The following is a 72089-nucleotide window of genomic DNA, read 5'->3' on the forward strand; positions in this document are numbered from 1 at the left end:
TACTCCACATACTTATAGGAAAGGAAAATATACTATTCAACCTCGGACTTTTGGCCATTGATCCCGCCTAACTTTCCTAACCTACCTAACCGCACGCGAGAATCGAGCTCGAAACTTGCGAGCTTGGGGGCTAACTGTTGGGGTCAAAATCGGTAACGACGAAATCAATGTCGAAAAGTTCTCGAAAAACCTTTCTAAAAGAAAAATAAGAATATGGAAAACTAAAACTTCGTATTCTTAAGACTATTACCCGACAAGGGACCATTTAAACCGTCGAACGAAAAATTCCCAAGCATCGGAACAACCAAACCAGCATCGTCTGACCCTTCGGAGAAGTTGGATTAGCCAAGACCAACTCGCCCAACGGCGAGTTGGGCCGATCGATCTAACTCGCTGTTGGGCGAGTTGGACGAACCATGTCCAACTCGCCATTGGGGAGGTTGGATGTTCTGTCTCTAACTCGCCCAACGGTGAGTTGGATCAGTCTTGTCGAGCTTCCCCTTTGCCGAGTTGGATCAATCCAGAACCATGCATTCTCGTCTCCGGAACTCCCCCCCTTCGGGTCTCGGTCGAACTGTCTCTTGTTTCGTCTCGATCGGAGTTACCGTCGAAACTTTACGAAAAAACGGCAAAAGCTTATTTTCTTGTTTAAGTTCGGATCGATCGTATAAAGACGATAACAGTAAAAATTAACACCATGGTTGTCTCGACTATACGATTGATTCGGACTATCTTGTAAAATCGGCGTCGTGCCATAGGTTACTTTTCCGAAAAGAAAATTGTAAAAATGTTTTCGTCGAAAAACGGCCAAAAGGGTCTAAAACGTGGCAGAAGCCCACTTACGATTTTTTAACAAAAAATCGACCCAAAGTTGCTATGAAGTTTTATCGAATGTTTGCGAGAAAAGATAAATGTCAAGTTGGAAGATAAATGTTAAAGTTTCAAAGGATAATCACAAAGATCGGGGAAAAGGGAATATTTCCGCCAAAGGATAAACTCGACCCAGAAGCAAAAAAGAAGAAGGCCCAAATCGACCTAGGAGGAGTATATAAGGGATGCAAAGGCGAGAGGCGCAAAGGGAGATAACTCTACATTCACAACAAACTTAGCACTTAGAGCAATTTAGGCAATTTTTCGTTTTTGTTTTCGAGCTGCGACTCAACTAGGTTTTCAAGTTTAGGTGATTAGAACTAGGATCTCGCCGGCAGCTCTGACGGCTGAGGCTTTACCTGTTGTAAACGCTTATACGCAAATACAGAATAAGATCTTCTTTGCTCTCTTTTCGTTATATAAATGTTATACTTAGTCGATTTTTCGTGTTCTGATTGTTTGGCGTGTGGTTTAGCAGATATCTCGGACCTCTGGAAAATTTAGGGTTTCCTATTTTTCCTAATTTAACGGAAATCGACAGTGTGAATTTTGGTTCCCACAACCTTCTTCTTCGATTACTATTAACCAAATGAAGTTCTATGCTCATTGCAGCACGTCTACAACTCCATCTATTAGTTCAGACCACGATCTTCTGCCCATCAGCAGGAACACTCCGTGTTCACTGAAGCACATCGACATATCAGGCTCATTGAAGCATACCGACTAGTCTACCATCTGATTCGGCTCCATACCCTCTAGACCAAACGACTACTATCAACTACAAGGCCATGTTCTCACAAGGCTACGTGCCCAATAGGCCATGTGCCCACTAGGTCAAGTGCCCACTAGGCCATGTGCCCACAAGGCCATGTGCCCACAAGGCTATATGCCCACAAGACTATGTGCCCACAACAAGGCTATGCCCCACAACAAGGCCACATACCCATCTAGGCTACGCGCCTCTATTAATATGAACTACGAATGGCTTGATCCCTCACTGAAGGGCAGGCACGTAGGCAATTCTCACTGAAGGATGCATCTATAAATCCAAACACCTTCCATGGTTCCACGACATAGCTCCTAGAAGATACTTTTAGAAGCAGGAACAATCGAGTATAAATCATGAAGACCCTGCAGCCTTCACTGTAGATAGGCAGCTCCTTCCTAACGACCAATATCTCATGCTGCTACTACGACACTGACGACATATACTGGCCCATACCCATATGGCAGTTTCCTAAAGCCGGCTCTCCTGGTTTATCAACAATCGAAGAAGGAGAATGTACTACAACGACATGTCTCCTTCTCCCTATCATTTCGTAGAGCTTAGCACGAATCACACGTACACAAAAATACCCTAACAAGGTTAATCCTGGTCAAGATTTTTTCTACTCTGCTTCCTATGAGTTGTGCTTGAACGCATTTTCTGATGCAGACTAGGGAACATGTCCTGACACTCGCATTTCTATTACTGGATATAGCATCTACATTGACAATTCCCTGATAAGCCGGCGTTTGCAGAAACATAAAGTGGCCAGCCGTAGTAGTACGGAAGCAGAGTACATGAGTCTTGCTGATACTACTCGTGAGATTCTTTGGTTTCAACAGCTGCTTCAGGCCTTTCACATTGAAGTTACCACCACGGCTAAGTCTGCCATCTACATTGCTACTAACCCGGTGTTTCATGAGCGCACCAAGCATGTAGAGCTTGATTGTTACATTGTTCACAACCGGTGTTTCATGAGCGCACCTCCCTTGCCGTTACCACAGGCGACCAGAACGCGTCTTCCTCGCGGTCGCCATGGGCGACCAGTTCCTCGCCTCTCCGGGTCGCCACGAGGCGATCATGATGTGACCCAAATCAGCAGCTATGTCTCAAGAAGGAGCTTAAGGTAAAAACCAGCTAAGCAACTAATCATAGCTTGGCTTAATGGGCATTTTATGGGCCTTATCGGTTTGATCCATGAAGTTCTAGACCGAGAGAAGCTAATGGGCTTGATGCAGAACGTGGAGGCCTTATGCTCAATTAGAAATCAGTGTTTGGATTTGTCCAAGAAAGGCCCACCAAGAAAATACAAGCCATGGTCGTATAATATATCAATCTGACGGCAATTCCGAGATCTTCAACCATGCAAAAGGACGCAACCAGCCGAAGAGTTCTGCAACCAAAACCTTCAATATTCGGTCAACAGTCTTGGTCTTTGGTCAAGTCAATATTCCTAGTCAAGTCTTTATGGTTTTAAGAGCTTTATAGTTTCCAGGTTTGACTAGAATATTTATTTCTTCCACAGCCTATTATATAAAGGCTTGCTATTGTATTGTTTTAATCATTCAAATTTTTAATAAAACTTTTGCTTTTAACTTGTTGAATCATTTGTTCTTCATTGAACATCTTATCTTCTAAGTCGTCGGAGTGTGTCATATCTTTGGGCTTAGAAGTTGGTAGTATCAAGAGACTTTCCGCACCTCTTGTGTCACCATTCGATCCACGTCCCTTGATCGTTTGTGCTTTCTAACTCATTCAGTGCATGGCTTATCCAATCCACCAACCTTAGAGTGATCTTTCAATTCAGGGCGTATCATGTGGTATCAGAGCCATTCTGAGGTTTGGAGTTCTTCACAGCCAGCCATTCGTAACTCTTCATCTTCTAAGAGATCATCTGTGTCTTTTGGACTATTGAAGAGAAACCATGAAGAGAAGCCAACCATTCTTAACTCTTCATCTTCTAAGAGATCACCTGTGTTTGGGCTACTGATCAACCATGAAGAGGAGGCAGCGCGCAAAACACAGGAAGAAAAGTTGCGAGAACGGAGGTACAACAAACGCACAGCCGAGATGATAGTAGAATATGAGCGTGACCAAGAGAAGGAAGCCAAGAAGTAACGACCTGAGAGAGACAAATGGAAGAAACCTTTCAACAAAGAGGCCACACGATCTTACCTTTATTCTAGATCAAATGGAGTTAAACCGAGCAGTCCAAAGAAGGCAGTCCAAAAGCCACAATCGAGACCGGTTGTAGAGACTCCATCAACGAGAACTGAAGAGAAGAGGAAAAAGGTTTTGAGAAATGGCGGGAGAGTTTCAAGGCTAGGATCCATCAAAGTATCACAAACCCACGTCCATCTTCAATTTTAGAAGATGATCAGGAGGCCAAAGATATTGAAACGGAGCTATCGACCGTTTTTGTCCGAGCAGAATCTAAGGACGATCTCGGTCCAATCTTTGATGAAGAGGAAGAGCCATTCGGACGATGGACGATGGACGATGATCTTGATCCAATATTTGATGAGGAAGACGATCACTTGGACGATGATCTTGGTCCCATCTTTGATGAGGAAGACGATCACTTGGACGATGATATTGGTCCAATCTTTGATGAGGAGGAAGAACGATAGCCTGTAAGTGTTCTCCTGGCTTCCCAAAAAGTGGCTGAAGACGTGGTTGATAGTGGACCAGAAGCTGATCATGAAAAATATCTCGCAACCGCTTATGCTTCAGGTGATATTCTCGGTTCTTTATCAAGTGTCAAACTGGTTCAGCTATTTGTTTGCAAGGAGTACGGCCCAGTGGAGCTACTGAGGCTTGAAGAGGGTCTGCAACACTTCATATTTGAGACAGGAGAAGAGACATGTGATCAAAGCAACAATAACCAGTCCTTGGCATAAAAGATAGCAAAAGTGGAGCAGAAGAATGTCAGTTCATTCATCCTAGAAGGTCCGGATTTGAGGACAAATCCTTTTAAACGAGGAGGGGATGATGTAACCCAAATCAGCAGCTATGTCTCAACGAGGAGCTTAAGGTACAAACAAGCTAAGCAACTGATCATAGCTTGGCTTAATGGGCATTTTATGGGCCTTATCGGTTTGATCCATGAAGTTCTAGACCGAGAGAGGCTAATGGGCTTGATGCAGAACGTGGAGGCCTTATGCTCAATTAGAAATCAGTGTTTGGATTTGTCCAAGAAAGGCCCACCAAGAAAATACAAGCCATGGTCGTATAATATATCAATCTGACGGCAATTCTGAGATCTTCAACCATGCAAAAGGACGCAACCAGCCGAAGAGTTATGCAACCAAAACTTTCAATATTCGGTCAACAGTCTTGGTCTTTGGTCAAGTCAATATTCCTAGTCAAGTCTTTATGGTTTTAAGAGCTTTATAGTTTCTAGGTTTGACTAGAATATTTATTTCTTCCACAGCCTATTATATAAAAGCTTGCTATTGTATTGTTTTAATCATTCAAATTTTTAATAAAAACCTTTCCTTTTAACTTGTTGAATCATTTGTTCTTCATCGAACATCTTATCTTCTGAGTCGTCGGAGTGTGTCATATCTTTGGGCTTAGAAGTTGGTCGTATCAAGAGACTTTCCGCACCTCTTGTGTCACCATTCGATCCACGTCCCTTGATCGTTTGTGCTTTCTAGCTCATTCAGTGCAAGGCTTATCCAATCCACCAACCTTAGAGTGATCTTTCAATTCAGGACGTATCAGATCAGCTCCTCGTTCTTCTGAGCCGGCATGGAGCGGTCGGCACAACGATTACGGATAACCCGCCAGTCATGTTCAACGTCCCGTTGATGTTACCGTTGGAGAATTACGATAAAACCACTAAAGTACGTCTTTCTACGAATTCAAATGGACCGTGCGAAACAACAATGGTTAACTTAAACCGCGTGGGCCGCATAGCCGGTTTGAGTATTCAACAAAGACGACGCCGTATCAAAAACGCCTTCTCGGGAAATCATCCGTAAGCAAACCAACAAAGGTCCAAAGCTCAGAAGCAAGCCCATCCGCAAAGAAAAGAGCCCAAGGATATCATGACGGTTTAACTTCCATACACAGGAAAGGATAAATGTCAAGCCTTGGAGATGAAGATAAAGATGGACCGAAAAAAGGAATATTCCCGAGAAGAGATAACTACGGCCCAAGGACAGAAAAGGAAAGCGCAAGCCGACTTAGGAGGGATATATAAGAAGAACCAAGAGGGAGACGGAAAAAAGGACGGAGCATCTAGAGCAATAGGTTACTTTCCGTTTATCAGAATCGAACTACGTCTGGCTTGATCCTCGAAAGGGGTACGTAGGCAGCCTTTCATAAGGTTCAGTCTGAAATCAAATCAAAATCTTTTTCTTGTCTTTTTTCGTCTTTTCTTATCGAGTTGCGACTCAACTAGGTTGAAGGGTTTAGGTTGCTAGAACTATGTAACTCACTGACAGCTCTTGCGGCCAAAGCTTTTATCATCTTTTGTAATTATCACAAGGCTCTTACGCGGATTCGAAATAAGATCTACTTATTCTAAACTCGTTTATTGTCTTTACATATTTTCCGCATTTATTTGGTCACTTGCCTTTGGCTCTCGCAGAGAATCCGGGACCTCTGGGAAATTAGGGATTTCCTAATTTTTCTAATTTAAACGAAAATCGATAGTACGAATTTCGGTTCCCACAGTTTGGTGCTAGAAGGAGGGGGGGGGGTACAAATTACTCTAACTCATAGCCGCAAAATGCTTGATCAAAACGATGTCAGGAAATATGAAAGACAAAATCACAGTTCGCAACAATGCTGGTAAAACAATTCCAGCAGTGACTGCTCCTATTGCCAACACTTACGCAAACGACGTAGTGCTCGAAAAAAATCGAAAGCCTATCCGCGACTTTTCGCCACAGGAAGTGCTACGAAACGAGCTCGCGATTTCCCTGTCTAAACATTAAGGGAAACGATAAATTTTATCAAACCCCGTTTGTTTGGCTCATTACCGAGCTAAAGAAGTCTCAATGTGTAAGGGTTTTACCAAAACACGTTTTCCGAAAACTTTTCGGAAAACTAAACCTTGTTCTCCCCAAAACCGCAGAAAAACCCAAGGTTAATCGCGGAAAAAGGAAGCACAGAAAATCGGGTACATAACTCACCGTTTTACTTCTTTCGAATATCTTGCGGAAAAACCCTAGGTTAGTCGCGGAAAAGGGAAGCTCAACAAATCAGGTACATAACTCGCCGCTGTACTTATTCCGAATATCTTTTGGAAAAACCCTAGATTAAACGTAGAAAAAGGAAGCGCATCAATCGGTTACGAAACCCCCACGGCTGTGCTTCTTCCAAATAACTTTCAGAGAAACGAAGTTGATTTCTATAGAATCACTCGAGACCTGAAACGGCTGACGAAGACTAAATAAAGCAAAATGGGAGATCGTATCCCCACCGCTAAAACGTTTTTTTAAGCCTAAAGTTTTGTAAGAATTCAAGTATCACTTCCATAGTAACAAATTCCGCAAGTTGTCGATGTTCGTCACCTATATCTTACTTCGGAAAAAACTACTCGAAACTTCCACGGATCAATCCCACGGATAAGAGAAAAACTTCTGACTAAGTTTGGTTGCAATAATTAACCTCGTCACGGCTCTCGTACAGCCAAAACTTGAAAACCACTTTAATGAACAAATCTCGTAAAAATTAAGCTCGACAACATTTTACGAAACATCTTTCGTAAAATTTAAATCGATAACATTTTGCGGAATAACTGTCGTAAAATTAAACTCGATATTATTTTTCGGAAAAACTATCGTAAAACTAAAATTGGCAACATATGACAGCCTTCAAAAATCTAACAAAGATGGTAGAAAATGAGTCTCGGTTAAGGAAAGAGATGGAGTGAACTCCGAGAATAAAAATTCTCCCATCCGCATCTCTCCACGGTCTCACCATCCTTCCTCTCGTGCCTTGTTCTGTGGCCAAAACCACATCACCTGGCGAGTCTTCATGATCATCCCTGGCATCTCTCGATCGTCCCTGGCTATTCCTAAACGCTAAAAAGTTTTCGACGAGATGCGTAACTATTTCGTAAATCCAATAATACTAAGATTGAAATATGGATCACGAAAACCGCAATATTGGCAGCAGCCAAAACGCGGCCAGGAAAGCAGAGAAGTACAGGAAGAATCAATATTCTTGCTATTCGAAGTGGGCAGACAGACGCGAAAAGAGTAAGGGCAAATGAGCAAGCAAAACGGAGAACTAAGTAACCCGAATCTTCGAGAGAACTAAGGTATTTCCAACTTGAAAATTTTGAAATCAGACTTGAAATTTTCGTAGGAAATTACTAAGAAATAAAAACGCCTTTGAGACTGCCATAGAACTTTAGGGAACTTAAAACCTAGGTGGATAGTATAGCGATCTAAGTCTTAGGCAATTTTTCCTGTCTTGATATATCGTTCCATAACTATTCAGCCAAATCGTGCAAACTGATCTAAACTCTCTGAAAATCGAGAAATGATCACCCCACATATCCATCTCGCTTCCTAAAGAGATAAAAAACTAGAGACATGAACGTCGTCTTAAAACCGATTCGTTTCTAGCGATTTTCTTAAAACCAACATATTTCAAGTCGTCAACCTGGAAACAACCAAATCACAGTCCCAGCATCGTCTTTAAATCGACCCGGATTATCGATCATTCCAAACCTCGAAAGAAGCAACGTACACAACCCTTCAAAGTATCGGTTCAACCATTTTCTTTCGTAAAATAAAAAAAGGGAGTAGGTATGTATATTATACTCGTATACTCCCAAACTTCAAAAACTTTTGCAAATCGTCAAGAAAACGCTTTCGTCAAAGCAAATCGTCCAAAGTAGGTAAACGACAATCTAAAATTCGTCTAAACGCTAGTAATATATCTAGACGATCATGAACATAATCTCAAAGACTATACAGCAGTTCTTATCGCAATCATGCATATAGAATACTTGTACCAATATCAAACTGAAACTCGACGATTAGCCAAAATCTTGAAGCCCTTTCCGGCTTTATAAAGCCAGTTTCGTTTAAAAATTTCTACGAGAAATCTTCAAGCACCAAAGCATTTCTTTCAGTTTCCGTTATACCAAGTGAGTGACGGAAAAGCATCGAAAACATTTGCGACGAAGAAAACTCGAGAATAGATGTAGCATCGTGCACATTAAAAGGAACACTTTCTTCCCGATCGTTGGCTAGATCAACCTCTGGTTGACCAATTCGTTCCAGAAACGAATGTGTCATGAGAATCGTCTCAAAAAACCTATGAAAAATGTTCTGCGACCAGATCGTAATGAAATAAACTTCGGTAACACTCCATGAGTAACTCCAAGCAAATTTCACCTAAGATCGAAATCACAGAAGAATCGTTTCGTGTAAAACCCGCAGAAACAATGCTACTTTGACATATGTATACATATCACCGATTTACAACCTTCGTAAAACCGGTCCCCATTACTTACGCGAAAAATCCTTCTACAATCAGATCAAGTCTTACGAAGAAACTTTCGAAAGTAAACATTACAGGTTTTGCGAAGAAGTATATTTTGTATAGCAAACAAAAAGCTGTAAGATCTGATTTCCGATGATCAATCTAAACTTTATCTCTTCGCGTTACGATCTATTTGATCTCATTTTTTAGCCCTGCGGCTCGCTGGCTTCTGCCTTTCTTTTCCCTCGGTCACATCCGAGAAGGCAGTCATCCCGCAGCTGACTCCATAATGGTTATGTGGCAAACCTCTTGGGCTTCGTCTTCCTCAGACAAAAACGAATCGATTTTGATAAGACTATAGGTAACATTATACGAAATATTCGTCGTATAACTGAAACCTACAGCGGAGAATCGTTTTCTATGACTATCGGCCAAATTAACGCGGATAACCCCGGCAAACTTGGCCTAACAATCTCGACAAGCGCTCTTTGGCCCTCGGTCAATTACGCCTTCCAGTAAAAATCCGAACCAGAATTCGGCATCCCCTTTAAAGACAATCATGAACTAACATGACCTTAATGTTAACACGAAAGTACCACGGTCTGATTCCTGACCTACAACGTCCTTGGCTATCTCAGTGAACACATCCTTCACGCCAAGCCAAAGTATTTGAGAAACAATCGCTCCATCACTTAACGGCTAACCGACGATCCGCGATTTGTCTAAAAAAGTCATGTGACTATCAAGAAAATAATTATCGCATAACCCATAGTGGGAAATCATATGATAAATTCTTCATAACAAAACTCAGTCCTAGCAACCAAATGGTTAACGAAAAACCTAAACTTGTCGACAATCGACCAAGTTCAGTACGTTTCACCGATAACTTTATAGCCCGCTAAGTTTTACCCGTAAAATGCGGCATGTAAGGAAAACTCGTAACAGAGCTCCTAGAGCTATACGAAACATCCTTAAATGTACAAGAAATAGATCTCGGAAAGCCAACACCTCACAAAGCACTACGAAGGAAAATGCTTCTTCCCATGGACAAATTTACGGGACCCCTCGGTCCTAATTCCTCGATCACAAATCAAATTATTAGCATCAAACAGGAACAAGAATTTTGGCTGCGAACATCTGTAGACAAACCAGAATGTTTCTCAAACGCAGGATTAAGACAAAAACCTTGCAATATCGCGAAACATCTTTAAGCCCGCTAACATTTCGAGCCCGAAACGCGGCATACGAAAGAAAAATCAAACTTCGGCATAGTGAGACGTCGCATACGCCTGAAGAACCATTTTTTGACAAAATTACCTTCCTCGATAAAGGCACCTTCTTGGAAGGCCAAACAGTCATACATACTAACATCTTCTCAAACACGTATTCTTCGCGAAGACTCAAAAACAGTAATATCTACTGATAAGTTTGTTGCTGATCACAACAAACTCTTAATGTCCTAAACAGACTTAGCCATCTCGTAGAGATAGCTCTCGTACACCCGACACAAGGGTAATAGCGCTATATAAAAAATCCAAAATTTTGGTCATCACTCTCGGGAGACTTAAAAATTGTCCTCGAAGAGATGCTCGATTCCTACCATACAAGTCACGTAAGCCGAGAACATATCGCGGACTTTAAAGCAGGATGGAATCAGATCAAAAACGATACGGGAAACGTAATTCAAAGTAGTCATCGCACCCCCTAAAGCCGTGATTAGACCTAGGTCTTGCCCTAAACCCAGCACACTGGTCTCTAACATCTCTAGGCATAGTATCAAACACCCTGGTACGAGATCCCAAAATTTGTCTCTTGGCTAATATTCGAGCATCTTCAGAAATCCCGCAATTTTATGCACTGCGGAAAACTCTCGAAACAGATCACGAATAAAATAGTTCACACAGAGTTAGATTACGAGACAACTCGTAGTATTCCCTCTACACCGATATAAAATGCCAACGGCAGCAACAGGCCTGATAACCTCTAGACGACATATAAACTGGACCGTAAAGGTCTCACTGGAAAATAGGTCTTAAGAATCTCTACTCCAGGGAGAACTACGAAAGGATTGATCCCTTCGAAAAGAGTATGTAGGCAACCTTCACAAGGCGCAGCCCCAATCTTATAGCATTCCACTCTAAGAAGAACGAGAAGACGACTTACGACGGACCTTTTCAACCATTAATTCCGCCTAACTTGCCTAACTTGCCTAACTTGCCTAACTTGAAAAGCCACTCGCTATAACCTCACGCTAAAAGCTCACAATTCTAACGAGCTGGGGGGCTAACTGTTTGGGTCAAAATCGGTCACGACGGAATTAACATTCCAAAACCTTCGAAAAAATAAAATAGCCTTCAAAAATCTGCGATAAACTTAACCAAAGCATCCCCAGACTCGCACGATCGATCATAAAGACGTTCAAAACAAGATTGGGATATGATCAAGGTTTCAAGATGATACGCAACAACCAGGCTTGAGCCTACGATGATTAACCTGTGCGCCAAAATGCGACCGTTGACTCTCCACTCTCACGGTCGCCGTGGGCGACCGAGCACGGCATCCTCGTGGTCGCCACGGGAGACCGGTGTCACCTCCCTCGCGGTCGCCACAGGAGACCGGCGTCGCCTCCCTCGCGGTCACCACGGGCGACTGGCATGCGTCTCCCTTGCGTTCGCCACGGGCGACCGGCGTCGCTTCCCTCGCGGTCGCCCCGGACGACCGGCATCGCCTCCCTCGTGGTCGCCACGGGCGACCGGCGTCTCCTGCCTCGCGGTCGACACGGGCGACCGGCACGCGTCTTCCTCGCGGTCGCCATGGGCGACCAGTTCCTCGCCTCTCCGGGTCGCCACGAGGCGATCAGCTCTTCGTTCTTCCAGGCCGGGATGGAGCGGTCGGCGCAATGCTTACGGATAACGCGCCAGTCATGTTCAACGTCCCGTTGATGTTACCGTTGGATAATTACGATAAAACCACTAAAGTACATCTTTCTACGAATTTAAATAGACCGTGCAAAACAACAATGGTTAACTTAAACCGCGTGGGCCGCATAGCCGGTTTGAGTATTCAACAAAGACGACGCCGTATCAAGAACGCCTTCTCGGGAAATCATCCGTAAGCAAACCAACAAAGGTCCAAAGCTCGGAAGCAAGCCCATCTGCAAAGAAAAAGCCCAAGGATATCATGACGGTTTAACTTCCATACGCGGGAAAGGATAAATGTCAAGCCTTGGAGATGAAAATAAAGATGGACCGAAAAAGGAATATTCCCGAGAAGAGATAACTACGGCCCGAGGACAGAAAAAGAAAGCGCAAGCCGACTAAGGAGGGATATATAAGAAGAACCAAGAGAGAGACAGAAAAAAGGACGGAGCATCTAGAGCAATAGGTTACTTTCCGTTTATCAGAATCGAACTACATCTGGCTTGATCCTTGAAAGGGGTACGTAGGCAGCCTTTCATAAGGTTCAGTCCGAAATCAAATCAAAACCTTTTCCGTGTCTTTTTTTGTCTTTTGTTATCGAGCTGCGACTCAACTAGGTTTAAGGGTTTAGGGTTCTAGAACTATGTAACTCGCTGACAGCTCTTGCGGCGAAAGCTTTTATCATCTTTTGTAATTATCGCAACGCTCTTACGCGGATTCGAAATAAGATCTACTTTTTCTAAACTCGTTTATTGTCTTTACATATTTTCCGCATTTATTTCGTCACTTTCCTTTGGCTCTCGCAGATAATCCGGGACCTCTGGGAAATTAGGGTTTTCTTAACTTTCCTAATTTAAACGAAAATCGACAGTTGTTGGGGTAAAAATCGGTCACGACGGAATCAATGTCTGAAAGTCCGTAAAAATCGGCATGAACGTTTTTACGAAAAATAAATCTTCAAAAAAGATTTATTTTTACGAAGAATTTTGCGGAGAAAACACATTCAAGAAAAATCGGAGAAAGACTCGAACAAGGTTGCCGCGTAGCAACCAGCGCACAAGCTGGTCGCTACGTAGCGACCGAGCACGTACACGGCTCGGTCGCTATGTAGTGACCGAGCTCTCCCCGAAGCTCGGTCGCTACTTAGCGACCGAGCCATTTACGTGCTTGAATCCATGCATTCTCGTCTACTCTTTTATGCTATCTCCCGAAGACCGTAGCCAACCCATTTCATGTATCTCGTCATTTGAAGTCATCAATCGAACTTTACGATAAAAACCGCGGAAAGTTCGTTTTTATCGAAAGAAACCATAATAAACATTTCAAGTCAAACAACGGCCCAAAGAGACCTAAGACGTGACTCAAAACCGACTTACAATTTCATAACCAAAAGCCCATAAACCGTAGGATGGTTTATGCTTGGTTCGCAAGGAAAGATAAATGTCAAGTTTCCGCGGATAAATACGAAGTATTCGAAGATAATTACGAAAATCGGGAAAAACAGAATATCTCCATTTTTAAGCTATGACGGCTTAAGGGCATAAGAGGAAAAAGCGTAAACCGACATAGGAGCAAGTATATAAGGAGTCCTAGGCGAGAGCCACCGAGGAGAACTTTTCAGACTTAGAAACTCTGAGGCAGAACTCTCGGCACTTAGAAACTCTGAGGTATTATTCTCGACATGCTTTGTTTCCATGACTGGCACCCGATTACCAGACGAACGCGCACAAGCAGTTCGATCTCTTGGTTCACTCTTGAACTACGTTCGGCTTGATCCTCGAAAGGGGTACGTAGGCAGCCTTTCATAAGGTTCAGTCCGAAATCAATCAAAAACCTTTTCCGTATTTTCTTTGTCTTTTGTTATCGAGCTGCGACTCAACTAGGTTTGAGATTTTAGGCCGCTAGAACTAGGTAACTCGCTGACAGCCTTTGCGGCCAAAGCTTTAATGATCTCTTGTAATGATCGCAACGCTCTTACGCGGACTCAAAATAAGATCTACTGTTTTCTCTAAACTCGTTTGTTATCTTTTCATGATTTCCGCATATATTTGGTCACTTGCCGTTGGCTCTCGCAGAGATCCGGGACCTCTGGGAAATTAGGGTTTTCCTAGTTTCCTAATTTAAACGGAAATCGACAGTGCGAATTTCGGTTCCCACAGTTTGGCGCTAGAAGGAGGGGGGTACAGATCAATCTTACTCTCAGCCACAAAACGCTTGATCAAAACAATGTCTGGAAATACGAAATACAAAATCGCAGTTCGCAACAACGCTGGTAAGACAACCCCAGCCGCCACTGCGCCTATGGCCAAAGCCTACGCAAACGCCATAGTGCCTAACTCGAAATCGAAAAAACCTAGCCGCGACTTTTCACCACAGGAAGTGCAATGAAATGAGCTCGCGATTTCTCTTTTTAAACATAAAGGAAAATGATAAATCTTATCAAACCCCGTAAGTTTGGCTCATTACCGAGCAAAAGAAATCTCAATGCATAAGGGTTTTATTAAAACACGTTTTCCGAAAACATTTCGGAACGGTAAAACTTGTTCTCCCAAAAACCACAGAAAACCCCTAGGTTAATCGCGTAAGAAGGAAGCGCAACAAATCAATTACACAGCTCGGTCGCTATGTAGCGACCGAGCTCCAGCCAAGCTCGGTCGCTACGTAGCGACCGAGCTCCAGCCAAGCTCTGTCGCTACGTAGCGACCGAGAACGTACACGGCTCGGTCGCTACGCACGCACACGGCTTGGTCGCTATGTAGCGACCGAGTACGCACACAGCTCGGTCGCTACTTAGCGACCGAGCTCCAGCCAAGCTCGGTCGCCACGTAGCGACCGAGAACGTATACGGCTCGGTCGCTACGTAGCAACCGAGCTCAAGCCAACTCTCCATTCGCAACGTAGCAACCTGTCAGGCCTAAAAAGGGTCCTCCTTTGCGTTCTGTTTTGAATCCTCATCGACACGTTTTTCGTTTCGTCTCAATCGGAGTTTCCGTTGAGATTTTACGACGAAAACAAGTAGGACTCTTCTTGGCTTGCTTCCACTCGCTACGTTGCGACCTGTCAGACCTCCACTCGCTACATAGCGACCTGTCAGGCCTCAGAAAAGTCCTCCTTTGCGTTCTCTTTTGAATCCTCATCGAAACGCTTTTCGTTTCGTCTCAATCGGAATTTCCGTTGAGATTTTACTACGAAAACAAGTAGGACTCTTCTTGGCTTACTTCTACTCGCTACATAGCGACCTGTCAGGCCTCCAGATCGCTACATAGCGACCTGTCAGGCCTAAAAAAGCTCCTCCTTTGTGTTCTCTTTTGAGTCCCGATCGAAACGCTTTTCGTTTCGTCTCAATCGGAGTTTCCGTTGAGATTTTACGACGAAAACAAGTAAGACTCATCTAAATTCCTTTGCTTGCTCCTACTCGCCCTTACCTCCATCTTTGTGTTCTCCTTCAAATCTCGATCGAAACGTCTCTTGTTTCGTCTCGATTGGAGTTACCATTGAAACTTTACGATAAAAAAAATCCGCAAAGACTTGTTTTCTCGCGTGGATTCAGATTAATCGTATAAAACGGCAAAGGTTAACTTAACACCTTATCCGCCTCAACTATACGATTACGTTGAACCTTTTTATTGACGTCGTATCAGTCAAGTTCGGAAGATAAATGTCAAGTTTCAAAGGATAAACACCAATATCGAAAAAGGCAAACATACACGAGAAGAGGAAGGAGAAATGAGCAAGCAAAACTAAGAAGAGACAAAACTGCATCTTCGAGAGAACTAAGGTATTTGCGACTTGAAATTTTTGAAATCAGACTTGGAATTTTCGTAGGAAATTACTAAGAAATAAAAACGCCTTTGGGACTGCCATAGAAATTTGGGGAACGTAAAAGCTAGGTAGATAGTCTAGCGAACTAAGTCTTAGGCGATTTTTCCTCTCTCGATATATTGTCCCATAACTGTTCTTCCAGATCTTGTAAACCGATCTAAACTCTCCGAAAATCGAGAAACGATCGCCACGCATATAAAGCTCGCTTCCTAAGGAGAGAAAAAAACTAGAGACATAAACGTCGTCTTAAAATCGATTCGTTTCTGGCAATTCTCTCGGAACCGACATATTCCGAGTCGTCAACGTGGAAACAACCAAGTCACAAGTGCTCGCGTCGTCTTCAAACCGACTCGTACTGTCGATCATTCTATTCCTCGAGAAAAAGGGACGGAGTAGGTGCGTATACTATACTCGTATACTCCCATTCTTCAAAAACATATTCAAACAATGAGATGTCTCGCCAAGATCAAGAAAACGCTTTCGACAAGAAAACGCTTTCGACAAGAAAACGCTTTCGACAAAGCAAACTCTCGTAGAAATATGCGGAAAAATATTCAAACAATGCGATGTCTCGTCAAGATCATCCTAAAAGCAAACGACAATCTGAGATTCGTCTAAACGCAAGGAACTGATCCAAACCATCTTCGAAAAATTCTCAAAGACTATACAGCATATATCATCGCAATCATTCGTTTAGAAAACCTCCGCCAAACTTCAGAATGCAAGTCAATGATTTGCTGAAGTCATAAAGATCTTTTCCGATTTGATAAAACGAGTTTCGTATAAGATTCATTATACGGGAAATCTTTAGGCATCAAAGCATCGCTCTCATTTTCCGTTGAACCAACCGACTCACGGAAAAACATCAAAAACATTTGCGACAAATCAAAATCAAGAACAAAAGTAACAGAAAATACGACAAAGAGAACACGTCCTCCCCGCTCGTCGACTAAGTCTATCGCTGTTTAACTGATTCATTCAAGAAACCTGCAAAAATGTTTCGCGACTAGATCTCGGTGAAATAACCTTTGGTAAAACTCCATGAGCGACTCAAAGAAACTTTCACCGAAGAATAAAAACAAAAGCGGAAATGTTTCTCAAAAATCTGCGGAAACATCGTTATTTTGACATCTCCATATGTCGCGTCAATTTGCTAAATTCGTAAAAACCGGTCGCCCGTTACTTACGCAGAAAATCCTTCGTATAATTAGATCATGTCATACGAAGTAACTTTCGAAAGTAAACGTATCAGGTTTTACGAAAAGTACTTTCCTTATAGCAAAAACCAAGCTGTATGATCCGACATTGGACGACCAATATAAACTTTACTTCCTCGCACCAAGATCTGAAAGGTCTCATTCTTTAGCCCTGCGACTCACTGGCATCCGCTCTCATTCCGCTTGGTCACGTCCGAGCAGGAAATCACCCTGAAACTGACTCCGTACGGGCTATGTATCGAGCTTCTTAGGCTTTGTCTCCCTCGGAAACAAAGGAAACAACTTCCATACGAATAAAAGAAACATTATACGAAACTTTCATCGTATAAATTAACCCTAAAGTGGAAAAACGTTTTCTACCACCATGGGCATACTCGGCCTATCAATCTCGATAAACGCCATTCTTCACTCGCCCAATTACGCCTTTCCTTCGAAGCCGAACTAGGTTACAGCATCCCCTTTAAGGATGATTCTAACCGACTTGACCTTATTGATAGCACGAAAGTGTCATGGTCTAATCCTTTGGCAACAACGTCCTTGGCTATAAAGCTGAGCACAGCCTTCATGCAAAGCCAAAACAATTGAGCGACCACCTCTCCAATAACTTGACGGCTAAACGGTAATCCGCAATTTGTCTTGAAACGCCAAGTAACGATTACATAAACAATTATCGTATGACCCAAAAACGGGAATCATACGGTAAATTCGTCATAACAAAACTCAGTCCTAACAACCAAACAGTTAACGGAAAGGTTCCACTTGTCAAAAATTGACCAAGTTCCATATACTACGATTCACTTTAATCCCGCTGTGTTTTACTCGTAAAATGCGGCATGTAAGGAAAACTCTTAACAGAGCTCCTATAGCTATACTAAACATCCTCAAATAGACACAAAAGAAGTCTCAGAAGGCCAACACCTCACAAAGCACGGTATAAGAGGATGCCTCTTTCCGGGGACAAATTTACACGACCCCTTGCTCCTAACTCCTCGATCGCAAATCAAATCCAAACAGGAACAATAATTTTGGCTGCAAACATCCGTAGACAAACCAGAATGTTTCTCAAACGCAAGGCTAAGACTAAACCCTTGCAATATCGCGAAACATCTTCAAGCCCGCGAACATTTCAAGCACGAAACGCGGCATACAAAAAAAAAAAACAATCTTCAGCATTGCGAGACGTCACAGACGCCTGAAGAACCATTTTTCGACAAAATTTCCTTCCTCGATAAAGGCACCTTCTTGGAAGACCAGACAGTCATACGCACTAACAGCTTCTCAAAACATATCCTTGTGGGAACCGAAATTCACACTGTCGATTTCCGTTTAAATAAGGAAAGTATGAGAACTCTAATTTCCCAGAGGTCCCGGAGATCTGTTAATACCATACGCTAAGCAATCAGAATACGAGATATCAACGACAAAGTACAAAAATCGTAAAAAAAGAGCAAAATAGATCTTATTCCGAATCCGTGTTTGAGCGTTACAACAAGGTAAAAGCCTGGGCTCGAGAGCTGTCGGCGAGATTTCTAGTTCTAGCAACCCTAAGACGGCTAAACCTAATTGAGCCTTAACCCACTCGTGAGTGTAATTATTTCTTTTAGATTTTTGTTTTGTGTTTCTTTTAATTTATTTGCAGGGTAAAAATCAGAAAACAAAAACCCCAAGTTACTCAAGCAGAACGGTCTCAGGCTGTTCCTGATTCGGAGCAGCTGCTCCGCCAAAGTAAGTTTCTCGGGACCAAAAAAAAGATTTTAAATGATTTTTTGTAAAATTGTGGAAAACACTAAGAAGAGGGAAGTGGGGCACGAAGTGGGGGCCTATAAAAAGGGAACTTCTCCCATCTCTCTCTCACTTTCCCCAAAAAAACGCCTCCTCCCTCGCCACTTTCCATTCCTCTTTAAAACTAAAACTCTTTAAACTTTTCCAATTTGTTTTGAGATTTTCGGTTTATACTTGCTTGGATTTCGAGTTGTTTGGTTATTTGCAGGACTCTTTCATCACCAATCGAACGGTAAGAGGCGGAATCACTATGTGATTCTCGGCCATAATCTCCTCTTCTTCTTTTGCGCTAGAATAGATCGATTTTTGGGTTTTCGAGATCAGAATCGACCTCTCCTTTTGCTGCAAGGATGGTTTATAGAAGTTGAGTTGAGACTGGTTGAATCGATTTCGGTAGTTGGAAGGTTATAACCTTTGCGCCACTGTTCTTATTTGCACATGCATCAATTGATTTGATATGGATTTGGGATCTATTGAATCGATTTATGTTGTATGGCGAGTTGATCTCAGTACCAAGTCTTCTAAGTGATTGTATATGGTTCACCATTATCGATCGCTTGCTCTATTTACATTGGGGTTATGGAAAAGTTTGGAATGAGCAACTACAATAGTAAAAGCTTCCAACTTTTTCTACTAAACCCAATCGAATGGTACTAAGCACTTTCAATTGGTTTTGTTTTGCAAATGGGTCCCAGACGAACCAAGATGGCTTCCAAGATCAAACCACCACACGCTCGAGGAACATCAGAGGACATAACCATCTCCCCGACTCACCCGTGGCCACGAGAAGAGGGAACCGAGATACCCCTCACTGACCCAAACATCCCTGACTCGTCGGAGGAAAGATGGGATAAGAGAGCCTCGCGTCGCTACAACGCCTTACTCAACATCAACATCCTCCCAACACTATTCGTTGACGCCGGGGCTTTGAATGATTTAGGCCTCCATGAGGATTTGCATGATGTTCTGCATGTGCTGGGAATAGCTGATCTTTGCCACATCACTCACCCGCTGTACCCAGATTTGGTGAGGCCAGTCCTAGCCACCGCGGAGCTAACCTTCGAGAAGCCCGACTTCCCAATCTTTGAGGAAGCCTACTTCACATTCTTTGCGAGCGGCGTTAAGCATTCCATAAGTTTGGAAAAGCTGACCGAGATCTATGAGATATCTAAGGAGTACCCTAAAACATCCTTCCCAAGGAAGTTTCCTCCAGAGCAAGCATTCTTGAAGGTCATCGCTTCAGGGGATTTCAAATCCCGATCAGCCAGTCAGTCTCGTATCTGTAGCCCTGTTATGCAGATTGTTGCAAAGGTCCTGGGCAACTTGCTCTTCTCAAACGACCAGACGTCAAAGGTGCAACGAGGGGAGCATCAGATGTTATTTGCAGGAGTTGAGGACGAGATCAATTCTGCAAACATTGGGATTCCGATCTCTCTGATGACGACTAGTCCAGGTTGTGTGTTTGTTCAGATGTTTGTGGACAAGAAGGCAAGGGTCACAAAGGGTTCTCTGAAAAAGGACCGTTCTGGGAGTTTGCTTACTCCTCTTTTCCGCCACTTGGACCTTGATCTCAGCCCCTATCAGTGTAACGAGACCCCGGAGTTACCTGATCAACGGTCAGATTCTCCGCGACGAGACCACCTACAGCTTCCTTGGTAAAGACCGGAATAACCCTACTGCAAGCTGCCTCAACCAGACATCACCTCGCTTGGGGATGTGGTCAACATCTGTTTCATCCCCGATCCTCAGTATCTATGCGCCGACCCAAAAGCATCCTACCAGGATGACACTATGGATGATGCTGAGTTTGTCGGCCCTGTTGGAGGAGACACTGCGTATGACCTAGGCCCCCTTGATGATAACGCAGATGACGCCACCTACCGTCGCTGGTTGGTAGATTCTCAGCGCAAGAATAACAGCCTCATGAAGAGGATCCTGAAGGCGATCACTGGAGGTTGCTTGGGAGCTCCGAGCACAGCTGCACCTCGTCAAGAGCAACCAACACCGCGCAGTCATCGACCAGGGAAGGAGCCGGCAGGAACTGCAAGGGGAGAAGAACAGACTCCGTGGGCCACTCCGCGCAGAAGGAATACGCGTTCTGGTGGCCAGTCCGAGAGCGATGATACTGACTAGGCAGTCTCCTAGTTCTATCTCCATTGTTATATCCGTTTGAACTATTTCTGTTTCATGCACTTGTTTATTATTTTGGCCTTTCCTTGATTTATTTTCTCACCAGGGATGGTGAGAAGTAAGTCTGGAGGAGGCACTTATCTACTACTAATCGTTTACCCTTGGTTTTATGTTTAGAGTCAGTCCGCTTTGAGTCATTTTGATTTCATTATCGCGTCAGTTTGTTAGGATCGAGTCAGTCCAAACTTTGTGGGAATCAGGACCCTATTCTATGATGTGCATTAACCACCCTCGTGCTTTAATTCATCTTTTTCAGTGACCTTAGCAGAAGTAATAGACGCACATGTGGATCCAGAACACCCTGACATTACATCATCTTGTTCTCCAAAAGCTCTCAGCTTGTCGAGGTTACTCTGGAAAGACTTAATTCCATCTAACTTGAACTTAATCTTGACTGCAATTCTTCTTGTTATGGGCGTTAGACTAGGGTTTAACGTGACTAACACTCACGACTTCTTATTCCTTTTATCCATCTTGTTGATCCTGAGTGGCTAGCTCATCTTTAGCTAGTACCCACCTTGAAACACTAAAGCCTTTATTCTACCCTCATGCATTTGTTATTCAGTATCTTATGTGCTGATATGTGAAAAAGGGTCAGAGAGGAAAGGATCGACACAGCCTCTTACTCGTTGATGCAACAGAATGTTCTGCCGAAGAACATGCGGAAACCATGGAGCAACTGCTCCGCCGCCATTGATCTAACAAAAGAAAAGAGAAACACGAATAAATATGAAGTCAAGAACTCCAGTGGAATGTCGGAAGTACCAATGTTACCTCCTGCTTCGTCACCAGTACCGAGAAATCCCAAGAATTTTTTTTTTTTTAAATAAAAATAAAAAATTATAATTTCCTTTATGTACTTCAGAATAAGGTGATGAAGGAGGAGAAGATTCCTAAGAAAGACGGAAGCCACTAGTAAAATAGAAAAGAGCGTGCAAAGAATGAAGAGATGAGGATCATGCAGCGACTGTTCCAAAAGAAGAACAGGTGTTTGGTCGGATAAACTGAACTGAAATGAAGAACAGACAAAAACGAGTAGAAGCTGTGGACATCAATGGATCTATCCTCTCTTGCAATTTTCCGCGATATCCTGCATCCTCTACGAAAATTGGTAACCCCTAAACACTGATTAGCTCCACTTAAACACAAAAAGACCTGTTTCATACCTAGACCGTTACCCTGTCTAATGCCTGTGATAAGAAGTTCACGCCACTCTTAATTAAATGTAAGGAGTTTTGTCTAGAAAGTTTAACTTTTACAGGTCTGAGATACAGATTATGTAGCCGTTTTGAACAGCAGTCAGTGGGGTTCTTGGTAAGGATGTGTTGTTTTAGCTAAACTGCTTGTATGGTTCAGAGATTTGTGGTTATTGTATGGTTTTAGCTGAGAATAACCGAGTTAGCACTCTTTCAAACCTTTCTCTTGGTTCTTGGTACTTGATTTTGTTTGAGGACAAACAAGGATCTAAGTTTGGGGGAATTGATATATTGTGTTTTTTGCACATTATATGTATGTCTTACTAATAGTTTTATGGTTTTATCGAGTTTTTCTAGTCCCTTTGAGTCATTACAGGTCGGAGAGTCTTATAGGTGAGAAGAATGATCCTGTGGAGCGAAAGAAGGAAGAAAAGAGCCTGACTTGAAGGTTTTCACAACCGGAACAGTCAGCCAGACTGTTCTTGTAAGACCCGATCCCGGCCGTCTAGGCCGCGGACAAAGCCTCACGTCGCTCGGTCCATACACTGACCGAACCTCTCAAAATTTTGCCCTTTATCTATATTTTCTCCCATAGGCGAGGGCTAACTTAGATCTTAGCTTAAGACTACCTTAGTCATTCCCTAGCTTAGATCATTTCAACTTATACACAGCGGAGTAATATCTACTTAACCATTGGTCGAAGACCAATATAATACTTGTCTGGTCGAATCACCTCAGCTAATGGTTAGTATACTCAACTACCAGCTAGTAGGTCGATCCTGAACCCTTTCCAAGTCATACAAATCCGAGGTTCCATTCCCCTAACCATTCTATCTAGATCTATGCAACATTGCTAGATCATACATTTGCCACATCCACGGAGCTTGTTAGCTCATTGTCCAAGCTGACTTAGATGTTTAGCTAGCTCATCCAGCTAGCTGAGCTGAACCACTTCACTTGAGGTTCCATCACTCTCTTCCATCTGATAGAGCTGCGAGGTAGCTTCGACCAGCTCCCCATCTACTCGTACAGCTCTCTTATACCTGCATAAACTCTTCCCTTTGGTACTCAGCCAACCATCCCCACAGACCAAGTACCTTTGGGAAGTCTTCAGCTATATTTCTGGCCACTTCCAAAAGTGCTCCAAAAATTAATTAAAATTCATGAAAACTCATGATAAATTCCAACTAAGAAATTCTCATAATCAGAATCCAATGAATCGACCCGGATCATATGGATCCTGATCATGAACAGCCCGGCTAAGCCATGGACTTCATTCCTGAACCGGCCAATGGCCTTAGTTCAGTGCCTCCATGTCTTAAGCGTATGCTCCCCTGGAGCCAAGTCCTCTTATGTACTAATAAGGCCCATCAGATCCTCAGTCAATCAACCAACCACCACACATGACTCAGAACGACTCACACTTACCTAATCGGCCATGGAACCATGTCCCATTGAACCCGATCAATCTTGCTCTTACAACCTGTGCATCCTTTGATCAATCAGACCAGACACCTTGATCCATCACCTATGGATCAGGTCGTCCATCCTTGCCCAAGACTAGATAACACACGGCCTTCTCATCATGCGGCCACTACCGCTATCCCACAACAGTTTCTGTTTACTCGGTTAACTGTCATGGATAACAACCTTACTGAAAGGTAACGACTCTTCACCCCTGGTATATGATCATGGCCAATCATACCCATCCATAGATCACACTCTGATGGATGAGGCCGTGATCAACACAAACCAAGTTCCCATGTCCCGCCCCATATAGTATGGCCGATGCATTGCATTCGTCCATCACACCATATGGACGAGTTGTACCAACTATGATCCGGCCCCTTCCTCAACTACTGGATCCTTAGATCACTTCACAATATATGTAGTCTTCAAGGGCATGCCATGCTTGGCCAGGACCGACTTTACAAGAGACATAAACATAAACCGAAAAGTAATCATAAACCGGTTATCTTATACATGATCTGACTAGATCATGTGCCTTCCTTATCATGGACGTCCATGCTCCTACAAAGCACGCCTCCATCATGTCTTATAAAGCCCTTATCATATACTTACAGTAATGATAAGATCCATGCAAGGGTCGCTCATCTCTTCCCTTGAACTCCCATGAAACCGATTTCTACACTGCATCCGCCTTCAAGGCTGTCCATGCCATTGACAGTGGAGTCCGGCCTACTCCCTTCTCTCCTGGATATTTGCGTGTGTTCCCAAGACATATAGGAAGCCTAGGACGTGATCATCCATGATCAAACACCATCACATGGTCGTTCCCATCTCCCATGAAACTGCCTTCCCACGCACCTCTTCCCTTAAGGCTATCTTGGCCATAGAAAGTGGAATCCGGCCATCCCACTTCTTCCCTGACTAATTGCGTGTGTTCTCAGGCCCTGGAGGATGCTTTGGGTGATGTCAACATGAATCAAAACCCATCAAAGGGGCGTTCATAACTTCCCCTTTTATCTCTCCCAAAACTGCCCCTTTATGGCCTTCAAACCACTCTTGGTCTTGGATGTTGAATCCGACCAACTCTCTGTCTTTTCTCTGTTTTTTCTTTGTGTTTCAGGGTGTAGGAGGAAGCCCTGGAGTGCCTGCAAAGGCACGGACTTGTCTTCCTTATATAGGAGAAGGGGTGGTTACTTTTCTAACCATTGCATCCCTTAGGTTTCATTTCTGTCCATTGATTTAATCAATGGTACAGATTGCACCCATTCGCCTATGGCAGTTACCAGATGTCCTGGAACTGTCAAACCACTCATGGACATGTCCAAAACAAGACCACACGGATTACCCTTGCTCCTGTCTCAATCCCAAGAGCCCACCAGCCCATCAGCACACACGGGTCGCCCACATGGCCCGGCCACTGTCTAGACCCGGCCCAACTGCCCGAGACCTGAACACTCAGTCCAGCTGAGTTGAGCTGATCCCCATCTGACCCAGCTGAGTGAGCTAGACCATCCAGCTCAGGGAGATGACCTACACTTCAGTGAGCTACACCGAGCTGCACTACACTTCACCTAGCTGGTCGAGCTTGCTTACCGCATCGCCCAGCTGTTATACACTGCGTCCAGCTTGCTTCCTTTATCTTTTTCAATCCTTCTAAGTCCCTTGGTCTATTCCCAGACCTAGACTTAGTTTTCCCATGATCCATTCTGATCATTCACTTCATCGAGCTTCACCCAGACCTCGTCCAGCTACCAGCTCGCTTGTCCAGCTCCTTTGAGCTTGCCTCAGCCTTATTTTGGTTAAGTTCCAGCTATCTGATTCCCTTAACCACGTTTTGGACCATGACACGCTTGTCTTTAGGTCGTATGGCCTGGCTGGTGCGTCTCCTCGCACCATGGTCCATCCAGACGATCCTATCTAGGATCGGGGATGATACAGTTCTCGCATGAGTGGAGCACCCCGATCGCCTGTTCCCCGATACTTCAGGAAATAAAAGATTCTATTTCGGGATTTTCCCTAGTTTTCCCTCCAGCCGCATGTGGCTCCTATATATATTCCTCTTTTATTTACTTTGTTTTCTACCTTAGTTTTTACGCAAGAAAGACCTTAGAGAGCTTTGTGATTTCGCGATTGCTACTTGTAAGGGAGAAGACCTCATCTATCTCCTAGAGAAGATTATCCTGAACTGTCTGATTTCTATTATCTATTACATGCAATATTATTCAGAAATCATGCTTCTCTGTTCTTCTGTTATGATTGAGTAGTCACCGAGTTAGTTTAGGGTTCTAGGGTTTTGGATTCGTGAGCTGAAGCATAAATAAGTCATCTTAAGATTGTCAACATTCATATATGTTCATATTGCTTGCATTGAACTGATCACTTAGTGCATGAATTAGGGTTAATCAATTTAGCTAACCGTTGGTTGATAACTTGATACGATTTGAATGAGGCATATATAAGTCATCTTAAGATTGTCAATATTCATATATGTTCATATTGCTTGCATTGAACTGATCACTTAGTGCATGAATTAGGGTTAATCAATTTAGCTAACCGTTGGTTGATAACTTGATACGATTTGAATGAGCCATGCATCCCTAGTCAGCGAGAGTAGATATTAGGGCGCATTGTGAACATATCGGACTTGATCTCTAAAGCTTGATGTCGCGTCTTGATCCAAACGATAGTTTAGGCATCAAGGCCGACTGCAAAGGAATCAACACCACGACACTGGGTTGTTTCAATCTGAGTGATCCGAGTTTAGACTTGTATAAAATGGACTTGAATAATTGCTTGGTTTGCGTTTTCCTTACCTGAAGAAGAAACCCTAGACTAGCGCCTTTAATCAATTCAAAAACAACCTTACTCTGTTACTTGTTCTTTACGTTAGTTTACTTCTTTAAAACTCCACTTCTGTTTTAGCTTAATTATGATCCCATAAAGATAAAGTGTGAACCGGTCCTCTGGAATTGAATCTAAAGATATTACAACTACACTGTTAACTTGACAGTAGACAAAGAACAATTTTAGTGTATCACTCACAAAACTGCGGTAAGTATCTAATACTTCTTTAGTTTCTTCGGTTAATTGTGCCAGTAGTTTTAGTGGTATCTATTCAGTTAGGTTTGTTATGGTGTACATATTTTAGATGATGAAACGTTCAGAAAAAGGATGAATTGTTTATTATTTCTACTTCTTCTTACTTATCTACGTGCACTTTATACAAATTTGAAACACATGGCTATACATCTGGATCCTAAATAAGAGCAGATATGCCATCTTCTGTTAAAGAGGGATCTCAACACCCAGATCATAACCCAACGCGGCGATGCCCGAACCAATGAGAGAACACACACCTGACACTGAACCTGAAAATTGATGGCTCCACAATAACTATGCAGCTGCAAGAGCATGGAGTTTGGGTAGACTTGCTGATCTTTGTTTAAAAAAGAATGATAACGTCTGGCCCAAGATGAAGGTTGTAGTGGAAAACTTGATGAAGATTATCGAAGAATCAGAGAGTTAGATTGTTTGATGGCCAGTAAGGAAAGTAGTGAAGTAAGAAGGAAGAGTCGAGCAACATGACATGTGAGGGGGGAGGAATTAGTGTTGGAGTACAATTTTTTCGTTTTGAAGTTTTTTTTTTTTTTTTTTTTTTGCAATACAAAGGCGGATGGCGTAGCACACACTGTCAGGAAGCAATCGTCTTTCGTCGTTCACATGGATCAAGATCTCATGTTTTGGTTCACAGAGTCAGTATAAGTCTGTATAAGTCGATTTTTTTTTTGCAAGTTTCATACTATCAATTAAAGTCAATTTATTGGTTTATGCCAGTAATTGGTCTGTCAAATATATCAATTGACACTATCACTTAATCTAATATCAAATAATCTTAGGTTGCTGAAATTATAGAATAAATGATAAGCTTTGTATAAATTCTAATACTTGAACATGTTATTTGCTATTGGATATGTACTTATTTCGTTATCCAAAAGAAATACGTACAAATGTACTCAGGTATGCCATGAACTTTATAATTCATACATGCATTACATTTTTTCTAACTCTCACACTCCCAAAAAATTTAGAATCTAAAAAGAGAATAATAACTATGACGTTGATGACTCTTTAGATTTATGTTTTCTTGAAAAATTAAACTAAAGTAAAATCATCTTTACATATGTAAAAATACTTAAAACTCAGCTATTAGAATAAGTAAAGTAAATAAGTTATAAGTTAGTATTATATCATTTCAGTGTAACTAAAAAACAATTTCAAATTGATTAATTTAGCTATTACGTTTTACAATAATTTATTTTAATTAGTGAACAACTTCAAAATATTAGATCATAAAAACAATTTCTTTTTAACTTTTGTATCAATTGTTCCAAATTAGTTACTATTTGTTCATCCAGTATTTACTGTGTTAGAAAACTAAAAATCTGAAAAGTATACTATCATAAATTCATCTTTATTTTTTAAATAGGAAATATAAGTAAAATCAGTGACACACAAAATCGAAAATAATCAATATTTTGCATTTTTATCCTATCTTGCAGTTTTATTAATAATCATCTGCTTACTATCATAAATAAAATAGAAAAAATATTAAAAATAATTATGTTTTCATTATTTTTTTTAAATGTGGAATATACTTATGATTTCTAAAAAAAAATAGTAAAACTCAATGTTGCGATTGTAAAGACTCATTAAAATTCAAAATATTTATATATATTAAATTCATTTACTCATCTGCGGATTTACCACTAGTTTGTAATAATAATAAGAACATAAATTAAAATTACAATACTGAAATAAATTGATAAAGAAGAATTGCATAGTCGAGATGATAAATATTTTTCTTTAAAATTTTAAACACCTCGTAGTGTGATAGGTTTATAGCGCTAAGATTCCGAGGATATCATTGTATATGTTTTTGTCTCCCATTACTGAAGAACGGAATCTATTGAACCTTTGTGTTGTAGTTTCGTACACACGATAAAAATACTAACATCTATTCAAAGTAGGAGAGTTGTTTTTGTTGTTGTTTCGTTTTTCTTAGTCGAAAAGAACGAGACTACACCAATATTTTTTTCCCCTTAAAAAGAAAATGGAACTCGGTAATAGTTATGGAGCACCAACATATCAATCCTTAATGGAATTAATGTGAATTAATTTCCATGACTCATGACATGTAGACGTTTTCTTTTTCTAGTCATAATGTGGTCTGACCAAATTAAACCCATCAATATGATTTTATTGGGTTTATATTTTATGTTTAAGAAAACATAAAAATATAATTAAAATAAGATTTATAACATAAGTTAATTAACATAAGTCCAATTAACAAATCAATCATCAAATTTAAACCTAAATATCCAAAGTGAAACATTTGCTAAAATTTTAATTTAACCATTTACAAGCTTTACAAGTCTTGTAAGACATTCATTTACACTTCTATTTCTCATTCAAATTAACTCTATTTTGACATATAAATACAATTTTCATGTACTCAAAAAATAGTTCCAACAAGAAGTGGTGGTAATTTGTGGCAAATGTAAACTGAAATTAGGTAGGTGTTTATAGAATTACAGGAGAAGAGAGTTTTGGCGGAGAAGAACAGCTAAAGGAAGGTTTAGGATGAAATAATTTAGCGGAAAGATTTAGGATATAAAGCCCTTTATCAAAAAAAAAAAAGATTTAGGAAATGATTTATGGTGGTTATTTATTGTAATAGATTTTGGTGATAGATTTACACGGCGTCACTAAAATTTAGCGTGAAAAAAGAGAAATTCTTGGGTTCACCCCCTAGGTGAACCCTATAGGTTCATCAACCATTAAAAATTGGTTATTTTATATACAGATTTTTTCAAAAAAGGAAACAGAATTTTTAGAATTTTGTTTTTAAATAAAAAGATAAAAAATAAATAAATAAATGGAATAACAATGAAAAATATTTTTTTAACATTGTTAAAGTCGTTCATACTAAACCCTATACCCTAAACATTAAACCTTAAACTCTAAACCCTAAACCCTAAACCCTAAACCCTAAACCCTAAACCCTAAACCCTAAACCCTAAACCCTAAACCCTAAACCCTAAACTCTAAACCCTGAACCCTAAACTCTAAACCCTGAACCCTTGGGTAACCCCTAAACCTTTGGGTAAAGGGATATTCCAAGGGTTTAGGATTTACCCAAGGGTTTAGGGTTTAGTGTTTACCTAAGGGTTTAGGGTTTCATGTTTAGGGTTTAGAATTTAGTGTTTAGTATGAACGATTTTAACAATATTAAAAAAAATCATTTTTTATTGCTATTACACTTTTTTATTTACTTTCTATTCTTTTATTTAAAAAAATAAATTCTAAATATTTTGTTTCCTTTTTTGAAAAAATCTGTATATAAAATAACCAATTCTCATTGGTTGGTTAACCTATAGGGTGAACCCAACAATTTCTCGTGAAAAAAAGAGTTATTCTTAGGGTGAACCTCTAGGTTCACCAACCAATAAGATTTCATTATTTCAAATTCGATATCTTTTAAAAAAGGAAACAAAATATTGTCAAATTATATTACATTTTTAAAATAAAAAAAGGTAAAAGATGGTAGTTTTAGAAAAAAAAAGAATTAAAAAATATATTTTTAAACGGCGTCAGCAAAACACTAAACCCTAAATCCTAATCCCTAAACCCTAAATCGTAAACTCTAAACCCTTTGGCTCTCCAAATCAAACACATAAGGCTAAGGTGGCGTGGGAGGACCTATGTTGTCCTAGAGACGAGGGGGGGCTTGGGGTCCGGAAGTTGCGTGACTCGTCAAAGGTCTTTGCACTCAGTTTAATCTGGAGGATTTTTTTCAAACTCATCATCACTTTGGGTATCTTGGATTCAGCATTATCTTTTGAGACAAAACTCCTTTTGGGATTTAAGGGAGGATGGGAAGGGATCGTGGATTTGGAGGAAGCTGTTAAAGTTGAGACCCATAGCAGCTCAGTTTATCAGATTCGAAGTTAATGATGGCCACACAGCTTTTTTCTAGTTTGACGACTGGTTGCAAGTAGGGAAACTATTGGATGTTACGGGTGCAGTGGGTACTTATTATCTTGGGGTGAGGCGTAGCGCCAGAGTAAATGATGCAGTAGCTCAAGGACACTGTCGCATACGGGGGCAGCGAAGTAGACATTATCAGGAGCTCTATGGTCGTATCCAACAAGAATGTGTTCCTCAGGATGAGTATGGGAGTGATGTAGCGTTGTGGAAGCATTCGGAGGATAATTACAAGCCGTACTTCTCCTCACCTAATACTTGGGACCAAATCCGGGAGAGTAAAGCTAAAGTAAGTTGGAGTAAGAGTGCATGGTTTACTCAAGGAGTACCTCGATATTCTTTCATCGTCTGGCTTGCAGTAAAAAACAGGCTATCGACGGGTGATCGTATGAGGGCTTGGGCCATTCAGCAGAGCTGTCTATTCTGCGGGGAGAGAGACGAGACTAGAGAGCATCTCTTTTTTGCTTGTCCTTACACTTACATTGTGTGGAACAAGCTCGCAGGTTGTCTTTGCAATGGTAGTACAGATCCAGATTGGGCTCTCACTCTGCAGTATGTCACCCGCAACACGCTTCAAGGTATGGACAAGATTCTTATTAAAATGCTGTTCCAGACTTGCATCTACTACTTGTGGAAGGAGAGAAATGAGAGGCGGCACCAGAAAGGTTTTCGCAGTATGGATCAGACTATCCGGCTCATTGACAAGGCCTTGCGCAACAGAATCAGTTCTTTGCGGTATAAGGGGGATCATAAGTTGGCAGGAATAATGCAGCGCTGGTTTGAAGTGTTTACTCACACATAGATCCTTATTTTTTGTTCTCAGTGTATAGCATTCATCTATTAGGTTCCCATTTGTAAATGTCTATTCTTTTCACTTTTGATCAATAAATTTCATATTTCATCAAAAAAAAAAAAAAACTCTAAACCCTTGGATAAATCATAAACTTTAAATAAAAAACACTAAACACTAAAACCTTAAACCCTTAAGTGTTTAGTGATTTTGATTTTGAGTTTAGGATTTATCCTAGAGTTCAGGGTTTATCCAAGGGTTTAGGATTTAGGATCTAGGGTTTAGGATCTATGGTTTAGGGATTAGGATTTAGCGTTTAATGTTTTGCTGACGACGTTAAAAATATTTTTTTTGTAATTACTACTATTTTTTATTATTTCTTTTTACCTTTTAATTTTAAAAACATAATATAATTTGAAAATATTTTGTTTCATTTTTTAAAAGATATTGAATATGAAATAACACAATCCTATTGGTTGGTGAATAGGGGGTTGAACCCAAAAATAAGTATGAAAAAAATTGTCCAGTGCCAACCACTAGTGATTTAGGGAAATCGACAAATGATTTTTCGTTAATTTCAATGTTTTCTTTCCTCTAGATATCGTTAGAAGATCACTATGTAATAAATTAGGTTTTGCATAGTAGAATGGAGCTTCACTGTAATAAATTCCACCAAAATTTTATATATGGCTACATCCTAATAAATTATATATGTATCATTTTATTTTAATTTGTATATCAAAATTATATATCTTGTTAGGAAAATTCAATATGGAGCAATGCTATAAATTTTTTAAATTTCAAACTTCATTATATAATACACAATTAATTTGTTTTACCTTTTTAAATATATGAGATATTATAGGGTTTAAGGTTTGGGGTTTGGGGTTTGGGGTTTGGGGTTGGGGTTTGGGATTTGGGATTTAGAGTTTAGCAACTTACTTAGGTTAAATTGAAGAAGGGATTGGGCATATACTATCATCAAATGTGCTGAGGCATTAGTTTCATTAAAGTTTTTTTTTTTTAAATATGGCTTAAAATTTCAAGTCATACACAAAAATAACCTATGCTTTTTAAAAACTTTTTTTTTCTCTATTCACCCTAGAAGTTCGAGTTATCCACGAAAATGCCATTACATTTTTTTTTTCTTTTTTTGAAAATGATTATTTTACCTTATCATCCTCATCTTCACCAAGTATTTACAATATTGTCATTACCATCAACATTAACCACCATGAATAACCAATTTGAAGCTCTTAACGCACCAAAGTTTTGATTTACTCTTCATATCTCATTAATTAAGCACACAAATCACATCTCTTTCACTCTCTCTTCAAATTCATCCAAAAAATTAAGATTTTGATTCCAAGCTTTGTAAAGATCATTGAGACATTGAAGCTCATGATCCGTGGTCATTAACGACTTGGTAGCTTTTGTAGTGAAGTTCTGGGTGCTTGGAGAAGCAAAACAAGTAATCTCACAGGCTCAAAGTATGAAATCACTTTTTTTTTCTCATCTCTGTTCGCAAAGACTTTCAGCAGACTTCGGGAAGACTTCGCTAAATGTGATCTACGTCAAGAAGACTTCCCTAGCTTTCCTTTATTAAGAAGCAAAAAACGAAAATCCTAGAGAACACTTCTCGAGAAGTCTTCTCGGATAAATAGGTTAGTTTTGCAATTGACCAAAGTTTGTCAGAAATTCGAGTTTTTATAAAAAGACTTATCGGGAAGTCTTCTCGGGAAAAACTTCTATAGAAGTCTTCTGAATGCTTTCCCGAAGTCTTATCGCTGTCGAAAGAAGTCTGTGTATGTTACTTTTGCAATTGAAAAATAATAGTGAAACATTTAATATTAATGCGAAGATTTCTTGAGAAGATTAACTCATGATAGTCGATTGTTTAGGGTTTGGTAACATATATTATAACATTGTTGGTATATTTAGGGTTAGATTTTGAAATCTTATCTTATTTTATTTTTTTTAACTTTTTGACATGTATGTGTTTAGTGACTATCTAATAATTTGATTTAAACACTTTTTAAGTATCATGAGTTAATCTTTTTTCACTCATCTATGTTGCAAACAATTCAATTTTAGTAAAACTAAATTTACAGCATTTAGAAATGTTTATTATTACATGATTTCAATTTTTTTCCCATCAAAATATTTTTTATAAAAAATTTAAATTATTTTTGAGATCTACTGAACGAGAAGACTTACAAAGAAGTCTTCTCACCCGGAGGGTTAAAATGGTAAAACTCAATACAAGTTTTTTGTTTAGTCATAAGGACGTTGTTGTAATTTCACTAATCTTTTGGGTTATTTTTGCATTTGATTGAATTTGGGGTACACTTTTGTATTCAAAATCAAGTTTTGAGTCATTTCTGGCAATTTCAACTTCATTAAATTGATATTTTTAATATACAGTAGAACCTCTATAAACTAATAATGTTGGGATTTTAAAATAATTTTAATTTATAGAAATATTAATTTACAAAAGTTTCTTTATTTAAATGTATTACTTTAAGATATATTTATTATAAGATAAAAAAATATATTTGATTTTCGTGTATAGACATTAATTATTATTTTTGAAATTTGACATTTATATAAATTTTATTATATTATTTGGTGTATATAATATATATTGCATAGAAGTTAAATTTGATTTTAGATATAATATTAATAAATCTCATCAAAAATATATTAAGTATTAAGAAAATATGAAGATAATTCCACTGTGAATATAAAACAAAGGATTTTTGACGTTAAAACCCCTCAACTAAATTTGTTTTGGGTAAAAACCCTCAAACTAAACCATATCAAGTCATAATTACCATTACTACCGTTACTTTGTTAGTTTAGGGGTTTCTACATTAAGAAAACATAATTGAGAGGTTTTACCATTAAAAATAAAAAAATCAAAATTTTATAATATTATCTAAAAATTAGTAAATTAAATTTTCAAAATTAGCATTTTTAATTTTTTTTTGTAAATATATGAGTTTGATATGTTTTTAGCATCAACATTATATATGTATAAATTAAAAATGTAAAAATCCAGAAAATATAATAAAAATTATCTAAAGATTTATTATTACATTTTTATTAGATAACATATAATTTTTGCTTTATTTTCTTGTTTTTTACATTTTTAATCTTTTAGTAATTTTATTACAGGTAAATCTCTAGATAATTTTTATTATATTTTCTAATTTTTTATATTTTTAATTTATACTTATATAATGTAGATGTCAAAAACACATCAAACTCATATATTTACAAAACAAAATTTAAAAAATGCTAATTTTGAAAATTTAAGTTACTAATTTTTAGATAATATTATAAATTTTGAATTTTTTAGATTTTTTAGATTTTTTAGATTTTTTAATGGTAAAACCCTTTAATTATGTTTACTTAATGTAGAAACCCCTAAACTAAAGATTTACCAGTCGTAATGGTAATTATGACCTGCTAGGTTTTAATTCATTAAATAAAGTTAGTTTGGGTTTTTGTTTTTGTTAAATACTTAGTTTGGGGGTTTTTACCCAAAACAAACTTAGTTGAGGGGTTTTAACGTTAAAAATTCTAAAACAAACAATATAACTATATATTTTACTTATATAAAATATGTATACATATAAATTATTAATTTATAATTTTAATGAAACCATGTCTTTACATAAAATATTTTAAAAAATTATTATTTTATTATTTTATCGATTTGTGTCTAATTTTGAATTGGTCCAAGTTCGGACCGGCGGAATTTATTAATTTATAAAGATTAATTTATTGAGTATTAAATTATAGAGGTTCTACTGTATGTGAATTTACAAAACTATTTATAACACAAATTGTATATATTACATACATATATGTTTTATGAAATTGTATAATTTTTATTATCTCGATGATTTATACATGTTATTAAAGCGAAGGACTGGTGAGAATAGAGACATTGTTTCCATTTAGCTATAGAAACATTTTTACCTAGTTGTTAGTTAGAAAACAATTATAGCAACAATTTTTTTATAACAACTTATTTCTAGCTAATACATAGCTATTTAGTTAAGACCAACGATAAAATCTGTCTCTAACTATATAATTATAGACTAGGTTGCACGGAAGCTTCATCGGACGTTTGCTTCCCGTTTTGGAACCGGAATCGAAATCTCGTGAAACTTACGGAATCTCGCTTCCAAACCGCTTCTAAAATATTCTATTTAAAATATATGTTGGAAGTTCACGATCCCGTTTTGGAATCACACTTCTGTTTAAAAAAACACAATGTAATAACTCATGAACCATTAAAATATGAAATCATTTTTTTTACATAAATCTAGAGAATAAAATATAAAAATATTAAAATTAATACTACAAATTATCTTTATGTATTGAGGTTTTTATGAGAAATGTATATTCAAATATGTTGAGTCATTTAGTTATGAAATATTAAAAATAATTAATATAATAATTTTTATTAAACTTAATTTATGTATATTTTCACAGTTTAATATGAAATCATTTTTAAATAATAAATGCTTTATTTTAAATTTAAATCATATAATTTTTAGTCATAAATATTATTTAAAATTTTCTTATATATATAGATATATGTTTATATATATGTTTATATATATGTTTATATCGATATATGCTTCCAACATGTACCCGCTTCTTAACTTTTTATAAAATCTAGCTTTTGCGCTTTCACACGATTCCGCTTTCGCCTACCCGCTTCCGATTCTATGTAACATAGGTTATAGATTTCTATAGTTAGCAACATATTTAGCTACAAAAATAGATTTATGTGTTCCGTCGCTATATCTCACTATATTTGTAGCTAATGACTTTTGGTAGTTCACAACTATTTTAATGAATTCTGGTATTTAAAAAGAGACCTACACTAATATATAAAAGGCATGAGCCAATTCACTACTTATTGTTAATTAATTTTTAGTTGTAAACCCGTGAAACTTAACATGAATACTTAGCGATATAGGAGTGTTAGTTTTGAATAGATCTCAAGAAAGATAATGTAATAGCATATAGACTTGCAAGATAAGTGTTGCTACACTATGTTTTTAGGCCTATTTATCTTTCAATGAAGTTTCAGAAAGTCCAAACAAAAAAGAAAGTTATCACTGAAAAAAGAAGGATTTTCACGTCATTTAGATTCAGAACTTGCATCGGTTATATGGTGACGTAAGCATATTGAAGTCGGTTTCAAAATGGAGTTGTTATGGTTCGACTAAAACAATATAGCATGATAAATTAATAAAATTACCCGTTTTGGTGACAATTGGATTAAAGTATGTGATTCAATATTTATAACATTTTTAATAGAAATCATTAAATAATATCAATATTTATTACTTCGGGTAGTGTGCCATCGAATTGCAATTTTGAAGTCTTATCTATTCATCCAACTGCAAGTCAATGGCAACGTTTTTTTCCACAATCAAATCTTCTAAGCACTAAAAATATCAAATACAAATAAGTAACACGCTTCTATCTCTCCAACTACAATTATCAGAAACTTATTTACCATTTTGACAATAAATATGGCTTCAAAGAACATGACAACAATCATGGCTCTCTGTCTCACCTTCAACCTCGTCTTGGGTTTTACCACCCCGGCAAACCAACCTCAGTGTCCTGTTGACTTGGTCGATGTCCAGGTTTGCCTCAACGTATTTACCAATGTCATCAACCCACAAGATCCGGCTAATATCCTCAACCCACAAGATAAGGCTCAATGTTGCACTCTCTTAACTAAGCTTGGTGGTCCTGTTGCGGCTTCATGTTCCTGCGAACACGCTAGAACCAGAGTTCCTGGCGTAGTAAATGCAAGCATCATCACTGCATCAGCTAGTCAGTTCCTCAAGGTCTGCCCAGGTGTGACGTCACTACCCAATTTCAGATGCAACTAATAAGTTTACAACATGCAAAAATATATATTAAAATCACTATAAAATAAGCAGGAACGTTCTATAATATCGGTTCATGGTGCAACTATGTGTATTTCTTTTCTTTAAGTAACTATATATTTATCTTACGTTTGAAATAAAATGAAACTTGGATCGTGTTTCACTTGTTCGGCTGTGCATTATTCTTCATGTCAGTTTCACGTAAATGCATGCATCTAGGGGTGGCCGGGTGGGCAGTTTACCTGATATCGGAAGCCGCACCCGAACCCGATCCGAAAAACCCGAACCGTGATCCGAATCGAAATAGCAAAATATCCGAACGGATATTGAATTAGGAAAGATTGGATATCTGAACCCGAACGGGTAATATCCGAACCCGATTGGATATCCGAAGATAACCAATCATATGTATAATTAACCTTATACTAGGATAAGACCTTCGCCTTGCGCAGGATAAATTTATATAAAAATTATTTAAAAAATATTAAACGGAAAAATAAATTTATATTTTTGATTGAATTAATATTTTGGTCTTTAAACAATTTTTTTAAACTTTTTGTTAAGTACATAATTTGTTACTGATGAGCTGATCCTATTTTTAATAAAATTTTGGGTCAAAAATATCACTTACCGCATAAGAACCTAACATTTAGGTCGAAAAATCTCGGGTCTATTTGATTACAATGAAACTATGTCAGCTCGGTTTTATATCATGATTTAGTAATTTAAAAATTAATTATGGTTATGAGAAGTTTACGTTCACGTGCCAATCCTATCTATCTTCAATATTTTTCTTTTTTTTCGTTTTGGTTATTTTTCGATATAAATATTAATTTTGAATTTAATTCTCATTTCGTTTGTTTGTTTTGACCTGAAATTTAGAAAATGCTTATGATTTAAAATAATTAAAGAGATACATATTTAGGTTAAGATATGCACCTTTTGCAGAATACATATTTTATATTTATTATTTATTTTATGTTTTTCTGCATATTGTAATCTAACATGGTATCAAAGCCCATATCCTAAATACCCTAAACTCCTAATTAAAAATCAAAATTAAAATTAACCCTTCCGACTGGGTATAAAAGGTCGTGATTAACCCTTCCAACCGGGTATAAAGGTTGTGTTAAACTCGCTCGACCGAGTATAAATATCCTAAAATTCCGAGATTTCTGGCCGATAACAACCATCATCTCGAGAAGAGGATTAGGGATATATATCCCACATCGGGAATTCTAAAGGACATTAAGTAATATATAAAGGGTTAGGACCAATCCACTAATTGCCAATTGGTTTTAAGTTGGAAGCCCATAATAAAACCCGAATCTAACATGGTATCAGAGCAAGAACAAAACTAAAATATCCAAAATTCTTATTCTTTGTGTTGATCTTTGCAAAATCGCAAGAACACCACCTTATTCTCGGCTTCTTATTTCTCGATTTGAAAAAGAAGATTTCATTCACGGCATAAACAATGTCGATAACTACGACCGGCGAGTTGAAGTATAAAACCATCTCACCGTACGACCTATCATCTAATGATAACCCTGGAGCTGTTATATCTCAACCACTTCTCAATGGGTTAAACTATGATGAATGGGCAATCAACTTTCCTATGGCCATAAGCTCACGAAAGAAATATGGATTCCTCGCCGGCAGTCTACTAAAACCGGCAGCCGATTTATTCTACTTTGAAGATTGGATAGCAAACAATCATCTTATTGCAGGATGGATAAAACAAACGATCGAACCAAAAGTTCGATCATCTATTTCAACTCGGAAAAACGCAAAGGACTTGTGGAAGATGATTAGGAAACATTATTCTCTCAAAAGTGGCGCACGTCTATAGCAGCTAAGAATTTCTCTGGCGAACTGCAAACAAAACGGTTCTTCGATCGATGATTACTTCGGGAGATTAACCAAAATATGGGACGGTATCGCCGACTGTATGAACTCCAAACGATGCAGCTGTGGAAAGTGTGAATGTGATCTAAATTCAGCAAGAGAACAAGAGACAAAAACCTTGCGAGTTCATGACTTCCTATCAGGACTTGACAATGCAACTCACGGGGTGATACGATCTCAAATCTGCGCAATCTCTCCACCACCAGATCTTGATAGTGTTTATCAGACAGTCTCAGAAAACGAGATTGTTCGCTCGTCCGTAACTCCTGACACACCGGTCATGGGCTTCTCAACTCAAGCTCTACCTTCATCTCAATCTTCAAATAATCCTTCAAAACCAAACACATCATCGCGACCAGGAAACATAGATCCTTCTCGCCAATGTACCGCATGTGGACGAACAGGTCATGAAGCCTCAGGGTGCTTTACCATTATCGGTTATCCTGAATGGTGGGAGGACCGTCCACGCAACAGAACTCAAAATCGCAACAAACCTAGCGATCAAACAAAGAATGTTCAACCACGAGCTAACATGGCTACTGTAACTAAAGCTGGTTCATCAAACGTTCAAGCTAATGTTGTTGTTACAGAGGCCGATCGGTTAGGTCTCACGGGTATCACTGACGAACAATGGAGAATTATTCAGAAGCTTATCAACAAAGACACGACAACTAATTAGCATCTAAAGGGTAAGAAAGACAAATGTGTGTGGATCTTGGATACCGGGGCAACTCATCATATGACGGGTTGTTTAGAAATAATGGAAGACACACGAGATATCACACCCATCACAGTTTTACTACCCGCAGGCTCTGAGGCAATGGCCTCTAAGCAAGGAAACATCAAGCTCACAACTACTTTACACATTCGCAATGTGTATTACGTTGCGGGATTTCATATAAACCTTATATCTTTCGGCCAACTAGTTACTGATAATTTCTTAGTTGGTCAAGTTACTGATAAGCTTATGATATTACAGGACCGTACCTCGAGGATGCTGATTGGAGCGGGTGAAAGAGAGGGAGAGGGATTGTACCGTTTCCGAGGGATTGAGTCTGTGACATCGCTTCAGTCTACCATTCGAGAGAATTCAATTCTGTGGCATCAACGTTTGGGACATCCGTCTTCTCGCATTACGGGAATATTCTCCTCTTTAGATAGTTCATCAGTGATACACGATGAACATGTTATCAAGTCTTGTGATATATGTTTCCGAACTAAACAAACTCGTCAAAGTTTTTCAGATAGTTTTCATAATGCAAAAGAGATTTTTGATTTAATTCACTGTGATCTATGGGGACCATATAGAACTACAACATTTTGTGGCTCCCGTTATTTCCTGACTATTCTTGATGACCATTCCCGAGCAGTTTGGTTATACCTCTTACCAGATAAAACAATGGTAGCTCGACAAATTCAAGAATTCATGGCCCTGATCGAGAGACAATACTCTAAGAAGATCAAGGTACCGAGGAGTGATAATGGATCGGAATTTATGTGTCTCGCACAATACTTTAAAGACCACTGCATCATCCATGAGACTTCATGCGTCTATACACCACAACAGAATGGCCGCGCTGAAAGAAAATATCGCCATATTCTCAACATCTCAAGAGCTCTAAGATTCCAAGCCAATCTGCCTATTGAATTTTGGGGAGAGTGTGTGTTGACAGCAGCTCATCGCCTTCTCCACTTCTTCAAAATAGGACTCCGTTTGAAATCCTCAATGGTCAGCCACCAACGGTTTCTCATCTTCGGGTTCTAGGATGCTTGGCATATGCTCACAATAAAAATACTAAAGGAGATAAATTTGCATCTCGCAGCCGTAAATGCATCCTGCTAGGATATCCTTCTGGCACAAAAGGATGGAAGCTATTCGATTTGGAGCAAGAGGTCGTGTTTATTTCGAGAGATGTAACGTTCCAAGAAGATAAATTCCCATACGCTGAAAATTCATAGCAATCTCCTGCGGCTATATCTCCAATTGTCATATATTCTTCTGATAATGAAGATATTATGGAACAGTCATATCTCGAGGAAGCTACTGGTTCGGTACCTCTTGTTGCAACAGAAACAGAGCAAACAGAGCTAATAGAGCATACAGAAACAGAGCATACAGAAACAGATCATACAGAATTAGAACCATCTCAAGAACATCTAGGTCGTGGTCACAGAACAAAGACTCCTTCCTCTCGTTATCGAGATTTTGTGGTCAGCTCGGTTACAATCCCGCCTCTCTCTCCTTCTCTCCTGTCATCCACTCCTCAGCCATCCTCAGGTTCGTTATTTCCATTATCAGATTACTTATCCTATGATCAGATTTCAACTAAGCACTGCAGCTATCTCATCGCTTTGGCGACTAACATTGAACCAAAGTCGTTCAAAGAAGAAATGAAACATAAAGTTTGGCGCGACTCAATGAAATCAGAAGTTGACACGCTAGAACGACAACATACTTGGGATCTCCAAGAGTTACCATCAGGCAAAAAGGCGTTAGGCACCAAGTGGGTTCATACAATCAAGTTCCATGCCGATGGAATAATTGAAAGTCATAAGTCTCGTCTGGTGGTTCTGGGGAATAATCAAAAAGAAGGTTTGGATTACACGAAAACTTTCTCACAGTGGCCAAGATGACAACTGTTCGAGTGTTTCTTGATGTTGCTGCAAAGAATGAACATGAAATCCATCAGATGGACGTTCATAATGCCTTTCTTCACGGAGATCTTCTGCATATAGAAGATAATATGTTTTTCTGCATATTATGAAATAATAAAATAATAAATATATATATTAAATAACTAAGCAATCAGTTACTATTATGTAATAAACTGGTGTGTGCATATAAATCAAACTAACACTCTTGTTTATTCGCAATAATTTTAGGGTAAAGAAATCAAAACAATCAATCTTATCTATGGGCAAATCTCCAAAATAGCACCTTTCTAAGTTTATATCACAAAAATAGCACACAAAAACTAAAATGACCAAAATAGCATCTTTCTAAGTTTATCCTTTGAAAATTTTAATTTTTTTATTTTTCAAAATTTGAAATCTTATCCCAAAAACCTCATTTCTCAACTCTAAACCCTAAACACTAAACTCTAAACCCTAAACCCTAAACCCTAAACCCTAAACCCTAAACCCTAAACCTTAAACCCTAAACCCTAAACTCTAAACCCTAAACCGTAAACCCTAAACCCTAAACCCTAAACTCTAAACCCTAAACCCTAAACTCTAAACCCTAAACCCTAAATCCTAAACCCCACCCTTTAACTCTAAACCCTAAGTTTGTGACTTTTGATAAAACATTAAGTGCTATTTTTTGTGATTTTTGAACTTGAGTGCTAGTTTGGGAACAAAAACTTGATTTAGTGCTATTTTTGTCTTTTTCTCCTTATCTATCGTATATGATATATAATTAAATTTAAATGATATTAACATATATATAGTACACTTTTAATATGGATATTTATTAAATGAAGTTTCTGATTTTATGATTATTTGCATATTTGTGTAACAAAAGTTTACACCAACGAATTTTTTTTTTAATGTGGGATAATTTCAATAATTTATAATCATTTAAAATACAATGAAGATTTCAAAATTAAAATATTAACTTTTCAATATATGTTCAATGAAAATATCAAAATATAAGTATACATTTTCATACGATGTATAGTTTAATTTAAATGATATAAAATATATATATATATATGTATATATATATATATATTAACATAAAAACCTATTAAAATAAAGTTATTTCTCCATATGGTCTTATAATCATTGTATCTTAATATAGAAAAAAAATTTAAACCTTGATCATAAAAGTTTATGTGAGACTTTTAACACTTTTATTAATTTATACTCGTTTTAAAAAATTCAAAATACAACATATACAAAAAAATCTAGATTTTTATTATATGATTAATGTAATTATGTAATTTATTTTAATAATAAAAAAATAAATAAAAATGATAAAAAGTATACAGATTGTTATCAAGTCTTTATTGTTTAAAATTATTAATTGCTATATATATATATATTTTAATCATATTAGGTAATTCTGTAGTTTTTTTTAAGGAAAGCCTACAAAAAATAAAGATTTGATATATGCGACCAGCTATAGCCTACGAAATATTATTCTGCTAGAGAGTATTATTTTTAGACTATAGTTTATATAAGGTGTTCTAGAATTCTTTGAAATAGGATTTAGAAGGCATACACAAGTGCCACATAGGATGAATCTTTTTTTAATTTCTAAAAAATTCAGGTTATAACTTTTTAAAAGATCCTCAATTAATATATAGGGGATTTATGGTTTACATCTCTCATTTTATATAAAATATTTATATTAATACTACACATACTTTAAGTTCATATGATATACATATAATTACGGAGAAAACGATTTGCTACTCACTTAAAATGCATGTCAAACTTTTTATTTCAACAATTAACAAAAACGTTACGTCCAAAATTTAAAAACAATAACCAAATTAAAGTCTTTTTTGTTTCAAAATGTTATGTCCAAATCAATTAACCATTCAATCTATTAAAAATAAAAAATTAGTTAAGTGAAAGTTATATTTTTAAATACAAGAAATTTGAGAAATGAAAATTTTAATATTTAATATATTTTTTTCAAGATCTAAATATCCGAACCCGATTCGAAATAACCGAATCCAAACTAAAAATACTCGAACCCGAAGTACAGAAATACCCGAACGGGTTCTACACCTCTATACCGAAATACTCGAAAATTCGAAATACTCGATCCAAACCCGAACGGGTACCCGAACGCCCACCCCTACGTGCATCACAAAAGTTCTTGCAGTGAATTTTTTCTGAGTTGTTGGGCTTATGACACTTTCTGAGTTATAAACTCAGCCCAAGACACTTAATTTAAAGGTAACAAGTAACTAACATTTATGAGTGTTAAATTGCCTTTTTTCCTTTTCCCCCAAAATACACATGCGCTGGGGGGATGATTAACTTTTCAGAAATTTAAATTAAGAAAGAAAAAAATTGCCTAATCAATCAAATAACAAAACAACATCTCATCTCTTATTATTGGTGATGAATCGAGCGGTGGTCGTCAAATTATTGGAGAGTTCTTCCGAAGCAGATTCCCGCTAATGAGATGGTCAGTTAAATTCTTCCGAAGCATATTCTAGACTTGAAACAATAGATCAATCTTAAAATTCACTTAAAAATAGGAATTACGTTTGGGAAAATTATTCAACATAGTATAATAAAAATAGAAAGACTAAACTATGATCAAAATAGATGTTTTAGTGATGACTTGGTAACGAATACACAAGATTTTTGACAACAATAGAATGTGAGTATCTAGAGAGTGTAGTTTGCTATGGACGAAATTGGATCCTTTTTTCTTGGCCCATTTCTCTTTTTTTTTTTATAGGCATTTACGGCGGGTCGTAACAGTGGTGTGATCTCCGGCATGGATCAAATGTTTTTACTAGCGGTGGGCACTTCGGTTATTTTCTCGGTTCGGTTTGGTTCGGGTTCGGTTCGGTTTGGTTGGTTCGGTTCTAGTATTTTTTCAACTGAAATAAACTATAGTTAGTTTGGTTTGGTTCGGTTCGGTTTGTGTTCGGTTCGGTTTGTGTTCGGTTTGGTTTATATTCGATTCGGTATGTATTCGGTTTTGTTCGGTTTGTTTTTTGGATCAGTTTAATTAGGTTCTTCTTAGTTATTCAAAAAATTATGTTTTAAAACATAACTTATGTAAACATAAACTATGTGAACTAAATTACATATAAAACTGAAACAAAAACCTTTAAAAAAGTCACAAAAAATATATAAAAATTAAAATAAATGAAAGTTAACTAAAACAAAACCAACATTATTAGTAATGTCTCTTATATCATTATTAAAAAGTCTGCCATGAATCATATCCATGTGACGCTATGGAGAAGAATTTTTGTTTTTAATAAAATTTGCTTTAGGTTTTAGGTTTAGATTTAAACGGAAAGTAAATATTAGGTAGCAGCTAGACATGAGTGAGCAACTGGAATCTCAAAACTTTAGCAAGGGGAAGAGAAGATAATACTTACATGTGGAGAATCAGCAGTGATCCTAAAGCAGCTCAAAACGTTCTGAAATGGTAACAGATTGACTGGGATTCCATAAAAGAGAAATGCAATCAGAAACTAAGATTCAATTCTGGAACATACAAACAATTTGGAATCAAAGAAACAATGGAGGACCCTCATCTATGAGTTCACTACTCTAAAATACTTGTACAAGGAACAAAAAAGGAAGATGATATACCATAGTTGGAGACAAAGAGTCATATCCTCAAGGCACATTGTCTTGGAGTGAAAATCAATCCCAAAAGTTGCGTGCAAAACGAAGACCGGTCAACAAATTTTAAAGAGGTCTACTAACCAAATCTATTGGCTAAATTTTTATTCCAAATTTTCCTTAATAACTTATTATCACATATATGTTTGTTTCTTCTTCTTCTTACATGGGCTACCTGAGCAGAATCATCAGACTCAAGATGGAGAAGTAACTGCAACAACACAAATGAGCATCTTGTAAGCATCCATACTTGTTTGCTTCTTTGGTAAAACAAAAAAAAAAATCTACTGACCAAGAATTCAAACTTGTTTCTTACTGAATAAAGGAAGAAATCCAAATATAGTAGAAGCCGAGTTGAGAGCCTGTAGAAATCTTATAAGCAGTTACATCCTGCATAAGGAGTACGTAAATTTCCTGCATCACAAAATTCAGAGTAGACATGAGATATAATACTAAAAACAACATCCAGTATTGAGAAAGAAGAAAAGAGCTACAAAATGATAAATACATATGTTTTTCTTAACACATTAAATACGTATGTTTACAATATCAAATCATCACCTTTGACAGTGAGTAAACTTCAGGAACACTTTCTATAATCCTTTTGAGGATGAGAATGACTCCATGAATCTTGTTGGTGCCTATAAAAGGTATATGACTGCAAAATCTTTCATATAATAGTTTTGTTAATTAGACTTTGTCCTGCTCCTGCTTGTACTGCCTGATAGACATGTTTAAAAATGTCCAAAAATTGTGAGCTTAGACGCTGCAACTTCCTCACCAAGTATCACCTGAGCACATCACATATAAATCAAGTAAGTTCATAAGCTGCTTCAGTCACGTCATGATTATCCTCTACATCTCGGCTCTCGAAATTATTGTGTGTGTGCATATATACCTTCTTCTTCAATTGATAAACGAAAGCTGCCATCATCACCACCTCCGACCATCTCACTCTTCCATCAGATCTCATCTGCTGCAGACAAAACCGTGCCGTCTGAGATCCTTCGCCACTGCCATGTGATTTATTTACTAATATGGTTCATGATATGATATTTACCTTAATAATATGTGAGGACGATAACCATGTTCTTCTCCAGTATCTTATTCTTTTTGCTTATGTGTTCCTTCCCAATCTAATTCTCCTCTGTTGGTGTCGCTTGTCTTTGTTGTCGTATATGAAACTTCTTTTTGAAATCTCTGAGACGTAGTTGTTCATAGAATAGAGGAGCTGATTTGAGGGAAAAGGAAATTCTTGAAAGAATTTGAAGGAGCTCAAAGAACAGAAGAACTGAATTAAGGGACACATAAATGGTTGAAAGAATTTGAAGAGATTAATTGAAGATGTTTGATAACTTTGCGAAACAGTCAATGAAATTGAGATCAAGAGAATCGAGAACGTCAAAGGTCCTAAAGTAGTGTTCTCACCTAAAATTATTTTGTGTTTTTTGACAAATATAAACTAAATAATATGGGAGCTTTTCTTATTTTGATTGGTTAGGACATAAATTGATTGGTCAAGAGGGGTTGTGGTTATGGAGATTTGCAGGGATAAACGGAGAAGACGAACTGTGTGAACCAAATCGATTGAGCGACCCCTCCGTTCTATGAAAGGTGTAAGAAACGGATATTTAGGAGTTCAAAACTGGGCCTTTTCCGAAATATATCATGAGCCCATATGAAAAACCCATAATTTATTAATCTTGATTTAAGCTAGCCCAGAATTTATAATTTTGATTTATGCTGAGCTGACATGGCATATTTGAGTCTTTTTATTGGCTGATTTTTCGTGCCTACGTGGACAGGCTAAATGGTGATCTTATTCTCCTTTAAGTATAGTATAGATAAGAATATAAAAATACAGAGTTTTCAATTTTTTTAAATCAAATATTTTGATGATTACATATTAGGCTAGAAGAATATATGTTAATGAATGAAAAATGGAAAATACGTGGTTTGGTATTAGAATTTTAATATATTGTTATTACTAATATTTTTAATTTAAATAATTACAAAAACACATCGGTTTCTCGGTTTGGAAAAATGTTCAACTGAATGGTTTGAAATAGACTTTGGTTCGGTTTGAATCGGTTTCGGTTCTGTTGGTTCGGTTTGACTCGGTTCGGTTCGGTTTTTTTTCCCACCCCTAATTTTTACGATGGTCTTTAATTAGTTAGAATTTCTCTTCTTTTTGTGTGTTACAAAACACTATATCGTAGTTAGAATACAGAGAGAGAAAGACACACACAGGCTCATGACACATGGTCATTTCCGCAGCTATTTAAAGAGAAAATGAGTCACTGAATACAAATGGAATCTGGAACGAGCGCTCTCGTGAATTATGATCAGTTAAGAAACTATATTTTAGCTAGAATACATGTAAGAAATGTGGAGAGCAAGCTCAAGAACAATAGAGAGAGAAAAGTTTAATCCAGAAAGTAAAGAATGAGAATATTATTCCCTTAAACTTCTCTTGTGTCAACAACTAAGTACATATAAAGAGATTTTACAGAAAAATAATCTAAACAATTGAGTCTGATGTGACAAACTCTCCAACAGCTCTTGTAATTCAAAATTCAAATGGTTTCTTTTGCTTCCAAAGTCGTGTGGATCAATTCATGTGGATGGGTTTCTGCAGATGAGTTTTTGTGAATGGGTTTCTGCAGATGGGTTTCTGTGGATGGGTTGGCTCTTCTAGACTCCATGTTTCTTTTTCTTCTCAATACTCCCCCTCAAGCTTGAGCATAAGGTATGGTCAAGCTTGGAAGGCATGAACACATCCCTCATTAAAACCTTAGTGTGAAAAACCCAATGGGACAAAAACACACTAAGGAAAAAGAGTAGATGCTTCATGGCAAAGATGATCATGATCTAATGGATGGACTCACAAACTTTGGTGTTTGCTCCTTTGGTGAAGATATCAGCTAGCTGGTCTTCACTTCTATTGTAGCAACACTACAAAAAAAGTCATCATTGATAGCACATGACTATAACACGTTTTATTGAACTGCTATCGTAGATGAGTCTAAAATTTGCTTATTATATAATAGGGTTAATTAAACGCTATGGTAGAGTTTCCCTAAGCGGGAACCTAAAATTAGCTTTACCGCGGCACAGTTAATGAAAAAAAGACTAATCTGATTATTTTCCCTCTCTCCACTCGCGAAAGACATTTCTTTTTCTCATTTTCCCCTCTTTCCCTAGTAACCCTAAAAAAATTCGACCACAATCTCCATCTCTAAAACCGTAATCCGCTAATCCAGAACCGAAATTAAGCTCGCCACATCCATTGTTGTCGATTGTGAAGGTATCGAAGGTCGAAATTGCGACATCTCTGTCGATTGTTATCTCAAATCGAAGAGATGTTTTGTTGCTTTGATTTCCTCATTGTTTTATTTTATGTTTGATTTGCGTTCCTGCTCCACATTCTTTGCTTAGATTCCCTTTATTCTATTCTTAACAACATTAAACTTGATTCATGATTTTATCGATTTCGATTTACAGTCATGCAATAAAGGTTTTAATTTAGGTTTGATTGATTATATTATTTGTTACTTTGAATGGTTCTCTATGTTACTAAAGGTTTCAATTTAGGTTTTAGAACATAGAATGGTGGACAAAGACTGGGTTCATCTGAGCAGGTAATGAATTTTATCATATATGTTATGTTTAAGTATGTGTTTAGTCACTGAGCTTGTGAATTTTTGTTTTCGTTTCATATCACCGAAGAGTCGATCCTGCTTATGAGAGAGGAGCTACTTAGTTTATACGGGAAGTGGCTGCAGCTTCAGGAGGAATTGATATGATTGTCTGTCCTTGCATTGACTGTCGTAACATAGATCGTCATTGCGGAAGTGTGGTAGTTGCTCATCTTGTTACTAGGGGAATGGAGGAGGCTTATAAGAAGCGCACTGATTGGTATCTGCATGGAGAGTTGAGCTCAGTGGTTGCAGATGAAAGCAGGGCAAGTCAATGGAATGATGAGATCATTGGGTTATACAAAGCCGCTGAGTGTTATGATGAAGCTTTAGCTGGTACGGGGGATGTCTTTGAGATAGCAGAGGGAGAGGACAAGAAAGAAGATGAATTTTTGGCAAAGCTAGCTGAAGCTGAAACACCTTTGTATCCTACATGTGCGAACCACAGCAAGTTATCTGAAATAGTGTCATTATTTAGATTGAAGACTCAGAATGGATGGTCTGACAAGAGCTTCAATGAACTGCTAGAGACGTTGCCGGAAATGTTAGAATGTGCTGCACACTTCACTGTACGAGGTTAAGAAATTTTTGCAATCATTTGATATGGGTTACGAAAAGATCCATGCTTGTGTGAATGACTGCTGCCTATTCAGAAAGAAGTTGAAGAAGCTTGAGTACTGTTCAAAATGCAAGGCATCGAGATGGAAGACTAATATCCATACTGGTGAGAAGAAGAAAGGAGTCCCACAGAAAGTATTACACTACTTTCCAATAATCCCAAGGTTGAAGAGAATGTTCCGGTCTGAGAAAATGGCTAAGGATTTAAGGTGGCACTTCAGCAACAAAAGCACTAATGGGAAACTTTGACACCCTGTTGATTCAGTCACATGGGATCAGATGAATGCGAATTACCCTACCTTTTCCGCTGAAGAAAGGAACATGAGGCTTGGATTTTCAACAGACGGATTTAATCCATTCAATAAGAAGAATTCTATGTACAGTTGCTGGCCGGTATTGTTAGTCAACTACAACTTGCCACCTGATTTATGCATGAAGAAAGAGAACATAATGCTTTCATTGTTGATTCTTGGTCCACAACAGCCCGGTAATAGTATAGATGTCTACTTAGAGCCTATCATTGAAGATCTAAACCATTTATGGAGCAGTGGAGAGTTAAAGTACGACACTTTTACTCGATCAACTTTCACACTGAAGGCAATGCTGCTTTGGACGATCAGTGATTTCCCAACTTATGGGAATCTTGCAGGCTGCAAAGTGAAGGGAAAAATGGGCTGTCCTTTATGTGGGAAAAACACAGAAAGTATGTGGCTTAAGTACAGAAGAAAACATGTGTATTTGTGCCACAGAAAAGGTCTGCCACCAGCTCATAGTTTTCGGGGAAAGAAGAAGTGGTTCGATAGAAAAGCTGAGCAAAGGAGAAGGGGAAGAATTTTAACCGGCCTTGAAATTTTTTCAAAACCTCAGAAATTTCAATAGAGTGCGCTGCAGAGGAGGTTCTGAATCCTTTACCAAGGCAAGAGTGCTATGTGATCCAGAGCTGAGAGACAAAGGGGAAGCTTCTGCAAGAGCTTTTATCAACTGCATCAACAAGATGAGAAAGAGAGACACTGAGACTTGTTCTGGAGCAAGTTCACATCCTCATCCAGACTAAATCAGATATCCAAAAGTCAAGCTAATGACTAAAAATAAGCGCTGAGTGGGAGGCAACCCACTATTAGGTAATTTCATTCAGTTTATGTTCGATTATTACGGATTTTTGTTTTTATTTTTATGCAGTTCAAAAAACAAAATGAACAATAACAACGGCATTGTAGCAGCACCGAGTGACACTGTAGCAAGAAAATGGAGCGACACTATAGCAAGAAAATCGACCGACACTGTAGCAGAAAATCGGGAGTTACTGTAACTGCGATACTGTAGCAGGGCTACTGTAACAGTCACTGTTCATCGAAAAAAAATTGGATTGGTTTTATTAGTTATCTATTACTGACTTTTAGTGTTTTATTTATGTTGGTAAAAGGAAAAGATCCGAGGAAGACGAGTTTGCACGAGGATCAACGATGGCTGCGTAACATCGAAGGACAGAGCATCACTAGCATCGATCGATCGCCACTTAACTGTGTCGATCGACAGAGTTTTAAGAGTATTGATCGCCACTTAACTATGTTGATCGATACTCACAACAATGGCAGGTATACTCGCAAAGCCTTGTTATTATTGTCCTTATGATCTATTTTCCCACCAATCTTAGACTGTATAACACTGGTCACGGTGTTGTTTAAGTCTGGGGGAGGTTCACTAATATTGTGTTATAGTTAGATATATATATATATATATAAGAGAAACAGATCCGAGTAGACGATTGCTCAGCACATCGACCAATGAGACCAGCTCGATATCGATCGACAACACTTCAGATTCAACGATCGATTGTCACTTCATTGTGTTGATTGACACTGAGCAAGTCATCGTTCTTACTTTTTAAATTATGTACTTATGATTATTTCTCACCATAATGTGCTTTTGCTAAGTTGTTAGCTAGGTGAATTTGGTTGCTAAGCTAAGGTATGGTATAATGTGCTTTTGTGATTAGGACTTCTTAGATGTGGATTGCAATATTGCAGAGGTGATTATTCTAAATTTTAAATCATGTGAGTCGCTGTTGTTTTCAAACCTATTTTAGAGAGACTGCCTGTATGTTTTGCTTAAGGACAAACAAAATGGTAAGTCTGGGGGAGTTGATAGGCCATGAATTTTACCCACTTTTAGCCATAGTTTATAAGTGTTTTAATATATGTTTACTAATATATATAGTGTATTTAGAGTATTTACAGGTTCAGGGACAATTTGGAGGAAAGTGGTGATTTTGGTGTCTTTTGGAGCTTTTTTGAGTGCAGAGCTGCACAGACACGTCAGATGTTTAGCTATGGATGGACACCTTCCTACCGTTAGATTGCGCCCATCTTTTGACACAAGATAAAGCGCTTAGTTAGCTTTCCAATGCCACAGGTCTGAGATCAATCAACATACTGTAGAAGAAGTTATGTTCGTTTTACAAAAGAGTGGTCAGTCTGCCTCGCGAGAGGAAGCTGTCGAGGAGATGAAGGACTGTCGATCGATGAAACAGCATTGGTGTCGATCGACAGTGATGCAAGAACGTGGGCCAAGCATATTTCAAGACCGATTGAAGCCCAAAAGCCACACAAAGTTACCAAAATACCCATGGACGACCGGAAACCCTATTTATGTATTTCTAAGTCATTGTTGACGGCAACAAGCTTTCTATTATCCTATTCTATTGTTTTCTCTTAGGTTTGGAGAGAATATCAATTCTCCTTCAGAGATTGATTGGAAGTTCATTGGTTTTATCATTGATTTCTTATCTATTATATCATTCAGACTATGATTTATGTTTTTGCTTCCATGTCTGAGTAATCATCTTGTTAGGTTTAGGGATTTCATGAGCTTAATGTCAAACTGATAATAAATTAGGATTGCTAGATTATATATAGATCTCTACACCTGGGTGATTTGTAATACTAGGATCTGGAATAGTTAGAATAGCACGACAATGTGACTAATTGTTTGAACCTAGAATCATAGGATAGTTGACAGGCACGAAAGAGCAATCAATTAACGGAATCCGAACTCTGCTGGATTAGATACCTAGGTGCATACGAGAGTTGGTGTAGGAATCTAGTTGAACTTAATCGATTACGTCGTTAATGCTTATCTGAGGAAGCATCGATCGACGCTCAAGCCATAGCATCGATCGACGCTCGCTCAAAGTCAATAAGCAACAGCTGAGACTGGACTTAGACATCTGATTAGCAATTGCATGAGAAAGCTGGATTGCTTACTTATTAAAATCGAGTTCTAGAATTGAATCTATAAACCATTAGCATCCTTGAATTGTAGTTTTGAATCTCTTGATTGATAAATCCCTAGGTATAGCTATTTCTCCTAATTGTTTACAACCTCAATCAACCAATCGAACAACTACTTTGTTCACCTTGCTTTCATTCATTTATTGCTTTATAAACTGTTTGTCTAGCTTAATCTTGATTTCTATAGTCTATTGTGTGTGCTAGCTCTCTGTGGATTCGATCCCTAAGTACTACAATTGAACCTCTTATTTGAGAGAGTAAAATCACTCCTTAGGGTAATTTGAGTGATATCACTTGGGGCTTGGTATACATGGGATCGGATTCTTCAAACAAGTCTGGAAGGTAAAGCCTTGTGTAGATTTATCACCGTATCTCTCTATTTCGACCCTAGATATATAGATAGATATATAAAAAAAGAACAAAAAATTATATAATAAAAGGTGATAGTTAGGAAGAATCCGAACATGACTTGGTGGCTACAACCATTAAGGCTTGATTCATAAGGATTCTAAAAGAATTCGAACATGACTTGGTGGCTACAACCATTAAGGCTTGATTCATAAGAATTCTTGGATATAGATCAAAAATAAGTGAACAGGACTTGGTGGCTGCAACCATTAAGGCTTGATTCATGGAAGCGTGTCCAATCTCGGTCAATGATCCTACAATGGAAGCAGACTTTGACTGAGAGAGAAGTGAGTAGAGAGAGGATAAGAACTAATTTTTACCTGTAGGTCCAGATACTTGTTTGAGAATCCTTACATCTTGTGATCGATACTCCCAAGGTAAAGCCTACACTTTTATTTATGCTAAGAAATGAGGTTGAAATACCATGGATTTTACCCATTATTAGCCATGGTATATAGGTGTTTTAAGATATATTTACTACTATATAGAGTTTATTTAGAGTGTTTACAGGTTCAGGGGAGATTTGGAGGAAAGTGGTAATTTTGGTGTCTTTTGGAGCCTTTTGAGTGCATAACTGCACATACGCGTCAGATGTCTAGCTATGGAAGGAGACCTTCCCATCGTTAGATTGATCCCATATTTTGACACAAGATATATCTTTGCGTTAGATTTCCAATGCCACCATTTTGAGGTCAATCATCATCCTGTAGCAGAAGTTATGCTTGTTTTACTGAAGAGTGGTCAGTCTGCCTCGCAAGAAGAAGCTGTCGAGGAGATGAAGGAAAATCGATCGATGGTGAAGCCTTGCCATCGTTCGACGGTGTTTCCAGAACGCAGGCCAAGTATATTTATGACTAATTTAGTCCCAGAAGTTACCACGGATTACCAGAATACCCATGCACGACTACTATTTTACTGTTTCTAAGCCATTGTTGACGGCTATGCTTCATACTATTCTAGAGAGAGAGAGCTTAGGATTGGAGAGAGAGAGATCTGTACACCTTGAGAGAGATCTGTACACCTTGAGAGAGGGAAGATTTTGAACTGCCTTTGTTTCTTTACTCTATTTTGTTTTTATTTATCTATTGCAATATTATTCAGACCATCATAACCATGTTTCTTATGAATATGTCCGAGTAGTCTTACAGTTAGATTTAGGTTTCTCATAAGGTTGATATATGTATTGCTAACTTAAACTGTTGCTAGGGTGTTTAAAATATAGTTCTTCATCTAATTGTTCTTAAAGCTAAGTTTAGGATTGATCACCCCTTAACTTAGATCTTAGGATTAATTGAGAACAAGCCATTGCTTGACTCAATACCTGAAACCAAACTAGTATGATCTAACTGACTAGATAAACACGAGATTTGGTCTAGTAAGTTAGAGAACACTAATCAAATGCGCTGTAAAGCTTTCTGGAAGAAACATCGATCGACGCGATGACAGTTCTGTCGATCGATATTTTGAAAGGTGTATCGATCATTATTTTTTACGAATCATCGATCTACACTTTCTCGTGATTAACATACGAAAGTTGAATTCCGAGATCTAGATTAGATAATCTAATTGATTTTACCTAAGTTTGAGTTCGAGAACAATTATTATCAATAAACCCCTACAACCCAAATTAAGTTGTTTACTTATCATACCTGAGAATATATCTGAATCTAGCTAATTCCCCAACTGTTAACAATCTCAAATTAAACCAATTGAGCAACTGCCTAGCTCACCATTTCATTTACTGTTTAAAACCTATTAATCTAGCTTTATTTCGAAGACTATAAATCTACTGTGTAATCCTAGAGTCTCTGTGGATTCGATCCCTAAGTACTACATTTGAACCACTTATTTGAGAGAGTAATTCACTCCTTAGAGTAATTTGAATGATACCAATTCTGAAGAAAGTAAATCGAACAAGTGAAAGAGTAAAGTGAATAGAGTAGATTTGCGGAAGTAATTTGGTGTTCAAGAGCTTGGGAGCTCTGATACCATGTAAGAAAGATGAAGAACAAGCTCAAGAACAAGAGAGAGAGAGAGAGAGAGAGAGAGAGAGAGAGAGAGAGAGAGAGAGAGAGAGAGAGAGAGAGAGAGAGAGAGAGAGAGAGAGAGAGAGAGAGAGAGAGAGAGAGAGAGAGAGAGAGAGAGAGAGAGAGAGAGAATAAAGAAGGAGAATATTATTTCCTTAAAATTCTCTTGTGTCTACAACTAAGTATATATAGAAAGATTATACAGAAAAATAATATAAACAATTGAGTCTGATGTGACAAGTCTCCAACAGCTTTTTTTAATTCAAAATTCAAATGGTTTCTTTTGCTTCCAAAGTTGTGTGGATGAATTCCTGTGGATGAGTTTTTGATGATGGGTTTCTGGATGGATTGGCTCTCTTCGAGACTCCATGTTTCTTCTTCTTCTCGATAATACATAGGGAGAAAAAAACAGAGAGAATCATGATAACTTATGTAGCTATTTAAAGAGAGAAAATGTGACACTGTATAGAAATGGAATCACGAATATGTACAACGTTCTCATGAATTCATCAATGCTATTTACCTCTGAAGCTTGATAACGCACAACACTTTATCCTTCATTTCTTCTTCGACAAGTGTATACTCTTCCATAATCCAAGTTAGCTACACTTCCTCTCCCCTCTCAATATCAAAATATTTGTCTTTATCCTCGTCGCAAAACTTAAAAACTCTCTTGAAACCCACAACATCATGGCTCATCGAGTAGATCGGACTATCATCATCCATGGTCCTCCAGCTCCAGCAGCCGCTATCACATCTATCGGTATAACCACAAGCCTCTGTCCGGTTAGCGAAGATGCAGAGTCTAGATTCTGTAACCTCTGATCTTCATGATCCACAAGCCTCAATGGATGCACACAGTACACGTAAACATATATTTCGCTACAGGAAATGTGAGTATTAATAGCAGAATATGATAGCGTTTTTTTTATTGTGCTATGGTTGACATACCTCTTATTATTAGATAGCGTTTGCGAAAATGCAAACGCTATGGAAAATTAAAGCGGAAAAATACTTGACTTTCCCTCTCACCCTTGTTTCACTCTTCTCACTCCATTTTATTTGCCTCCAAAAATCCTAAACCCTAAAACCAAAATTTTAAACACAACCCCTAAACTCTAACAAATATTTTAAACTCTAATATTTTAATATCAAATCTCAAATTTAACTTCAAATCTTAAATATAAACTCAAAAATTAATATTTTTAGAAATTAACCTCAAATCTTAAATATAAACTCAAAAATTAATATTTTTAGAAATTAACCTCAAATCTTAAATCAGTACCCCCAAACCTTTAGCTTTCAAACCCTCTACTCAAACCTTTATTCTAAACTCCAAACTTGAAAACTAATTTTAAAAATTAATTATATACCATAAACTATAACTAAAAATTTTAAAATTCTAATATTTTTATTATTTTTAAAATAATCATACCATAAGCTCTAATTAGAAAGTTTATTGTCATATATATATATCATATCCTAAATTAATTATATATCCTAAACTCTAACTAGAAATCTTAAAATTCTAATCTTTTTATTATTTTAAAATATTTTAGTTTCAAATTTTAAACTATAAAATACAAACTATAAAATTTAAATAAATGAGTATATTCATAATATAACTTCAATCCCTAAACTCCTAACCACATATTTCATATTGATCTATATCATAAAACATTAAATCTAAATTTTTAATATTTTAGTCAATGACACAATTTTAAAATTTAAATACAAAATACAGATTAAAAGTTTTAAATCATGATATCAAATTATTTAAAGTTTAAATAATTTTACAACAATTATGAATAAAAAAAAAGATAATATGTACTGTTTGTTCTAAGGCATTGATTGATTTTTAAATTAAAGGTCCAAAATCAATCTCCTATCTATCTTCACCTTTGTTTTCTATTGGTTGGACGCGGATCACCTTCTGCACCGTTAGATGATACTGAATCAACGTTTGAGATTTGTCAATTATTTTCAATTGTTTTCTGAGAACAGATTAGTGAGAGAGAGAGAGAGAGAGAGAGAGAGAGAGAGAGAGAGAGAGAGAGAGAGAGAGAGAGAGAGAAAGAGAGAGAGAAAGAGAGAGGCGATGGGTAAAGAACTCGACGCCCTAGCAAACCTCGGCTCCTTCTCTTCATCTTCCTCTTCCTCGTCGGCCTCGAGATAGATCTGAAATCTCTCCGCCGCACTAGCCAAAAGGTGATTTCCATCGCAGCCGCCAAAATGCTCCTTCCCTTCGCTTTCCCGGAAGTTTCTTCACCGGAATCTGTACCTTCACCAGCACATACCACGGTGGACGGGATGACTCGAAGCCACTCAGAGTGGGCCTTCCAGAGGCTTCTCAAGGAGATGTCCGGTTCCAGTCAAACCAACAACTCAATCGATCGGCCAGCTCCCTCCGGTTCAGTCTAATCAGTCTCTTTCAACCGCCGATGTTGTTGAGATTGAGAAGTAGTGCGGCTGTATAAGGTTCATCTCTGATGATATCTATTATAAATCTTATGTTTCTAACTATTGAGTGTTTTTCTGGATGCTTTGTTTATAATTAGCTGAAAATTCTCTCATTTTGTTGATTTTTGGTGAAAAGAGCTTTGGATTTGGTTCGGTGATTTCAATCTGTCTGTTTAGATGATTGTGTATAAGCTCTGATGGATCTCTGCTTGTTATCAGACATGTTAGTTAAGCCAATTCTACTGGTGAAATCTGTGAGGATTTGAGGAAGAAAGTGTTGATCTTTCTGACAAAAACAAGAGATTAGTACTTTTTAATTTGATGTCTTAAAAAGCGTAAAGAGTAACAACACTTGTGTGTTCAATGCATTTGCCTTATCTTTTTGTAAAGCTACAAGCTTTGAAAGCATCGACTTAGATTCGTTCTTGTTTTCTTTTCATTAGATAATAGATTCTAATTCTGATTGTGCTTGTGCAGCGCTTTTCATGTGCTACATTTCTTGATGCTCAAGGAAATCTGAAAGTCTGGTTTTGGATTCAGTGCTTTGTCCCAACAAGTCATTGTAGGTAACCATTGAATTTGTCTCTTACCATCATTTTTATTTCCCTGAGTTCGTACTGAGTTGTTGATTACTGTATTGCTTATAGAATGGATATTAATCTCTGATTTTCTAAAAAGGATGTTGCTTTGTCTTTGAAAAAAACTACATGCCAGAACATAAGCTTTGAAGGATTGTATCGAGCAGACAAGGAAGACAAGGCGACAGAGAAACTCTGATGTATGTAGCAGAGGACTCGATAGAAGTCAACTTTGGTGACTATGTGATACGACGACAGCACTCTGAAGGCGGATGCTCTGGAGGCTGGAGGCGTAGGATTAGGGTTTCTGGCAGAGGCTTAGTTTAGCTTTAGGTTAATTGTGTTTTGGCCAATTATGTTTTGGTTTAATGATTTAATTTGTTTTTTGTTTAATGTATTCTTTAGTTATTTGTACACTAATGTTAATCAACAAATAAAATTGAATTTTTAATTATAAATTAATTTTTGATTTAATTTTAAATAATTTAATTATGAATTATATTTTTAATAAATTTTTAGATAATTAAAAAACAAATTAATATCACGAAACATTTGCTATCTTTGCTATTGGAAAAATCAAATTAATCAGTTTAAATAATATTTGTATCACATTATTATAAATATTAACAATTGCATACAAACTAATGCTATTATTGTATATTTATCCTAATAATAACATCAGTGAATGTAGTTTTACCAGACAAACGTTCGGATGAGAGGTTACTCTGTTGGTTTTGTAGAAGCGTGATCAAAGAAGCAATCTGATCAGCGTTGATAGAAGGTGATGCTTGAGTTGCATTTGCTCGACCGCGACCGCCACGGCCTGTGTTTGAGTTTGAACGACCTCCAGGTCCACCACGAGTACCCGAGACGGAATTGTTTTGTCTCTCAAGATACCATTTCGGAAACCCATGTACTAGAAAGCACTCATAAATATCATGCCCCGTCCTGCCACAATGTGTGCACGTACGAACTGGATCCCTAGAGCGTGGAGGTGTAGAGTTGTTGACTGAAAAATACAGATCCTTTGAGGTCTCGTTTTTAGCAGAGAAACCTAAAGCATCGGTTCGTTGTTCTTTCGATCGAGTTGTGATCATGTTCTGCTCCTCACGAATTATTCTGGACTCTGGAGTAGACTATATTAAGATCAGGTAAAGGATCCTCGTCTGTGATCCGTGACCTAATAGACATAAAGCGTGAATCATCAAGACCAAAGAGGAACTTGTGAACTCAAGCATCTTCTTTGTCTTTTTCAATATCAGCAGCCGCAGCACATGTACACGTACGTGTAGTTTTGAGATTCTGGAGTTCCTCCCATAGTTTCGTGCGTCTGCCATAGTATTCTAGAACCGATTGACCGTCCTTCTTGCAGTTAGTAATAGCATCCTGGAGTTGATAAACTCTAGTCCCATTCTTGACAGAGAAATGCAATCTCAAAGATTCCCACAGTCTGTGAGCATCCGGTACGTGCGCAACCGTCGAACGGAATTTTGAATCAATCGACGTACGAATCCATCCGACGATCATAGAATTTGCTGCCAGCCACCGTACTAAATCAGGACTATCCTCCGATGGTTTTGATATTGTTCCATCAATAAAGCCAAGTTTCTGCTTAGCTTGTAAAGAATTTCGAAGCTCCGTCGACCACTCCGGGTAATTTTCATGAGTTAGAAGGACAGATGTGATAAGAGCCCGGGGTTATAGGACGGATGGAGGTGATAAGGTGATAGCTCCGGAGGAACGCCTGGAGTTGCGGAAGTAGAAGTAGGAGTAATAGACATCTAGAACGATGAATTTAGAAGTAGAAGAAGAAAGAGATCAAACGTTGATGAGTTTGATTAAAAAAAAAAATTTCGTAAGATCTTAGCTCTGATACCATATAATGAATATAATGTAGAATTGTGTATCTCTTATTCATCCACCAAGAGGTGTTTATATACAACATCCTTAGCATAACCTAGCTAGGAAAAGGAAATACATACATCGTATAAATCCCAAGAATATAGGAAACTTTATATTTATCCTAATCCCAATGAGTGAGTGTAGTTTTAACTTTATATTAAAAGAATAGCGGTTTTAACTATAGCATAAAAAAACCGCTATTAAAAGTGTCGACCTATTATAACGGTCACTGTTAGAGCGGCTAAGGAAGTGTCACTATATAAAATTCATAGCAATTTTCGTCCGCTATTATTACCCATATTTCCTGTAATGTTTGTTTCATTTTACCCTTCCTTTTTCTTCTATAAATCACAATACCATTCTTTTTTAAGGGTCTCTATTTACTCTGAAATGGCTCTCTCACCTACACCACACCTAACCACGCTCTCTGATTTAGAGATAGAGATCTTCTTCCTCTACGTACACACCTATTGGTTAATTTAAACACTCCTAGATTAGTTTATGCACAACACTTAACATATTCATTTGACATCTTTCCACGACCAAAAGATCATAGTTTTTGAACCACTAAAAGGTTTTACTAACCGAGACTATTGTTTTTTGGGGGAGGGGGGAACATTACTTGTAACTTGTAAATAACTTCCTAACAATCACACCGAAGGGAATCATAATTTTGATACATGAACAAGGCCTTGATCATTTGAAAGACCTAAATAGAAGAAATCAATGTTAAGATAGAAAATTATTTTTTAATTCCGACGGAATAATAAATTTTAAAGTTTCGGCAAATATTTAAACTTTAGCTTAGAGCACGTCTTTTGTTTAGGGAGACGCATAATAGAAATTAGTCTATAATCATCTCTCCAACAAAAAAGTTTGTCTCTCACTACTAATAACATCTAGAGGACCACACCATATTCCCCACCGCTCGCGTCATAAACTTCGGTTAACATTTTTTTCATTCTTAAGGCTTTCACATGATATAAAAGTCAATGGTTATGAGTGGTAGTCTACAGCGTCATGCTCATAGCTTGCGTCACAGACTCACAAGTAAGCTGGATTGAATAACAAGTTTTATCGCTTTGAGACCGTACGACTATGGTGTGACTCTACATCCCACTCTCAATTTAAATTAAAACTCAAAGAATAAAGTGATAAAACTTTTAAGTTCCTCATCTTCCCTTTTACTACATAGCTTAAACTTCTTATCCCAATCAAATAAACTGATAGTTCTTTTTCTTGGCGTATAGATGAGCTACAAGTACATATTTTAGCAAAAAAAAAAAAAAGATGAGCTACACACATAACGACCCATGTTTAACTTATCAGAAGGACCCCGCTAATAAATAGATCATCATAGACGTGCCACTATACAATTAAGGGACATAAACAAAAGGTTGTCGGTATTTCAAAAGTTTAACAATTCAAATATCTGTAACAACAGATATAGGCCTCTAACTCATTCATGCAACAATACATCAGATTACAAACACTTCTCACATTCAAAATCCAATCCTCAATATAAAACTAAATCTAATATTAATAATTAGACTGAGGTCTAAAACAATACAAATTAAAAAGTGCGGAAAACCAAATATCATCAGAGAAAATAACACAATTATAAGACGAAATTAAAATTGATCACAAGGCCCAATTAAAAAACTATATCAACATATACTTTTTCATACGTCTGGACAATCCACCTCAAAACACATATATTAGAACAAAACCCGATCACTGGACACTTATAACAAATGAAACTCCCAAAGTGCATTACCCTATATGTGTTGAAATGAGTTGAACAATATATGAGAAGATAGCTTAAGAAGTTGGGAATGAGATAATGTGAAGGCAAAGAGAAGGAGAGCTTGGGAGTGATCAGGCCGTACAAGGCCGTACCGGCCGTACCATCCGTACGGTCCGGATCAATCCACCACTCGACCAAGAAGAGAAGTTACCGCGTGAAAGAAGTAAACGGCCAAAGGGGTTTTACCTTAGGGGAGATGACCGTTTGGATGGATAGAGTGACTGAGCCTTATCCACACAGGCTGGAACAGGCTGTAAAGGCAAAAGGAACCTGGTCCAAGATGCCAAAAACGTGTGACAGCTCCCATTGGATCAAGTTTGAATTAAAGCAACCTTATCCTTGACCTCACATGCTTAGTCTCTCTGAAACCCTTGTATCTGATCTTATATATTGTAAACTCTGTCTTGATTAATGAATAACACGAGTTTATGAGTCTCTCTCTCTCTAGTTCATCATGATAATCTCATACACTTTCTCTTAAACACTCTAATCTCTCTTGAATCTCTCTTAGACTTCTCAATACCTTTCTTATTCTCTAAAATCATATGGTATCAGAGCCAGGTTGGCTGTGGTATTGAGATCTTGTGTTCTTCAGCTTCAGATAAAAGTTCTCTCTTGTGAGATTCTAAACAAAGTTCAAGCAAATCAAGATGGGAGGAAACAAGGTTATTTCGGTTCCGATTTCACTCAAGGGTGGGGGAAACTACATGTTGTGGTCTAGGCTTGTGAAGACATCCATTGGTAGGCTAGGGTTATGGGATCACATCACAGATGGAGCCCCAGCACCAGTGGCCAGTGAGGAAGAAGGTGGAAGAGAGCTCGCGGTTGCTGATGGAAAGAAGTGGATTCAAGATGACTTGATGGTGCTATCTGTGCTGCAAGGATCACTTGAAGAACATCTCTTGGAAGCCTACAGCTACTGCGAGACTCCAAAACACCTGTGGGAGGTACTCCAAAAGACTTTTGGGAACGTTACCAATCTGAGCCGTGTGTATGAGAACAAGAAAGCTATCAACACACTGGTACAAGATGGAGAGGAGTTCACCAAGCATTTGGGCAAGTATAGATCCTTGTGGTCTGAGCTTGAATCGTTGAGGCCAAGCACTAATGATCAAGAGCTACTCACGGAGAGGAGGGAGCAGGATCAGGTGTTTGGGTTGCTGTTGACGTTGGATCCTCCATTCAACGATGTGATCAAGCACATGTTGAGGATGCCAAATCTCCCATCTATGGAGGAAGTGTGTGCGTAACTCCAGAAGGAGGAAGGGTCACTTGGTCTCTTTGGAAGCAAGGGAGACTTAGCTCTAGCCAACAAGGCTGAGGAAGGAGCACAAGCTAACCGTGCAGCATACAAGACTGATGAGAGGAAGTATGGTGATGAGAGGAGGTTTGGAGGCAATTGTGATCACTGCAAGAAGTTGGGACACAAGAGGAGCCAGTGCTGGATCCTTCACCCCCATCTCAAGCCGGCCAAATTCAACAAAGACCGAGAAGCCAGAGCTAACCTGTCTACTGAAGCAAGTGAGTCCGGTCCATCAGGAGCAGGTTCAAGTGCACAAGTGGGTGAAAACGCAGGAAAGGCAATGGCAACTCACTACACGGCCGCAAAGAGTTTGGAGCATGAAGTGATTCGCAAATCTGACATTGATGCCCTCATCAAAGCTCTTAAGGAGTCTGGTACATTCGGAAACACTCTTGGTTACTCTTACACTGCTCATATGATGCCTAGGAATGAGAATAGGTTGATAGAAATCATTGAGGAATTAAAACTGAGAAATGAATCACCTAGAACTCATCTAGCTAGAGGCATAAAACCATTGATTGTTGACTCTGGTGCATCTCATCACATGATCAGTGATGATAGCTTGATTAAAAACATAGAACCTGCTCATGGACATGTAATGATTGCGAATGGAGATAGAATTCCTATTAAAGGTGTAGGAGACTTAAAGCTATTTGATAAGAACTCTAAAGTATTTTACATGCCTGATTTCACTTCTAATCTCTTATCTGTTAAAAGATGTACCAATGATGTATAATGTAATGTTATCTTTAGTCCTAACAATGTGACATTTCAGGATATTGAGATCAATGAGTTGATTGGACAAGGAGTAACCAAGGGGGATCTTTATGTACTTGAAGATATTAATCCCATTTCTAGTTGTTTGCTGAGTTCTGTTTTAAGTAAAGGTGCATTATGGCATTCTAGGCTAGGACATCCACATGTTAGAGCCTTAAACTTAATGTTACCATGTGTCATGTTTAAAAATAATGATTGTGAGGCTTGTATTTTGGGAAAACATTGTAAGACTGTGTTTAAAAGATCTACTACTATCTATGATAAGTGTTTTGATCTTGTTCACTCTGATGTATGGACTGCTCCCTGCTTATCTAGAGATAATTACAAGTACTTTGTCACATTTATAGATGAAAAATCTAAGTACACCTGGATAACACTCATTAAAACAAAGGATAGGGTTCTTGATGCATTTAAAAACTTCCAAGCTTATATATCTAACCAGTATAATGCCAAGATTAAGATTTTCAGGTCTGATAATGGTGGAGAATATACTGGTAATGCTTTCAAGAGTCATCTAGCTCACCATGGGATTCTACATCAGACAAGTTGTCCATACACTCCTCAACAGAATGGTGTAGCTGAGAGAAATAATAGACACCTAATGGAGGTGGCAAGGTCTATGATGTTTCACACAAGTGTGCCTAAAAGATTCTGGAGTGATGCTGTGATCTCGGCTTGTTATCTGATCAATAGGATACCAACCAAGATCTTGGAGGATCAGGCACCTTATGAAGTTCTAAACAGAAACAAACCTGTGCTGGATCACTTAAGAGTCTTTGGATGTGTGTGCTTTGTACTTGTACCCGGGGAGCTAAGGAATAAGCTAGAAGCAAAGAGCACAAGAGCCATGTTCATTGGCTACTCAACATCACAAAAGGGATACAAATGCTATGATTCAGAAGCCAGGAGAGTTCTTGTATCTAGAGATGTTAAGTTCTTGGAGGATAAGAGCTTTTATGGAGATAGAAATTGGGAAGATCTTGAAGATTTGTCTCAACCATCTGATAGAGCTACAAGTCTTAGGCGTGTACTGGAAGGACTTGGAATCAACATGTCCCAGGATCAGCAACCAACCAAGGAGAATGAAGCTGAAGAACCATCACACCATGATCATGAGGGGGGAAATGAGACTGAGCCTGAAGATCATGAAGATCAAGACTCAGATAGTCATGGTCAAGGTGTGATACAAAGCGAGGAAGAAGTCATTCAAGAAGTGGAACCAGATGAAGTAGAAGGGGAAGCGGTTCAGCCTACAGTGGTGGAGGTGGAACCAGTTCCATTAAGGAGAAGCACACGGTTGAAGAAGGATGCTTCCAACTGGGTAAACACGAGAGTGTACTACAATTCTCAGGCTGTGAAGCATCCCTCTCAGGCTGTGAAGCATCCCTCTCAGGCTGTGTGTTCTTTTGCTAGTTACCCAAAGGAACATTACGCTTTCAGTACAAGCTTAGATGAAAGTAGTGTACCAAGATCATATGAAGAAGCAATGCTACATGAAGATTGGAAAGAATCAGTGGGTGATGAAGCTAATGCTATGATAAAGAATGATACTTGGTTTGAAAGTGAGTTGCCAAAAGGGAAGAAGGCTGTAACAAGCAAGTGGATATTCACTATCAAGTATCTACCTGATGGAACCATTGAGAGGAAGAAGACAAGATTGGTGGCTAGAGGATACACTCAAACATATGGGGAAGACTACATTGATACCTTTGCTCCTGTTGCCAAGCTACATACTATAAGGATTGTATTGTTCCTTGCTGTGAACCTTGAGTGGGAGCTTTGGCAGATGGATGTGAAGAATGCGTTTCTTCAAGGAGAGCTAGAGGATGAAGTATATATGCATCCACCACTAGGCCTAGATCATCTTGTGAAACCTGGAAATGTATTGAGACTCAAGAAGGCCATCTATGGATTAAAGCAATCTCCTAGAGCATGGTACAACAAATTGAGCACTACCTTAAACGGACGTGGGTTCAAGAAGTCTGAACTGGATCACACTCTATTCACTCTCACTACACCCTCAGGTATCATTTGCCTACTTGTATATGTTGATGACATTATAATAACAGGTAGTGATAAGGCTGGTATAAAAGCCACAAAGGAGTTTTTGAAATCTGTATTTGAAATCAAAGACTTAGGAGAAATGAAATACTTCCTTGGAATTGAGTTGTGTAGATCTAAGGAAGGATTGTTCATTTCCCAAAGGAAGTATACACTTGATCTTTTGAAAGATGCAGGTATACAAGGAGATAAGACATCAAAGATGCCCCTTGAAGATGGATACAAGATTCCACGTGAGGGGGAGGTTGAAGATAGCAAGGCCTTTCATGATCCAAAGCTATACAGGAAGCTGGTAGGGAAGCTCATCTATCTCACTATCACAAGACCAGACATATGCTTTGCTGTGAATCAAGTGAGCCAGCATATGCAAGTCCCAAAGGAACATCACTGGCGCATGGTGGAGAGACTTCTCTTGTATCTGAACGGGAGATCAAGCCTTGGAGTATGGATGGGATGCAACAAGAGTACTGAAGTGGTGGGATATTGTGATGCTGATTGGGCTGGAGATAGAGCAGACAGAAGATCAACCACCGGCTATTGTACATTCATTGGAGGCAACTTGGTGACTTGGAAGAGCAAGAAGCAGAAGGTGGTATCGTGTTCAAGTGCTGAAGCTGAGTATAGAGCAATGCTGAAGCTTACAAATGAGTTGGTATGGATTAAAGGGATCTTGAAGCATTTGGAGATAGAGCAAGTGACTCCAATGACTATGCACTGTGATAATCAAGCGGCTATACACATTGCAACCAACTCAGTCTTCCATGAGAGAACCAAGCACATTGAAGTTGATTGTCACAAGGTGAGGCAGATGATTGTCTTGGGAGTAATCCTGCCATGCTATACGAGGAGTGAGGATCAACTTGCGGATGTGTTCACCAAGGCAGCAAGACAAAAGACTATGGAGTCCATTCACATCAGATTGGGACTCATAGATCTTACACCACGGAGCTGATCCCCTTAGCCATGAGCTCTTCACTCTTTTTCCCTCATCAAAGTTTTGTCCCAATGGGTTTTCTTTGGTGAGGTTTTTAATGAGGAAGATCTCATGGTTGTTCCAAGCTTAACTAAGTTACTAAGTTAAGCTTGAGGGGGAGTGTTGAAATGAGTTGAACAATATATGAGAAGATAGCTTAAGGAGTTGGGAATGAGATAATGTGAAGGCAAAGAGAAGGAGAGCTTGGGAGTGATCAGGCCGTACAAGGCCGTACCGGCCGTACCATCCGTACGGTCCGGATCAATCCACCACTCGACCAAGAAGAGAAGTTACCGCGTGAAAGAAGTAAACGGCCAAAGGGGTTTTACCTTAGGGGAGATGACCGTTTGGATGGATAGAGTGACTGAGCCTTATCCACACAGGCTGGAACAGGCTGTAAAGGCAAAAGGAACCTGGTCCAAGATGCCAAAAACGTGTGACAGCTCCCATTGGATCAAGTTTGAATTAAAGCAACCTTATCCTTGACCTCACATGCTTAGTCTCTCTGAAACCCTTGTATCTGATCTTATATATTGTAAACTCTGTCTTGATTAATGAATAACACGAGTTTATGAGTCTCTCTCTCTCTAGTTCATCATGATAATCTCATACACTTTCTCTTAAACACTCTAATCTCTCTTGAATCTCTCTTAGACTTCTCAATACCTTTCTTATTCTCTAAAATCATAATATGACCTACACAATTGCCAGAATACACAAATCAATCAAACACACACCATCTAAATAATAAACCCCGTGCGGAGCGCGGCCAGCTCTCTAGTTATTTTAATAAAGTTTTAAAGTCTACTATTGGAATGTCTAGGACATCAAAATGAAGGCACTCTGTTGGTTGACATTACCAAGCATTTAGATGGCAAATCGACATCCTTGTACCGTATATTTTAAGTATATGGAAAATCTGTAATGCCAGAGAGAACAACAAGATCGTGCATAGAAAGGCCTCTTTGGCCAAAACTTTGTCGCAGCTGAGAGATGTTGAAAGTAGGAGCTGGTAGTTGTCTTGTTTCTATTGCTTTTGATACTTTTCCATCTTTTCTCCCTTTTGGCACTTCCCATGTTGGCCCTCCTGACTATCATAACATTCACACAAATAAATGATGTGGATTATTAGAATTATCAAAGAAAACTAGAATTTGATATATGAGATGGTGAGAGACTAACGAGAGCGACAGCATATCTTGCAGCCAGTGAAACGATATCGGCACACGAGACGACACCTGGACATTGCTCTTCTAATGCCTTCTTTGCATTGTCAATCACATAAAAGGCATGGAGTGAGATGTTTGGAGGTCCATCTTTCTCTGCTTTGTTCTTTCCCTTCGAGTCCAACAGCACTGACGCATCACATCCCTTTAGCACCAAAAGCAATCGCCAACAGCTTATTTCCTTAATATATAAAAAAAAATTATTGAAAGATTACAAGAATGTGCTGTGAGCTACCCTGATAAAGCAATCGTGGAAATGCATCCTCGAGAGAGCGGCAGGGACAGTTTTGTCATTTGCCATGGCTTTCTTAACTGCATTGGTGACGATTTGGTCGGCTTTTGGACATGTATGGTCGTAGTAGTGAGGACTAAGCGCTTCAGTGTCGAAAAAAAACGCTAGGATGACTGTGAGAAGGAGATTTAGAAAATTTACATTCATTTCTGCTAACTTTTGATAATCTTATTTACTGACAGAATTTTTATATATTTCTTGATAAAAAGAAATGTATTTAGACCGAATAGTTCGGGTTGCTTAGGGGATGGAAGATTAACAATATTTTATAGGCATAGCTAAACTAAAGGTGTTTAGTTTTTAGTGATGGAGTTGTTAGTGAGGCGATAAGGTTGTTAAGAAAATTAGCTTTTGAAGACAAGACTCGTTTGGTTGTAGTGTAGTAGAGTTGAAGCATTTGTAATATAGATTCTTGAAAACGAAAGATCAAAAAATGAAAAATGTTCAATAGCAGGTCTACGTCTGGAGTATGATATAAGTGTGGTATGAGATATTAATTGTCTACGTCTAAATTAACGAACTCGGAAGAATGTTGATTGATTGAGACATTTACTATTGAAACTAGGTTAAGCCATGGGAGGAATAAGATTATGTATACAAGCATTATGTACATAATTAAATTAGATTAAGAACATAAATCAAAATAATAATTCTTGTTTATTGACAATATATTTTGTGTTATGAACAATGTGGATTGCCATTAACCAAGACAAGAAGAGATGACCTATCAGGCCACGACCAGGCCCAACCACAGCCGTGTCCAAGAGGAGAGAGAGAGAGCCGACTACAGGAGAGAGAGACGGCTTAGAGAGAAAAGAGAATCATCTTTCCTTTTTCTTATTAGATGTTATCTTTCCTTTTATGTATTTAGTAGATTTCCTATTTCATGTAGGATTAAGATAAGTACTATTTCCATTTATCTCTATCTTGTAATCTTTATATAAGGAACCCCTTTTGATGATTAATAATACACACGAAATATTCAGTCTCAAACCCTTCGTTCACAACACGTTATCAGCACGAGGCTCTAGACCCTGAGACAAAACCCTAACCTAAAATCTGTCACACATAAACCCTAAATCAGGCGAAACTTCAAATCGATCCATCTCTCCAACCCCGATGAACCAGACAACGAGCCACATATCAAATTGAAGCTCTTGACGAGACGAATCCATCAGCGAAAACCGTTCGTCGATCCAATCTCCGACGCGCCCACACTCGCAGAAACAATACACGGTGCCGACTTAGTTCTTTGGAACCCTAATCCGAACCTACAAGATTTTCTAGCCAACTTCAAATCCTATGGAAGATAAGTTTATCATACCTTAGTAGTTTGATGATATCTTGTTCAGATTATGGTGTTCATGTAATCTAATACTCCTTGTTTATTGTTTCATGAGCTGAGAGGAGTTGGTGCAAAGATCTAATCTCAACGAACCCTAATTTGTCCTAGCTCGCGTTCCAGCTCGTTAGCATCCGATCAGCTCCAGCCATAAGGTGTTCCTGATCCTAGACGACCTCAGCTTCCAGTTCACATCACAGGCAGCTCGAGTTTACAATCAACCAGCTCGCAATCCGATCAGCCGCTCGCAAAGGAAGCAACTCGCGACCCGATAGGAGGCAGCGTCTGTCCAGCTCGCGTCCGAGGTTTATCAGTCCATCTTGGAGGTCCGGGATCTACAATCTGCAAGACAAAGGTAATCCTAATTCTGAGAACATGAATCGAACCTGGCTGTCTTGTAAAGATTGAAACCCTAAAAGATAATCTCTAAAACTAAAAGCCATAGGATAATAGATCAATACCCTATGAGTAAATCGAAGCTCTATAAGTTCGATCTAAACCTAAGAAAGAGATTGATCCATTGATCAATTAAAATCAGAGCCTTAAAGGTTTTTGAATCTCAATTCAAATCCCCTTGATCAAAGATCAAAGTTTTCAAAATCCCCTAAAACCATAATTAGAAAATCGGTTTTAAAATTTGATTTGAAACTTGAGTGTTTTTGATTGATCACCTAGAGCTGTAATTAGGATTGTTTCAAAACTTGAATCTGAATCTTGTTTAAACTGAAACCCTAATTTCGAAGTTAAAGATCCTAAGGCCTTGAAACCCTTAATCGGTCACTTGAATGTTTTAAAACCCTAACCTCGATTTTAAAATTCTAAAGGCCTTGAAACCTTAATCTTATTTTGCTAAATCGATTTCTACTAAAGTTTAAATTAAAACCCTATATTTTATAAAGTAGAATCCAGTTGATTAAGGTTGCTTGCATAAATAAGAGTTAGGTTGCTAGATTACTTGATACTAAAATCTAGTTGAATATTACCAAACCTTGAAATTAGTAAACATAATAGAGATGCAACTATGCAATAGGATTAAATACATTTAGATTAATAATCCCCTATTGTATATAGCCGTATGGCCTAATACATTGTACACACTTGCGGCCTTGTGCCCTTGATTGATTAAAAGCCGTGTGGCTTAGTGTACATCTAAGAGGCCGAGTGGCCTAGCATCCGGATAGTCATATGACCCGGACTGCATCATGATCCGATCCTTAAGATCGTTGTATCACATAATAATCGTGAAAGTCTAAGGCAAAGCATGGCCTTATATCCGGATTGATATATAAACCGGATTGTATCATGAACCAATCTCTAGGATTGTTGTATCACACTAACATGGCCGTGTGACCTAATTGGCACCATGATCGATTGTTTTCATAGATGCGTAAGACTTGTTTGTGGCCGAGCTTGATAAATACCATGCGGCCACATGATCACATTGTGAACCTAAATTTTAAATGACAATGTGACTCAGACATCGAAAAGGGACTTGGTGATACAATCACCAAGGGCAACAATGAGAATGAATCGGTACATGGCTATAAGCATTATATTCCATCATCTCATCGAAGGTCTAAAAGATCAGTACATCACTATAGAAAATCCACTAGACTTTTGGGATGCTTTACAGCATAGAAATTAC

General features: G+C 38.2%; 2 protein-coding genes and 1 long non-coding RNA gene across 5 annotated transcripts; 2 read left to right on the plus strand and 1 right to left on the minus strand.

Moving 5' to 3' along the window:
• The first annotated feature begins 21065 nt into the window (after positions 1–21065).
• On the plus strand, positions 21066–31529 carry LOC106393637. The gene is made up of 5 exons (XM_048755624.1): positions 21066–21075; positions 21274–21364; positions 21610–21808; positions 30611–30689; positions 30769–31529. The coding sequence occupies exons 1-5, from the start codon at positions 21066–21068 to the stop codon at positions 31527–31529; spliced, it is 1140 nt and encodes a 379-aa protein (XP_048611581.1).
• A 24321-nt stretch (positions 31530–55850) lies between these two features.
• LOC125585390 lies at positions 55851–59235 on the plus strand. Of its 2 annotated transcripts, none has more exons than XR_007322315.1 (3): positions 55851–58201; positions 58661–58749; positions 58898–59235. It is a non-coding gene; the product is annotated as an uncharacterized LOC125585390 (long non-coding RNA). The 2 variants fall into 2 exon arrangements; XR_007322316.1 differs by having other exon boundaries at positions 58661–58745.
• Positions 59236–68329: 9094 nt separating this feature from the next.
• On the minus strand, positions 68330–69379 carry LOC106394890 (peroxidase 64-like). Of its 2 annotated transcripts, none has more exons than XM_048754339.1 (3): positions 69046–69379; positions 68767–68955; positions 68330–68671 (listed from the first exon to the last, which is right to left on the minus strand). In XM_048754339.1, exons 1-3 carry the CDS (start codon positions 69247–69249, stop codon positions 68612–68614), a joined length of 453 nt encoding a protein of 150 aa, XP_048610296.1. In that variant the 5' UTR covers positions 69250–69379; the 3' UTR covers positions 68330–68611. The 2 variants fall into 2 exon arrangements, with proteins under 2 accessions (XP_048610296.1, XP_048610295.1); XM_048754338.1 differs by having other exon boundaries at positions 68330–68675; positions 69046–69364.
• Positions 69380–72089: the final 2710 nt, after the last annotated feature.

Source organism: Brassica napus, chromosome C4 (assembly GCF_020379485.1).
Source record: "Brassica napus cultivar Da-Ae chromosome C4, Da-Ae, whole genome shotgun sequence".
Lineage (NCBI taxonomy): Eukaryota > Viridiplantae > Streptophyta > Magnoliopsida > Brassicales > Brassicaceae > Brassica > Brassica napus.

Coding starts and splice junctions, on each gene's coding strand:
- LOC106393637 (XM_048755624.1), top strand. Junction 21,365..21,609: donor AAAGCTCTCAGCTTGTCGAG/GTTACTCTGGAA, acceptor TATGTGAAAAAG/GGTCAGAGAGGAAAGGATCG. Junction 21,809..30,610: donor TACCTCCTGCTTCGTCACCA/GTACCGAGAAAT, acceptor TTGGGATTTAAG/GGAGGATGGGAAGGGATCGT.
- LOC106394890 (XM_048754338.1), bottom strand. CDS start 69,249: ATGAATGTAAATTTTCTAAATCTCCTTCTCACAGTCATCCTAGCGTTT. Junction 68,956..69,045: donor TCCACGATTGCTTTATCAGG/GTAGCTCACAGC, acceptor TTGGTGCTAAAG/GGATGTGATGCGTCAGTGCT. Junction 68,676..68,766: donor CAAGATATGCTGTCGCTCTC/GTTAGTCTCTCA, acceptor ATGTTATGATAG/TCAGGAGGGCCAACATGGGA.